This window comes from Callorhinus ursinus, unplaced genomic scaffold, assembly GCF_003265705.2.
Source record: "Callorhinus ursinus isolate GAN/ISIS: 27379988/994484 unplaced genomic scaffold, GSC_fseal_2.0 scaffold2, whole genome shotgun sequence".
Classification (NCBI taxonomy): Eukaryota; Metazoa; Chordata; class Mammalia; order Carnivora; family Otariidae; genus Callorhinus; species Callorhinus ursinus.
The window spans coordinates 54634441-54698830 of record NW_027397064.1 but is presented as its reverse complement, the minus strand read 5'-3'; the positions used below and the strand labels follow the sequence as shown (position 1 = coordinate 54698830).

General features: G+C 51.0%; 4 protein-coding genes and 2 long non-coding RNA genes across 10 annotated transcripts; 4 read left to right on the top strand and 2 right to left on the bottom strand.

Moving 5' to 3' along the window:
* The first annotated feature begins 3480 nt into the window (after positions 1-3480).
* HOXD8 (homeobox D8) lies at positions 3481-6791 on the top strand. Of its 3 annotated transcripts, XM_073882086.1 has the most exons (3): positions 3481-3810; positions 4807-4954; positions 5329-6791. In XM_073882086.1, the coding sequence occupies exons 2-3, from the start codon at positions 4930-4932 to the stop codon at positions 5622-5624; spliced, it is 321 nt and encodes a 106-aa protein (XP_073738187.1). In that variant the 5' UTR covers positions 3481-3810; positions 4807-4929; the 3' UTR covers positions 5625-6791. The 3 variants fall into 3 exon arrangements, with proteins under 3 accessions (XP_073738187.1, XP_025705549.1, XP_025705541.1); XM_025849764.2 differs by having other exon boundaries at positions 3674-4954; positions 5332-6791; XM_025849756.2 differs by having other exon boundaries at positions 3676-4954.
* Positions 6792-9033: 2242 nt separating this feature from the next.
* On the bottom strand, positions 9034-11152 carry LOC141370774 (uncharacterized). Its single transcript, XR_012375114.1, has 3 exons — positions 10772-11152; positions 9503-9772; positions 9034-9146 (listed from the first exon to the last, which is right to left on the bottom strand). It is a non-coding gene; the product is annotated as an uncharacterized lncRNA (long non-coding RNA).
* Positions 11153-24416: 13264 nt separating this feature from the next.
* On the top strand, positions 24417-30112 carry HOXD4 (homeobox D4). Its single transcript, XM_025849777.2, has 2 exons — positions 24417-26047; positions 26647-30112. The coding sequence occupies exons 1-2, from the start codon at positions 25612-25614 to the stop codon at positions 26982-26984; spliced, it is 774 nt and encodes a 257-aa protein (XP_025705562.1). The 5' UTR covers positions 24417-25611; the 3' UTR covers positions 26985-30112.
* On the top strand, positions 26976-53082 carry HOXD3 (homeobox D3). Of its 3 annotated transcripts, XM_025849722.2 has the most exons (7): positions 26976-27079; positions 41682-41789; positions 42372-42995; positions 44845-48170; positions 51504-51807; positions 51998-52079; positions 52948-53082. In XM_025849722.2, the coding sequence occupies exons 3-4, from the start codon at positions 42455-42457 to the stop codon at positions 45600-45602; spliced, it is 1299 nt and encodes a 432-aa protein (XP_025705507.1). In that variant the 5' UTR covers positions 26976-27079; positions 41682-41789; positions 42372-42454; the 3' UTR covers positions 45603-48170; positions 51504-51807; positions 51998-52079; positions 52948-53082. The 3 variants fall into 3 exon arrangements, 1 of the variants encoding a protein (XP_025705507.1); XR_012375106.1 differs by lacking the exons at positions 26976-27079; positions 41682-41789; positions 42372-42995; positions 44845-48170 and adding an exon at positions 48812-48940; XR_012375107.1 differs by lacking the exons at positions 26976-27079; positions 41682-41789; positions 42372-42995; positions 44845-48170 and adding an exon at positions 48813-48940 and having other exon boundaries at positions 51479-51807.
* On the bottom strand, positions 48935-60882 carry LOC141370775 (uncharacterized). Its single transcript, XR_012375115.1, has 3 exons — positions 60712-60882; positions 49859-50205; positions 48935-49480 (listed from the first exon to the last, which is right to left on the bottom strand). It is a non-coding gene; the product is annotated as an uncharacterized lncRNA (long non-coding RNA).
* A 202-nt stretch (positions 60883-61084) lies between these two features.
* On the top strand, positions 61085-63273 carry HOXD1 (homeobox D1). The gene is made up of 2 exons (XM_025887645.2): positions 61085-61838; positions 62170-63273. Exons 1-2 carry the CDS (start codon positions 61193-61195, stop codon positions 62502-62504), a joined length of 981 nt encoding a protein of 326 aa, XP_025743430.1. The 5' UTR covers positions 61085-61192; the 3' UTR covers positions 62505-63273.
* The last annotated feature ends 1117 nt before the right edge of the window (positions 63274-64390 follow it).

The following is a 64390-nucleotide window of genomic DNA, read 5'->3' as shown; positions in this document are numbered from 1 at the left end:
CCTTCCTTCCTTCCTTCCTTCCTTCCTTCCTTCCTTCCTTCCTTCCTCTTTCCTTCCTTCCTTCCTTCCTTCTTTCTTTCTTTCTTTTTCTTTCTTTCTTTCTCTTTCTTTCTTTCTTTCTTTCTTTCTTTCTTTCTTTCTTTCTTTTTTTCTTTCTTTCTTTCTTCTTTTTCATTGGCCTGTTATTTGGAGGTGGGAGAAGTTAGTGATCTTGAGTCATTTACTCAAGCCAAGGGTCTCCCAGCTGAATTGTCGCAGGGTCGGCAGGAAAAAATGAAGTTATTTAAATGTCCTTTCATAAAAGTACCTGGCCCTCCATTCCAAACTTTGCAGCAAAAGTATTGTTGTATTTTCTATTGCTTATAGAAAATGTAATCGTTACACCTGAATTGGAAGAAAACATTTTTGAAATTGAGAAGAAAGATTAATCTCAAAGGAAACACCTAAGCTGATTAAAGTCTTTGCTTTAACAAAAACTCAAGTGGAACACTTAGTCAATTTATTTCACTCTGTGACTTTTGATATAAATTTAAATTCTCATTTATTGTGTGTAGAAATGCCAATAAACACATCCCAACAGGGCCTTTCCAGACAGCCGCTCAGAGGTCCAGCAAAAAGCTTTTAATTTGGTTTATATTTCTGCCTTCCCCTGTCCCCAGATTGCCCAGCGAAATGGGCCTGAAGGATTAAAAATCAGAAGTTAAAATAGCAAATATTCAGGATTTAATGCCAAGCAACAGCTTTAAAAGAAAATAATAAAATGAACTTCTATCATTTCTTTGTTTTCAAAGTGCCTGGCTCCTCTGACAAAAAAGCCTGTTGTAGTCGATATTTAGAAAGTTGTAATTTTTGTTCAGTCCAGCCCCTCTTGTAATTGTGGACGATTACGGAATGGGGACCTACTGTGTCTGGCAAAAGAAGGGCTGGAAGCTTTTGAAAAAGACACTATTGGAAGCTCTCTCGGGAGTACAAATATCTTTGGCGTTCAGGAGCCCCTGCTTGCTGCACTTGACTTGTTGACAATCAAAGGGATGAAGCATTAATAGTGTCCGCGATCCAAGCCACAGTCAAAATAAAGAACAAGATTAGAACTGGTCTGAGCCGATAAAGGGGAGTTAAACTCGGTCGACTGGAGGCGGCATTTTGCCACTAGAGAGCGCTGTTGCTCCACTTTGTGATCTCGTAAAGCTGGAGTTGCGGCGAGGAAGGTTTTGATTTAAAATATTTACAATCTTATTTTTAATTCTAAATTAGGATAAACTTAACCAAAAAGAAGCACTGTACACTATTAAATTTTCTAGCCGTGTTTGTTAGGTATAAAATTTTGGATTAGTCAGGATTTCAGAAAATTTGGACTATGGCACAGCTGAAACTATAAAATGTTATGGTTAAGTTAATGCATTCTATCAAAACAAACGTGTAAAAAAACATAGATCTTTATTTACAAAGTTAATCGCGCTCTTTTCCCATCCAGATTATAAACAGAATGCTTGGGGTGGGGGCGAGGGGGAACTAAGTGTTTTGTCCCAAGAGGAAGAAATGTTGTGTTGTAATGCTTTCTTAATTAGGCCAGAATGTGTAGAAATGAATTTCGTAGTATTTGTGTTTCTTTTCTGCCCCACCCCACCCCCGAAATCACACAGTTCTGGAAGGTGCCTTGTATTATTGAGATCTGGGCTAGCTCTTCTTTTTCCCCTTTCTGTTCCAAAACCCACTCATTGATCCAGCGTTTAAATACGCACAAGCGCACACGCCAAACACTGAAATTAAAAAAGCCACAATTACAAAGTTGGTTCCAAGGCTTTATTGAGAATAATTCTCTTTTAATTAAGATTTTGCAAGATTTAAGAACAAATCGTTAACTATCAGAATCGGTTTGTTGGCCTTCGGATCTCAAGGAAGTTTTACCTGGCGATATCCGGCAGAAAACAACAAACCCGCCTCCCCCCCCGCCCCCAGTGTCCTCCACTCCCTACTAATTTAAAAAATAAAGCATTACTTTATCATCTGGAAATTCATTAACAATCCGTTTACCTTGACCATTTCCAGCCATTCCCCTAGAAACAACTGAAAGAGTATTAGTCACTATCTTGTTTTGCCTTTCCATCTCGAGCTCATTTTCTCCATTTGCAAAATATGATTCAGTCCACACGGACTGACCTCAGGATCATACTCACAGACTGGACCAACCCACAAGGAGTAGGGGGTAGTTGAAATGACTCGCCTGCTGCGCCTTTGGGGGCCTTCTCGGGTTCTTAGATATTTGCATTTGGCGTGGAATGCCGGCGTGGTGTGTTTTAGCTTTAGGCGGGAGCGCCCTCCGTGGGCTTGGGGCATGTTTCCGAGGTCGGTTCCCAAGTCTGGTGTGGGCCTGGTGCCCTCACAACAATGGATTATCCCTAAGGAAAGGGGGCCCCGGTCATCTAAAGAGCCCACGAAAAAGGCCGAGTGGGCGAGGGAAAACGCACTCAACATAGACTTATTACATTTATTGGACGTTAATACGGGAGTCGAGAGGGAGAAAAAAAGAGGTATAAGGGGGAGAAGACAGTTGGTGTTAACGGCGAGCGGGCTTCTAACATCAGGAATATTTTGCCGATTCACACTCGACTTGCCCACATGACTCGGGACGTTTCTCTTCCTCATCGCTCAAGCTGGGATGACCCTTCTCTTTCCTTTATTTCGGAAAAATTAGTAACTTTCTAAGCTGAGTCCAGTGCCGGCTCTCAGCAGTAAGTTCACAGGCTTGGCAGACGAATTAGAATCATTAGCAGACGATGGGCGCCGCCTTCAGCTGCCTGGAACCGGCGCGATCCGAATACCGGCCCTGAGGCTCGAAGTGGGGACTCGCAGGCGTCGGCCCCCCGTGCTCCGCCCGGGGCCACCGCCTGCCCTGGTCCGCTCCGGGCCCGGGGCTGAGACCCGGGAGCCGCGCGTCCTGCTCGAGGAAATACCACCCACCCCAGCGTGAGTTCTCTCCTTCCCACCTTGGAACATTTCTGTCCGCTTTTCTATTTACTCCCCCAGCAATGCTAATCTGCCCCCCCCTCGCCGCCCCCACATTCTTCAGTTTCCCCCTGCGCCTGGTGCTGACGTCTATCAAGGGTGAAATGATGGAAACTATATTCATGGGCATGATTTCCATTAAATATCAATTAACCTGGGAGCCTCAGCCAGGCGTGCAGTGCGTCAAGGGTAAATGTGCATCTCATTTCCACAAGGCCTGCCCGCCTAGAAAAGAAGGGCCTAGATTCGCTTTGATAATGCCAAGTTTTGGGATCACCCTTGTGGCCTTTAATCAAACCACTAAGGACCCAACCCAAATGTACGCGGTCCGGTCTGTCTACACTACTTGCCCTTGTTCCCTGGGCTGAGCCCGCGTGTCCAAAAGCGCAAAAGCCACGGCCAACCTCTGGGGGGCTGCTCTAGGGACCAGGAGAGGGAGTCATTAGCTCCCATAGCCTCCTGGGAGTGGCCTCCCTGCCTCCCCCCAAGTGTAAGGTTCTCTCGCGCCCCCGCCACGCCAGCCGCGAGCCACATTCCCTGGGCCCCGGGGGGCAAGGCAAGCCCTTGGCAGTGCGGCTTTATGGGCCCCCTTTAAGGCCGGCGGAGGCATCTCCCGGCCAGCGTGAGGAGTCCCGTCGGGAGCAACGGTGTCGCCTCCGCGCGGATCCCTCCGCGCGGTTATCTCGCCCCCATCTTCTCCACACAGTGGCGTGGTGCGAAAATGCCTCGCCGGGGCGCACCGGGGCGGCAGCCTCGGCGGCGGCGGCGGCGAGAGCGGTGGGAGGGGACCGCGGGGGGGCCGAGGTGAGAGGTGGTGGCGGGTAGAGGGTGTTTTTTTCTCTTCCCTCCAGAGCGGGGGTTTGTAAACCGAAGCCAAAGAGTGTCCCCGTGGGCCGGGCGCACTTTTTTTCTTGTCCCGGTGCGCTCAGGGCAGCCTGGTGCCTGAGAGGAAACAGTGGAGGCAGCGGGGCAGGTCACCCGAGGCGTCGGCGATTATACTGCGGCCGAGCCGGCGCGCGCCGGGAGAGGCCGGGCGGGTGGTGAGCGCGGGGGCTGGGCGAGGCCCCGCGACCCGCGAGGGAGGCGGCGCGAGGCCGAGGCGGCGGGCGCGAGAGCCGGGCATGAGCGCCCAGTAGCCAAGTGCCCGCGGCTGCCCGGCCTCAGAGGCGACGCGCGCGCGGGCGGGCGGGTGGCAGCAGCAACGCAGCCCGGCGGCCCCGGCGGCGCGAGCAGCCGCCCCAGAGGCCCCCGCGGCAGTGCGGCCGCGCTGAGGCGCGCTCCCTGCCTGCTCCGCACCGCCCGCCCGGGGCCGCCCTACCTCGGCTCCTGGCCACCGCCGTCGCAGCTCCGATGAGCTCTTACTTCGTGAACCCGCTGTACTCCAAGTACAAGGCGGCGGCCGCGGCGGCGGCGGCGGCGGCGGCGGCGGCCGCGGCGGGCGAGGCCATCAATCCCACTTACTACGACTGTCACTTCGCGCCCGAGGTCGGCAGCCGCCACGCCGCCGCCGCCGCCGCCCTGCAGCTCTATGGCAACAGCGCCGCTGGCTTCCCGCACGCGCCCCCGCAGGCGCACGCGCACCCGCATCCGTCGCCGCCGCCCGCCGGGCCGGGTTGCGGTGGTGGGGGCGGCCCGGGCCCCGGCCAGGACTACTTCCACCCCGGCGGGGGCAGCCCGGCCGCAGCCTACCAGGCCGCCCCCCCTCCTCCTCCGCATCCTCCGCATCCTCCGCCTCCCCCCTGCGGCGGGATTGCCTGTCACGGGGAGCCCGCGAAGTTTTACGGATACGATAACTTACAGAGACAGCCGATTTTTACGACCCAGCAAGAGGCCGAGCTGGTACAATATCCTGACTGTAAATCGTCCAGTGGTAATATTGGCGAGGACCCAGACCACTTAAATCAGAGCTCGTCTCCTTCTCAAATGTTTCCCTGGATGAGACCACAAGGTTGGGATGCAATTTTTTTTTTTTAATGCGGGGAGAGGGGGAGAAATCTGCTTTCATCTCACGTTCTAGCTTTAAAACTACCTTTTCCTCGCCCTTTCCTTTTCCTTCTTGTGTAGCTATAGTGGCTCTTATTCATAAAGTAATACTTTTTTTTCTCGTAAAGTAGGAACCGCGTAAAGATGATGGGGACAGAGTTATTGTGAAGACTTTCTCTCTGTTCCTCTTGCCTGCATATTCTATATATATATCAGAGCTGAAGAGACTTGTGTATATTTCATCCCTTAGACCCGTTCCAGAAAGCTCCAGCAACCTGCAGAGGCACCATTACATTTCTAAAATGCTTGTTTTCCTTTTTTTTTTTTTTTTTAATTCAGCAGCTCCTGGTAGACGAAGAGGAAGACAAACCTACAGTCGTTTCCAAACCCTAGAGCTGGAAAAAGAATTCCTTTTTAACCCTTATCTGACCAGGAAGAGAAGAATTGAGGTTTCCCACGCGCTAGCCCTCACGGAGAGACAGGTAAAAATCTGGTTCCAGAACAGGAGAATGAAATGGAAAAAAGAGAACAACAAGGACAAATTCCCAGTTTCCCGACAGGAGGCAAAGGATGGGGAAACCAAAAAGGAAGCCCAAGAGCTGGAGGAAGACAGAGCTGAAGGCCTGACAAATTAACTTCTACCTTTAAAAATTTGACCATGGACTATTAAAACTAATGATCAACACATGCTGTCGGACACCGTCTATTTTCTTTTTTGGAGAGGACTTTACCTGTATTTCAAGCTACCTTCGTGTCACTGCTCTTGAGGTTTCTGCGTTTTGAGAGGGGTTTGGGTGTTAAAAGTTTATAGTATTGCATAGACGCAGTGCTTGAGCTGTCCTGTGTAAGGGTAATTTGATACTGACCTTGTTGCTATATTTTTGTAATGGTAGTTTTTAATGTCTGAGTTGGTGATTTGCCTCAACAACATAAACTTCCTAATGATTAGCACTAAATAATTGAATAGAAAATGCTTTATTAATCAAACAAGTGCACTTGAACACTTAATATCATTTCTTTATGGTGAGTAAGTTAAAAGAGATCTATTAATTTTTTTTTAAAAATTATGCCTGCAGAATATTTACTTTATGTTATTTGATTAAAACGTATTATTTATGTTTTCCGTTTCTGCTTTTATAATGAATGGTTCGGGTGCCTTTTGTTTACTCCTAAAAGAGTTTCTGTGAGTGTTTTGTAAATGTACTATCTCTGGGAAAAGTCTGGGCCAAATATTCTTAAAGCACATGTTAGCTGAAGAGTGTAATGTGTAGTCCAGCTCTGCAGCTTCCTTAAACTTGGGGAAAGTGTTGGGCCAATGACAAAAGTTTCAGGAAAATGTCATAGTTGACATCTAATAATTTTCTATAGTCTATACAAATTATGGCAATTTAATCATCTAAAGTGAATGAATACTTGAAAAGCCAATTATAACATTTTCACTCATTAACTTTTCACTCTGGCAAGTGGCCTTGTGTAATGCCTCTCATTTCTCAACTTGCTTTCGTTTTGAACTGCGCTTGGTATCGCCTGAAATCGCTAGGTCTCTATGCTGTGGCCGCTGCTGTGATTCCGTTTTTTGAATAGGTGCCATATTTATTTGTATTCCCTTCGCTCTGTTTGCACGCCCATTTTGAGCCAACTTGTGTGCGTCTCAGATGTCGGTTGGTACGTCCTCTGCTGTTCTCCTGGATGGCCTCACCTATTGAAACAAGCCCTGAGAGCAAATGCAGAAAAATCCGAGTGTAAACAACCGCTCCAGAACATAGCGAGCTCCTTAATAAAGAAATGAATCTTTTTCTAGAGCTAGTGTCTTTAAGCGCCGCACATAACCCTTTCCCTGAGTCAGGAACCACCACCTGGGCTACTAGAAGGCAACGTTTCACTAAAGCTTCTATTTAAGAAAAAAAAAAGTGGGGGTTACAAGCACTGCGTTGTAAAAATAAATAAATAAATGCAGGGGAGGGGTCTCTTTTTCATTCCAGAGAGGGCTGGCTGGGCTATCCTAGCTGCATCTTGCTCTAAATAACCTTGCAAAGATACTGTGAAAACTTTGAACTTCGCAAAGGACTTAATTTGTGGGCCCAGTGGGGGAAGACCCAGAGTCCAGGTTACATTGCAGATTATTCCGCTGAGCCTGTGCTGATGCTGGGGTTTGAGATCTGTTATTAACAAGATAGCCATTTTCCATTGGAGGCTGCTCCTGCAGCTGCCATTTTATGAGGGAAGAGGAGGGGAAAGAAGGGTAGTGGAGAAGAGGAGAAATTCAAATAAACTAATACTTCTCCCCCCAAAATGGGAAGCACCTCATCAGGTAGACATTGAAGAGGTCTTTGCTTGTTCTAGATGCGTTTATTTTTAAAGAGGTACATTTTAATTTCCAGAATGGTTTTTATTGCACAGGTAAGAAAATGGAATCTGTCTTAGGCCTGAATCAGCCCCCTCAGGCATCGGTGGGCTATTCGCCTGCCACTTCAAGGACCTGGGAAATGTTGGCACTGGTGGGGCCAGAAGTGAAACACCACCTAGCTTTCTAACCAGGGAAGAGGATGTGGCTGTGGCATTCGCTGACCTGAGCCAGGAAAGACCATTTTAAGTCACGGGTGGCCTGCGGCTTAAGAAACATTTGCACGGGAGGAGACAGCTGCAAATGTGCATGCTGGATTTGGAAACGTTCTGCTCCGTGTGCTGCTTGAGACTCTGCTGTTGGCTTCTAGAGCAAAGATGCCAAGCGCCTGAAAGCATGGCTAGGAAACAGCCTGTGGGGTGGTGGCGGTGGGGGGTTGGTGGAGGTGGCGGCGGCCGCAAGCTGGCTAGAGCTTCTTGCTGGCCAAACTCCAGCTGCCTTCCATTTAAGTGATTCCTCTATTAGCAAAATTCTCTGTCTCCCACTCAAAAATGCTCCCCAAATTCCAGTTTTAGAGTCACTGATGTGCGGCAAGACTCAGGGGACCCGGTGCATGAATGGATGTGGAAATCAAGAAATGATGGGGAGGTAGCAATGTCCTTATTTCCTTTATATTCTGTGTTGCTCTGGAAGTGGTGTACCTTCTTGACCCATCGCCCCCAACCCATAGTAAAATTGTAGCTCTTGTACAGAAAAAAAACTCTGCTGTAATACCTGGTGCATTGCAGAGTATTTGTACATATACAAAAGTGGTATTCTAAGTATATATTTGGTATATTTGTACTTACACATATACCACATAGATTACACATAGCAGAAAGTGTTGGTCATAAATAAATGTAGGTATATATGTTTCTTTTTGTAGCTAGGAAAATCATAGATCTGCCTTCAAATAAAGAGCTTGGGGAATTATACCCCCCCCTCTCTCACACACACACACACACACCACCTTCTTTTAGTGGCTAGAAACCCCCCATCATGGTGTTTCATGCAGACTCCAGGTGACGAGCACAGAAGATACCTCCTAATTGGCTCAAACCTGTAAACATCCAAAGGTTGCAGCGAAGCGAGCAAACATTTTTGCTGCAGAAATTTGCATAAACCTTCAGAGAATCCTTTGAAAATCTAGGCGATGCTTTTTGGCCCTGGATTGCTTAGAATCTGCTTAGAGAGGTCTGTAAACCGTTTAGAGAAAAATAGGACCCTCCGATGTTAACACTGAATGAAAGAACCAAGCCTTCCAAGTGATTTAGGTTCTCTGTTTGCGAGGACCAGAAACACACAAAAGAGGGTGTGGGTCTCAATGGTTTCTAGAGAAAAGTCAGTTCAGGGACTGCCATTTTGTGAGGTTCCACACAGCCCAGCACATCGCCTAGATTACCTCTGCACAGGGGAAAGTGTGCAAATATGGCTGCCTTTTCAAAACTGCAAAGTCTTTTTCCCAGCTCCCCTTCCCCAGGCTGAAAAGGAGGGTCATAAAGCTGTGCTTTTATGTGGGTAGAGGAAAACTGGCAATTGAGATTAATTCTTAGATAATTTTACAAGTGAGCAATCTCTGTTCAGCTCCATATGTACAGATCAGTGTAAAGTATTCTAGCTTGGAAGGGCCCCCAAATTTGCCCCACATATTCTTACACATTTTCTTTTGTAATTAAAAACATTGTTTTATTATTCTTCAATGCGTAAGATGTTGCTATTTCACATCCAAGCTTGTGTCCTCTGCTTCCCTGGTGTTTGCTGATTCTTCCGGCATCTGGGGGTGGACAGGGGAATAGAACATTTTAATGGACCTTGGATACCGCTATGGTTCCCTCCAGCAAAGTTACAGCACAGTTTCTAGAAAGAATATGACTTTTGCTGACAGATGGCAACAGAATTCCTTTAATAAAAAACATCCAAGGTCATCGGAACCTTTTCAAGGGATACAAATGGCCTGGTTCAGACGGTGCTGTGTGTTTCCTGCTTAAGTCTATGTTCACTTAGGTACTTACTGGATGTGAGGATGTTCATAGCAGAAAACCTACCCGTGGACATCCAATGCATATATTTATAAATGCATTACCAGAAGTCCAAAGACAGTGCCCTTGAAAGGACTGGGGGATGGGTTACCTCTTTCAGGCAGGTTCTGAAGCCTGGATGATCATGCCCATGCATTAATGATGAGGAGAATGCTGGGGCCCTCAAGGACATTTACTTTCAGCTGGTGTTCTCTGGCGTAGCTCCTATCAGAAGTGCAAAGGGAATGTGACTCCTGCCTTTGAAGAAAAAGGACTATTTTTTTCTCAGGGCTGAAACTGAGGGTCCGCTCTTTTCCCGAACAAATGGAGCCCCTCTCCTCTTCAGTGTTGCATTGAGCAGACTTTTCCATGGGCAAACATTCTGGGGGCAATGGAAGAATGGGAAACTAGAATTAAATTGCACAGAAATAAGAAATGCACTTAGGGGAGACATAGCAAGAGGTTTCAGAGGGGATCCAGAAAGACTGCTTCCCCTTGAACCCAGCACTGTCCAGGAGGATATTTCTGCCAAGATAAATGCCAAGCATTGGGAGTTCAAACTCTTATTTTGGAGTTGACAAGTACCTAAAACCATTTCCAGGCTTTGAGCTGTTTGGTGACTCTCCTACCCCTGGAAACCCCAAGAAACGGAAGGGACCCCAATTTATGTTGGAGAGGTGTTAGGGGGAGGGCGGGCTTTCTTGGCCTGCAGAGCCCAGGTTTTCTGCGCAAGATCACTGGGGCTGGCTTGCCTGGAGATGAGAGGGCCAAAAACCGAAAGTGCCTGACTGCCGCTCCGGAGCGGGCCTTTCTGTGAGGGGAGGGGAGGAGAAGCCAAGTGACCCGCGCAAGGAGACTCGGAGGGGGGTGACTGCCAGGATCACCTCCCCGAGCGCCTGTGCAGTCCACCGCATTCATTTCCCCTCTAACACAACGCTCTATTCAGCAGAGGTTTCGAGCCAAACCAAAAAAGAGCAAAAGAAATACTTCCTAGAAAAGGTGAGAGTCAGGAACCATGGAGGCAAGAGACGCAGAGAGAGCAGACAGGAGCAGAGAGGAAGAAAGAGGAGAGGAGGAAGGACGGAAAAGGAGGAGGAACAGAGAGAGAGAGAACAGAAGGTAGCGGGGAGAGAAAGAGGAAAAAACATGGCGCTTGCGAGCTGTATGTGCAAAATCCGCAAGGAATTGCAGCAAATTCCTTTTTGTTTGAAGAAAATTTACAACTTGGTAATAGACCTTTTTATGACCTATTTGCGGTCGTCATTGGCTGCGGCTGGTCATGTGCAGGCGCCGCTCGCCTTCACGGCCTTTTTCCTGATTTCCCAGGCGAATTTCCCCCCGCATTCTGCCTTCCTGGAGCCTCACCCCCTCTTTTTCTAACCTTTGTCTCTGCAGAGGTGGGATCCAGTCGCCGGCTGCGGGATTGCGGGGTCCGCGGCGGCCTCCGCTCCCGCCCGGCGCCCAACGTGGCCCCATCGCCGCTTAGCTCGGGCCGCGCCGCTGCCGCCTCCGGAGCCGGTGGGGAGCCCGGCGGGCGGGAGAGCCCGGAAGGAGCCCTGGGCGCCGAGGCCCCCGCCGGCGCGGACACCGCCCGCCAGGAGCAGCCGGCCTGCTCCGGGTGACTGCAGCCGCGCGGTTCCGAGGCGACTCCTTCTCCAACATGAGCGGATCCCTGCCGCCCCCAGTGCGCGTAGCCCGGCAGCGCCTAATGGATTACTGCAGCCGCCCCGGCCGACCGCCGCCTCCTGCTCGGCAGCCTCCGGGTAAGTGTCGCCCCTCCCCGCACCCCAGCCCTGCCGCCGACTAGCTCCAGGCGCCCACCCCCTTGGGCAGCCCGGTGAGCCTGGCCCGACTCCCTATGCTTCTCCGGTACCTTGGGGTGGCTGTCTGCGCCCCCTGCTTCCTAATCACTCCATCTCTGAGCAGGCGTCCCCTGGGGCCCCGGGTGGGGTCCGGCTGAGCTCAGAAGTCGAAGGGAAGCCTCATTTCCCCTCGAGATTCCGAGAGGTGGAGACCGGCAGATCGGACCCCACTGGATCGAGAGCCCCTCAATCCCCACCCTGGGAAGAATCTGTAGATGGTTCCTGGACGTCTTAGCTGTGCTGTGGGTCACTAAAGGCACTCGGTAGTATAGAGCAGTGTTTCGCGGCTTGTCTGTGGTTAGAGGTATCTGGGACGCTAACAGGTGTTTTTTGAGGGTTGGGGCTGGGGGTGGGGGTGGGGTGGATTCTGCGTACCCAGGATGTGTTTGGTTTGTTAATCTAGGCTTTGGTGAGTGATGCTGGCTAATTTCTAGGGTTTATGGTTTATTGGGCCTTATGTATGAGATGGAATTTTAAATATTTTTAACCGTTTCTCTCGTTCTTAGAGAATTTTTGTAGCAACTTAAGAAAGGTTCCTCCCACATCTAATAATCTATCAAGTGAATTTGGATTATTTTATGTCACAAAATGGATACATGCTTTGCGAGGGAACGGGATCAGAAAATCGGTGCAGGTCTTGGGTAAAAATCAACACATATTTAAGAAATTCAAAGCATGTTTAAGTTCAAATATCACGTGTGTTTCTTATTTGCCAGAATAGGAAAAGAGTAGATATTTTGCTCTCTAAATGCCCTGTTGTGGGTTTTTGCCTACAAATAAACGTTATATAGCAACATTTTACCCTGTTCTTCAAAATTACTGAACTGAAACATTATGCATCAAAAGAAAATCCTTTGCAGGAAAAAAAAAAAGAACGCTCTTTAATCCCACCGATTTTGAACAGCATTTGAGGATGCATCTCTCAAATCCTCTTGACTATTCCCTCATGAACACCTTGTGAAATATTAAAACCTGTGGACAATCTGCCGCATTGCGCATGGGGTGGACCTGCGCACCGCTGAATATCGTCTCCAAAGCACCCAGCGGCAAACCCTAACATTCCAAATATTCCTTTGTAATCGTTTTGGCCATAAAAGCGTTCCCAAACAATAAATGACATCTGTGTAGAAAGGTATTTTTAGTAATTGACGATGGAATCACGCCGGTTTCAAAATGGAGGGCCACTACTTGTGGCCAGTTGATGCTGAGGAATTGTCGTGGATCGCTATGATCTCACAAATAAGAAACTGAGTGATATTTTTTATTTGGAATGTCTGTATTTTGTAACTGTTTCGCCACTACGGTTCAATGGCTGTTGAGATCATTGTTTCATATTGGTAAAAAGCATTACCTATTGAAAAGCAGGCCCTTGGTCAGAGGCACGTAGGCCTGTCCCCTGGCAGCTCCAAAGCCTAAGGAGCCCCCTAGGTGGGCTGGGACAAGCGTGGGGGTGGGGAGGAGTTGTGGCCATGATGGCCAAGCTCTAGTGTTCAGAGCTTCAGTCGCTTTTCCCTGGATTGGGTGGCTGAGTGCGACCGAGTGACTAAAAACCGAGGCAGGCTTCAGGTCCTATTACGCAGCAGAGGGTGAGGTCATGGGCAGATAAGGAAGACTGAAGGGTTCTTTGTAAGTCCTGTGGTAGCATTAAGGGCTTATTGGAACTTAATGGTCGATTGCATTTAAGGGAATAAATAATCTGCAAATCACATTTGAACTTAGGCCAGGAGAAGACTAGTTAACGCTTTTGCTACTGCCGGAAATGCCCCCATTGTCCCTGTTAACCCAATTAAAAAAAATTAAACTCAATTTTTAAAAAATTAAGTAAGAAACACTTGGACTCTTAAGAGCTCACAAGCCAGGAAGTGTAACTCCCAGCGTCCTCAGCCCGAACCTCTATCCGTTTACAGTTCAGGGAGCCACTGACATGTCGGAGCCTCGGTGTTTTTACGGGTGGGGCTGTGAGCTGGGCTTGCACTCTTCATGGGGACCAGGGAAAAGAGCAAAACTCGCTATTATAAATGTGGCCAAGCACCAGGGCTGAAAACCAAACGTATTTTCCTGTCAGATGCTCCTTCAAATAAATATATTTCGCCAGGATTCTGTTTTCTGAGCTAGAGAAGCAGGGGAAATCGGAACAAAGACAGTATTTCACTCTGGGCAGGCAGGCAGCTGTTAGAGGTATTTACGGCCTTGCCGCAGTGCGGCCGCGGGGCAGGGCACGCGGGGGCACCGGAAGCTAGGGAGAAGCCACGAAGAACTCGGAATTCCGATTTAAGTCCAATTTAGGGCCACTTTTCCGGAATTGGTGTGAATAGATACCCTCTTTCTAGGAACGAGTCCCTTAGACTTCGTGGTTGTGCAGAATGAGGGATAAGTCATGCTTTCTGAACGTAGGGTGATTTTTCCCCGCCCCGATTAACCACTCAAGAGAAGCCGTGTACTGGATGTGAAATTGCTGATCCAAATGACAACCTTGAGAGTGTTCATTGGCAACATGGCGATTTTGTTGGTTTGGTGGAACAGGGCTTGCAAATCAGAAGGGACGGCTGGGGGTTTTAATACAGGTTTTCCTGAAAAAAAAAAAAAAAGAAAGAAAAGAAAAGAGAAAGTGCGTTTCCTGCCTCTCTGAGATGGGGCGTCCAAGCTCCTCTGCAGGTAAGCACGCAAGCAGTGCGCGCTGGCGCACACCGCAGAGCGCTGCGCAAGCTGCTCTTAACAGTTCAGTGCCCTAAGCGCCTGCCACGCACGCTCGTTCGGCGTCTGGCGCATGTGCAGTGAAATAGCCCAGCCCGGGGATCCAGCCATAAGGCAAGGATGGGGGAGGGGGCGAGTGGACTGAGAGCAGGAAGATAGAACCCGATCTCTTCACTCCTCCCTCCCTTAGTATTCGCTACTCATCTTTCCTTTATTCCAGCCTTCAGGCTAAATATAGCCAAACATGTTGTCCTTGACTACGTTATTTTCAATCATCTTGACTCACCACCCCATCCCAATTTAAATCTGTGCTTTAGAAACACTCTGCAAATGCGAGCTAGTGGCCAAAGGGAAGCCAGATCTTCTTTGAAGGTGTTAAAAGTAACACATACACATACACGTACACACACGCACGCACTTTTAACACCTTAAAAGAAAATTTTTATGTGTGATCCTCGGGGAAGTGTTACAGATTTTTTTCAGCCTGGTGCTTCTGCTTTAGGAAAAGGCCTTTCCTCCTGGCTTCTGCTCAAACCGCCAAACTTCAGCCGTACTATTCCCGGACTTTGTTACGCCAGAGCAGCACGTTCGAGGGCTCTGCGGGGTCCAGCGGCTCGGCAGAGAGTGGTCAAATAAATAAATAAACGGACAAACTGGAGGGATTTTCCGCCTGGACTCGCCTAAGTAATGGGGGATGCACGCTCCTGGGCCGAGAGCCTGGGGGGTGGGACGGGAGGGCGTCTCAGGATCCTCTCGACTTCTGGCCGCCCCAGGGGACACTGAGGGACCGGCTCCCAGCCTCTGGTGCGGGAAGATCTCCACCCGCGCGAAGAAGCCTCAGCCTCGCGTTTTCCCGGCGGGCTCAGCCCCCCTGCTCGGCTGTCTGACGCCTTGTCCAGGAGGAGGCGCTGTAGGACAAGCGTCTTGCCCGCTGCGGCGGCGCCGGTGATGCCCCGGGCGCGGGCGGGGGGAGGGGAGGACAAGTGACTCCTCTTCCTCCTCCTCCTCCTCCTCCTCCTCCTCCTCCTCCTGTCGCAAAGTGCTTTGGCCTCTGTGGAGGCTCCGAGGTACTGCGCCCACCCCCAGAGGGCTGCTTCCCGGGATGGGCAGCTTAGGCCGACCCGAGGCTGCGGAGCCTGAAGGCAGATTCCAGGCTGGCAGGCTACCTCACTTCCTCCGCCTTCCCGGAGGTGGCGCGATTTCCGCGCGCTGGGCTCCTAGAAGCAGGAAACTAGGGTTCCGCGGTAGGACAAGACGTGTTTAACCATCCCCCTCGGGCTGGGCTGCTGTTCTTGCCACTTCCCTTACTGCGATCCTTGGTACCTAGAATCCGCAGCCTTGAAAAGCACGACGTTCAGCGCCTCCCGGGGCCGGCGGACCGGCCTCGCCCTGACTCTCCTACCACAGGGCCTGCGTTCTGGGATTCCCTCTGCGCTCCCTTGAGGCTGAGAGGGCGGATCTCATTGACTTTTTAGCTTGAGAACACTGCAGATGCACATCTCAGCCCTTTTCCACACCACCGACACACACTCCTCTCACCCCTGCGCCCATTTCAGGACCTTGGTGGGCTCTACGGGTCATTTCTTGCACCACTGTGACACCCAACTTCGACAGTCGGCCCCGACCTAACGCCACTGATCCTCCATTGTCTGTTGGCAATGCAGTCTTTTTCTTCCCTCTTCTCCGTACTTAAGGACAATGATTCTTTAATAAAGACCTGCATTCAAATGTGTTTATAATTCAGGTTCCTGGGTCTCAGGCCAGACTTAATAAATCAGAATATCTGGGACCTGCATTTTGTAAACACTCTCCCAAAAGGCAATTAAGAAGCATGCTTATATTTGCCAACTACTGGCCAAGTGTCTCTCCTGCTTCTTCTATGGTTCTTTGGTGTCCAGGGGCCAAGTTCCCTTTACCACTCAGCAACCCCCATAGTGCCTGGGGCTCCCTCCCTAATTGAGTTTTTAAATGTCACTACCCCATAGGCTGATTAATTGCTCCCATTTAGGGAAGGGGACATTGATTTCTTGCTAACTTGTAGATTTTAAAGAGGTGAGTATGTTCCCAGTTCAGACTGCCTTGGTTCAAATCTTTACCACTTACCTGCTCTGTAACCTTAGGCGAGTAGAGCAAATTCCCTGGGCCTGTTTCCTCATTTGAAAAGTAGGAATAAGAGTACTTTCAAGGTTGTTAATGAAGATTTTTTTACTTACATAGCAATACTGTGTGCTGTGCGCTATTCTGACTACCTTAAACACATTAATTCACTGGTTAAGTACTTGAAACAGTGTTTCGGCACACAAGAAGCATTCAATACATATTGCTTATCATTATTATCTCTTTTCTGCTCAACATCAGGCCTAGACTTTTAGAGCTGAAAGAGACCTGGTTCACTCACCCAATTCTTGAAATCTACAGAGAAGACAGGCCTACGCTTGGTCACACAGGAAGTGACAGACCCAGGAGAACATAGTTCTGGGGCACTTCCTCTTGCTGTAGTGGGACTCGTAGGCCCTGTCCCCTCAGGTCTCGGGTGTCTGGCATCTGCCTGTGGGTGGACTTCAGGGATGCATCCAGAAGGAAAGTGTCCCTACCCCCTCAGTGGGCAGATGGGCAGATTGAAGAGGACTTGCACCCACACAGGCACATCCGTGACTCCTACAGAAGGCTTCAGGCCTTTCCTGAGAGAGTCACCTCCACCAACACCTGTCAGTCATACCCACCAAAGCAAGTATCCCCTTTTTAGCCTCATGAAATCTGGAGCAGGGTAAAAAGGCATAAGGCCAGTGGGCAATAGCGGAGGATGCCAGATGTGTCCCACTCCCTCTTAACCTGCTTGTGTTCCAAGATCTGGGCTCCAGGGCCATGGCTGAGCCACAGGTAACTTGGGCCACACTGATGTCAGGGCGTATCTTGGAGAGGTCTCATCCCCCCAAATCTCCATCAGCCTTTCCAGATTTTTGAGATTCTTTCTATCTTTTTAAAAGAGCTATGTAAATACTATTTCATGCTACAACCCACATACATGTACACACCCCTTGCAACCAGGTTCCAACTGCTAGTCCTGGCTTCCATGACTTGTGCTTGTAGACTCTTCCTAACAAAGCCTCCGTGGCCCTTAGCCAAGCTACTTCTCTTGGCTTACCCAGGAGTTCACCTGGGTCAGATTTTCTCTCAAAATACATATAGTTTCTTTAGCTACCAACCATGCCAGATGAAGTTTGGCCTGTGGCATAGGGCAGTGCTGCAATCCCCAGCCATCCCCAACTCCTGTGCCATCTAACCTCCACTCTTGTTTCTCAAAGTACTAAGATGGCCATCCCAGACCCTACCCTTCTTGGGACCCCTGGAGACTTTTCCAGCCCCCAGCTCCATCATCAAAGGCCCTGTCTCAGGGCCCATTCATTTGGATCCCATCTCTCACTACTGGAGTTTTCCTCTGGGGTCACCTTTTCTTCCCAGAGGACACCAAGCCAGAACTCCGATGAGCAGACTCCATTGTAGGAGGTAGGGTTGAGGGTAGTGGGAGAAGTGTTCCTTTTTAAGTGCTAGAATATAGTGCCAGGAATATGGGATCATATTTCTCTCCTGTTTGGGACTCCCTGCTCAGCTCCTCTCTGGCTCTACCCGCATCCTGTGTTCCCAAGTACCAGGCCTACGCGCCTACGTAGTCTTCTTCTTCCATCTGCCCCCTACCTAGGGAGTTCGTTCAAAGTCCCATCCCTACCTATCCTAGTTATGCAGACACCTAGTTTAAGAGGAGAGCTCAATACTCCCTCTGGGCAAGAGGCCTCTTAAAAGTCAGTGTCAGACTATTCTTCCCTGGGGGCCACATAGCAAGGGCCCTTAGGGTGGACAGAGGGCAGACCTCATTACACTTGGAGTGTAGCTGATACCTGTTGATGCCCCTTCACTTTCTCCTCTTTCCTGCGAGCTGCTCTGTAAAAGGAGCCCTACACGGGACCCTACTTCATGGGAGCTTTCTGGGCAGGAATTCCCAGGACTGGCCCTTTCCAGCCAAATGGGGAGGGATAGTGCCCAGAGTCCTGCTTCTCCCCAAAACGAATTCATTGCAGGTTTTAAAGAAGGCTTCAACCTCTCCTTCCACACCTCTTCTTCTGTTACTACTACCACCACCATTGAAACTCCTTGAGAAAACTCCAACAAAGTGGCCCAAGTTAGTATGCTGTTCCCCCTGCCGCTCGGCCTTCTTCTTAGACCAGGTTTGTTCCTTCTTATCCCCACTCCCTCATTCCTTCACAGAAGCCCAGGACACTGGCAGCTTGGGGGCAAGGGAAGACTGTAGAAGGTGGACATTCTCTCCTTAATCATGTTGCCTGGCTGCCCTGAGATTAGAAAGTAATTGAAGATATCTGCCTCAATGTCTTCCTTTCCTCCTTTTTCCTCTGAATGGCTGGTTCGTTTCCTGTTATCATGTCAATATACAGAACAGGCTGTGTCATTTTATTCATCTTCTTGTGTGAGCCACAGTGAAGACGGCAAGCAAGCCCAGTCACCGTCCTTCATTACCATTCATATTAAAAATACCTACTGAGCCCAGATCAGGCACCCGGCATTGTTTCAAACAACCACCTCCTCAGCTCGGTCTCCTCCTTGCACCTCACCCCCCATGAAAAGCTCACACAGTTGCCTAGAAAGTCACACATCCTTTGATTAATTCTGTTTTATTAAGGAAAATTAAAGAAAGCTTTTCTCCATCTCTCAAATTCTAAGTATTTTTTTTAGTGGATTAACTGGGACTAATTTTTAAGCAGCTCACCTAGTCCTAACAGAATCAGAAATCATTTTTTAAAGGGTTGCTTTTTACTCATATTTTAAAAATGGATACCACCAACTGTAAAAGAAAAAGGTCCTCCTGAGGGGCTAAGAAATAAATGCCATATAGTCCGAGCTAACAGCTCCCCCCCTTTCAGCTAATGAAAGTCAAATCAGGAAATGAGTTTAGAAATACCCAGAGAATGGGTGGAAGTTAGAATGCAAAGAGATCTTTGTAGAGAGGGATCTCTTTCATGGGCTCGGTAGGACTTGCTGATGAGAACTTTGGCAACTGAATTTGATTTAGAAATCATGTATGTGTGTGTGCACTCTACAAACCTACACATAACTCCCGTTCTTTTCATCAGAATAGTCAAAATCACACATGTTTTCACACTGATTGGTAGAAACTCTGGCGGGCCATGGAAGGGTGCTGGGGTCAGTTCTTTCTTTATGTACCCCCCTTGGTGGGAGCTGGGGGCATCTTTCCCACCCCCACCTAGCCCAGCACAGAATGTCAGATTCTCCGGTAGGGTAGAGCTCGGGCCCAAGCTCCTTTTCTGGGCTTTCTCAGCAGGAGAGCGCACTCCCTCCTTCTCTCTTAGGCTTACCCTCTAGTGGGAGTGGCAGTGTGGGGGCGTAGCATTTCACTCAGGTTTGGGCGCAGGGACCATGAGCCCCTAGCCCTGTGGGAGCAGGGACATCTGACTTCCTGGGCTTGGGTTCCCTGAGAACCTCATTTGCTTCCTCACACCCTGTCCCCTTCACACCAGGGCTGTTTTATTGTTTTATAACCTTCTTTTAGAGCTTCAGTTGCCAAAGATCCCGATGGGGCTATTCTCCAGTTTCTCACTTTACCAAACCCCAAGTCTTGCTGTTTTAAGCAGTTTGGTCACTTGCAAAGGCTCCCCTTTCAGAGCTAAGCAAATTATAGAAACCTCTAGGCATGTGGCTACATTCACCTTTCTCACTGAGCCCATCCACAACAATACAGAGCCAAGTGTTAACCCCAAATGCCACCCCCACCCCAAGCCCACCCAGCCTCTCCCTAACCACCCTTTTTTCTGTTGAAGTTTGAACAAAAATCTCAAATAATTCCGGGTTAAGCAAGTAAGAAGGAGCCTTTGACTTTCCTCTTTATTTACCACATCTAGAGCTAGAGAATGATTGAAATAAAGGAGTTGATGGTACTCACAGTGAATGCAGCCAAAGATTCATAAGACATGCCCACCAACCAGTCTTTTCGAAATAGCACTATCTCCCAGTTTAAACAGACTTCTCTGAAAAGATGCTATTTGAAAAGCCCAGGGTATTGATATGAATATGACCCCCCTTGCATCCTGAATATTTGGAACTACTTAAGTGTGAGAGAACAGTTGCAGTGAACCTTTATTTAGTGAATAAAAGTTTAAAGCCGAGGGTTATTTATGGTTGTGCAGAGATGAGACCTGAGTGGCTATTTACGAGCACGTGATTCCAATAAACTTTGTTTTATGGCTTGAGAGTTGACAAGCCAAAATATAATTCCCACCATAAATTAGGTTAAGAGCATACAAGTGCAGATGCTTGGTTCTTGGAGCAGCAATAGGGAAGTGAGAGGCTCCAGCTAGCGCCAGGCTCAGAAGGAGACAGTTCTACTCCCAGTTCCCTTGCCCACTAGGAGAGAAAACCAGTAAGTCACTTATTACTTTTTCCAGGACAGCTCCAGGGGTGGGGAATTTCTCTGCCTTCTCCTTCCTGCCTGGGGTGAGCAGAAGTCCCAGAGAGGTTAATTTTCATTTTAGCCTAAACCCAACTTAACAAATGGAATGGGAATCACGGTTTCCTCCCCTCCCTTCTGGACATAGAAAGTTAGGAACTGAGGGCTCCCACCTCACAAAAGGAACTTACTGTCTCTCTCCTGCTCCTAATGGAGCATCTGCCTCAGACGTGGAATTACACAGTGGTAGCCTAGGTGGAGAGAGCGCGAGAGTGGGGGGGGGAAGGGCGAAAGGTTGAGGAAGGAGAGGGCTTTGCCTCTGCGATTTCTCAGGGAAGACTGCCATCCTAGGATAGATGAAAACTTAAAGCTGGACACCAGCCCCTGTGAGGACACCAGCAATGTAAGATTGCTTTGTGGGCTCTCCAGTAGCAATGCTTGACAAAATGCTGTCACTTCCAGAGAGCTGCAGAACAATCTAAAGCATTGCCATTTACCTTCAAACCCATCGATTTTCCTCCTCCTTTGGTTATCATTTGGGTCCTCATTTCCCTTGGAAATTGCTCTTTGTTTTGAATTGGAGAAGTGGAAAGGCAAGTCCCAGTCATGCCTGGCCCTTCTTTGGAAAGGAGAAGACAGGTTTTGGGGGCGCTAGTTGGGGCTGGGGAATTTGAAACCAATCTGAAACTGGGAAAGGGGTTTGAATTGCGCCCAGCGCGAGGCAGACGGGGAGCTGGGGCAGGGGACAGATGCAGCGGCTGCCCCCTCCCCAGTGGACTTGCGCCCACCCGGCTGATTGTGCATAAGGAAACACACAAAGGCCCATTTTCTCCTCGCTTCCCGTTTTCCCACTGGGGAAACCCTGTTACAGGCAGCCTGAGTCGGGCCAGGCAACCAGTAAGGTTTTGCCCAAGGGTGCATGGAGTGGGGGAGGTGACGGGGGCCATACTCTCCTACTGCCCGGGTCTGCCCTTGAGGACTGCGGTCTCGCGCTCCGCGGAGAACTTGGCGCAGTTCCTGGGGGCGGCACCCGAAGCGGGGAGGTCTGGGTATTGGTGGGGTGCCTGGGCCTTGTCATTTTTCTGTGTATCCTCTATCTCTGCTTTATTATCCTGTGGAATTTAAGTGACCCCCGTTTTCATTGCAACAGGTTCGGGGCCGTGAGAGACTGCCGCTGTAAGTACCTTCCCGTTTCTTCCGAACTGCGAAGAGGCGGTATTGGTAACTGGGGAGGTGTTGGCGGAAGGGCCGCGCCAGAAGACTGGGCGGGTGGAAGGGCGGCCGGTGCGAGGCGAGCTCTCTTTGGGAGTGGAGGCTCTAAGTTGTGCTCCTGGATAGATTTTCTGGGGCCTAGTTCACAGTCACCCAACCAAGAGAACACACCGCAGGCTCTCGCCCCTGTCTCCTGGGCCTCTCCAGGCCTCCCCAGCTCGCACAGGTGCAACTCCGCTGCTGCCCTGCGCTTCTGTTAAGAGCTTGCAGCTAATTAGCAGCCCGCCCTATTAACAAGTTTCGGCGAGCATCGCTTATCTGCTCGAACCAGCCTGCTAAACGCCGCATCAACGCGATTCCCCTCCGCAGCCCAGCCTAGCTTAACCCGGTCCAGCCTGGCCCAACCTTCTCTTCTCTTGTTTTGTTTTGTTTTGTTTTTAATAAAGAAGAAAGAAAAACGTAACCCTGTACGGCTGCGGGTATGTGGAGTTGGTCTGCTTCCGGGAAGGGCTGCGAATTCTGAGCTTTAGGTGGAAATCCCTCCCCGCCCCTCCCCCGCCCCAGCCCCAGAGGTTTGGGCTCTGGGCTGGGGACAAGGGCTGAGCAAGGCGGGAGGGATACGACCCTGCTGGTTCACCTCTGCTCCTCTGGAACTGCAGTTCGAGAATTTTCGCGCCAGAGCCGCTAGTGTTGCAGGCAAACGTCGTGGTGGTGGTGGTGGTGGTGGTGGTGGTGGTGGTGGTGGTGGTGGTGGTAGGGCTGCGGTGGGGGGCAGAGATTTTTGGGGACCTGGGCTCAGAAGTTTGGATCTTTCTGAGTTGCCTGTGCCGCGGAAGACAGGTACATTTCTGAGGCGGCCTGTGAAATCTCCAGGAAGAGTATCTCATTAAGGTGATGGTAGTGGCAGAAGAATTAAGGAAGAAACAGTGACGCCTCCCTCACTGCAAAATGGAGATTATTTTAATGGGGATGGAATGTAGGAGGGCGATAGAAGCCAGGCACGCTTGCTCTCTGGTGAGACACCCTTTCTCCAGGCTGGAAGACCCCGCTAGGGCTTGGCTCTGGGCCAGGTTTCTCTGCCCTCCCAGGGTGGGCAGCCTGGTTGACTTCCTGGGGGCTGTGTTCCTCCCCAGAAGTGGAGATTCTGCCCAGTTCATAGTTCCTCTCTATTAATCAGGCTGGCCCAAATGAAACCAGCTCTGGGCTCCAGGCTGGAAAATCTGGTGTCCCCAGGACACCCTGGTTTTGCCCCCTTCCTGCCACTGCCCCTGCTCTGGGTGCTTATCTCTGCCAGTGCTCCTCGCTTGCAAACCCACATTCGGCACCCTGTAGCTGAACACAGCACAAAAAGCCCGAGAGATCAAAAGCATTTGTATGGGCAGTTGAGCGGGAGGTGAATATTTAACGCTTTTGTTCATCAATAACTCGTTGGCTTTGACCTGTCTGAACAAGTGGAGCAGTAAGGTGAAATGCAGGTCACAGCGTCTAACAAATATGAAAATGTGTACCCTCACCCGGGTCCCCACCCAGCCCAGCAGCCTCCCCCAATTTGTGTGGGTAAAGCCTAGGCCCAGTGTCCCCAGGCAGGTGGGTGTGTGGGAGCGCTGGGCATTAGGGGAAGTTGAGGGGGAACCCCCCCCTTGAACAAGGGAATTTGGTGTGGGGCAGCCTCAGACTCTCCTTAGATTTGACACCCAGGAAATACCTACAAAATAGAGAAGCCCTGGAACCAAAGGATGGAGGGGGTGGGGTGGGGAGTGTCCAAAGTGCAGAGTAGAAGCAGGGAGCCAATTTTGCCAGGCTGGGGGACAGAGGAGAGTGTCCCTGCCCTACCCCACCAGATCCAGGATAAGGCTGAAACTAATTTTTGAATGATAAGGGAGAAAATCAAAACAATCAAAAAAAAAATTTTAACACCTCTGGCCTATGGTCAGAGATCCAAAAGCCCCTCTTGAGCCCGGGCATCCTTCTGCCCCTGAAGCCCATCCGGGCCCTGAGTGTGTCTGTGTTCTTCGTGCCCCAAACCGGGGGTTGAGCCCTAGACGGCGCTGAGGCGCTGGGGCGGGTGCAATTCCTGAACTTTTGTACTCTTGTGTGCTGCTGTCGGCAAAGCAGAAATAATGAAACTTTGTGATATGTTTGTAAATGATTTCGAATGACCCCTCGCCCTGCCCTTCACCATTAGCGCGCCGACCCCAGCCCAGGGCAGCTCGGTGCCTGCAAGCAGTGCCTGCCGCGGGGTCTGCAGCAGCGGGACAGAGCGGCCAGCCCGACACAGGGCCCAGGAAGGTAAATGTGAGACTTCTGGGAGAATGAGCTTTGTCAGCCAACCTGGCTTGCCCCCGCACTGGGGAATAAAGAATGGGTGGGGGATATTCCCCTCTTGCGTCGTTTCTTCTGCCACTGAGGGCGTTTGCACCTTTCAGGAAAATACCACTTGATAAGGGGGGGGGTTATCTGGATCTGGAGGGGGGGTAATAAAGCCGCCATTTCCGGGATGGATTATTTTTTTCTTCTTTTCTTGTCTTTCTTTCTTAAGAAGACTGTCCCTTCTCCTTGGCTGCTCAGTCACGCCAGCCCTGGTACAAGAATGGGGAACTCGTTGCTGCAGATTTTCACCAAGCTCTCCAAGCTACCTGAACCCTCTCTGAAAGTTCGAGGAGCTGCGTCGGGCTGGTGATGGCTCCGAGGAAGAGGCCGGGGCTGCCAGCGGTCTGGGTACCCACTCTGGGTGGAACCCGGAGCTAGTAACGTTGTCTATATATACCCTGTAGAACCGAATTTGTGTGGTAGCCACATAGTCACAGATTCGATTCTAGGGGAATATATGGTCGATGCAAAAACTTCACGTTTCTCCGAAATAGCCATAGTCGGAAGCAGAGGCCAGAGGCAGCCGGGCGCCGGTCAGTTTTCTTTCTGTTTTATTACCTTAGACTCCAGGAGGATGGACTGAGCCTGATGCCATAGTGGAGTCTTTGCCTCGAGAAGCCCCGCAGAGGCTCCCATGTAAACTCTTAATTGGTTGCATGAATGTGAGGCCAAAGGGCTAGCTTTTGGGGGACTGGGGAGCAGGGTGGAAGGCCCCCAAACCCCAATTCTGCCCTGAAGGAGTATGAGGTGAGGTCAGAGGGTGCCCAGTGAGGGGGCTCACTGGTCATTGATCGCCATGTGGGAAGAAGGCCATTTAGGACGAAGGAGTGCAGGGTCCTTTGGAGCCCATCTGGGTGACGTGGGGGTGCCATCACCACCTTCCAGGCCCACCCTTCACCTGCATGAGCTGGGGGTGGGGAGGCGGGTAACAGTCTTGCCATACCTGCAAGACCGGCTTGGGCTAGCAACACTCCAGCCTGGGCACTCACAGAAAGCTTGGCAGTTACTCATTGCCTGATTTGATTCAGGCCAGCCAGATTGTTGTAACTTTTGGGTGACCCTGACGAAGACAAAGCCAGGACTCGGCCTTTGTATGGCAGAGTCCCCGCTCCCGCGGGCGGGAGCCCTGCCTGCCTGGGGTACTCCGCCTAACTCAGAGGCTGCCTCACCCACCCGCCTGGTGGTATTCTGCAGCCTGACAGATTTGGGGTTTCATTCCCCCCAATTGAACTGTGCCCATTTTGGGGGGCTGTTTTCAGGTGGGGGTGCGTGGAGAGGGCCCTCGAGGTTAACAAAGTCGGTGGCAGACAAAAGCTGGGATTACCTGCCAGGAATGAGGGTGCTGGGGATTAGAGAACTACATTAACATCTGGTGGGGGCCTTCAAATGTGCCATGGCGAGTCACTTGATTACACGTATGTTATTTAGTTAAATTTGTGAAAATTATGAGATGCTCACCAACCCGGTGATAAACTCGCTCCCTCGCTATTGGCTGGCCTGGTCACATGGCCGCCAACTTTATTCAGTTGACAGCAAGTAGGAGGGCCCTATGGAAGGAGAAAAAAAGACAACACGAGAAAAATTAGTATTTTCTACCTTCTGAAATTAATGGCCATGAGTTCGTATATGGTGAACTCCAAGTATGTGGACCCCAAGTTCCCTCCGTGCGAGGAATATTTGCAGGGCGGCTACCTAGGCGAGCAGGGCGCCGACTACTACGGCGGTGGCGTGCAGGGTGCAGACTTCCAGCCCCCGGGGCTCTACCCACGGCCCGACTTCGGTGAGCAGACCTTCGGAGGCGGTGGCCCTGGGCCCGGCTCCGCGCTGCCCACACGGGGTCACGGGCAAGAAGCCAGTGGCCCCGGCGGCCACTACGGAGCCCCAGGAGAGCCGTGCCCCGCGCCCCCTGCGCCCCCGCCCGCGCCCGTGCCCAGCGCCCGGGCCTGCAGCCAGCCGGGCGGCCCCAAGCAGCCGCCCCCCGGGACGGCACTCAAGCAGCCCGCTGTGGTCTACCCGTGGATGAAGAAGGTGCACGTGAATTCCGGTAAGGCACAGCCCAGCGACCTCTCAGTCCCCACCCCAGCCTGGAGGCCTGGGCCCCTGGGAGGGGGTGCGAGTGGGTGGGGGCGTGTGGGGCTTCAATGGGCGCCGCAATTACTCTCTCCATAAATTTTTATAGCTGAGGGAGCAGGCCGGGACCATGTGGCTGGCTGCTTGGCTGTGGGCGAAAAAGGGGGTGGAGATGGGGGTGGGGTGGGGGAGGACTCCATTTTCAGAGCAGAGGGAACCTGGTAGAGGAGAGGGGGATTTCTAAATGCTTGGGAATTCTGGAGCTGGCGGCCGGGCCGGGGAGATGGGAGCACATTTGGGGATCCCCGCCCGGGAGCCTGGGGGAGTTGCTGGGTGTGAGGGTGGGTGGGAGTGAGCGTGTGTGTGTGTGTGTGTGTGTGTGTGTGCGCGCGCGCGTGTGTGCGTGCGCGGGGCAGGGGGGACGGGAGGGCGGGAGGGAGGAAGGGAGCCGGCTGGGGAGTGTGCGGGGAGGGCCGCGGGGCCTCGGGGCGCGCCAGGAAGTAAGCGGCAGTGGCGAGGGGCCTAACAGTGGCTGGGAGCTGACCTGACCGTGCTGTCTGTTTTGTCTCGCAGTGAACCCCAACTACACTGGCGGGGAGCCCAAGCGATCCCGGACGGCCTACACCCGGCAGCAAGTCCTAGAACTGGAAAAGGAATTTCATTTTAACAGGTATCTGACGCGGCGCCGTCGGATTGAAATTGCTCACACCCTGTGTCTGTCCGAGCGCCAGATCAAGATCTGGTTCCAGAACCGAAGGATGAAGTGGAAAAAAGACCACAAGCTGCCCAACACCAAAGGCAGGTCCTCGTCGTCCTCCTCTTCCTCCTCCTCCTGCTCCTCCTCAGCTGCTCCCGGCCAACATTTGCAGCCGCTGGCCAAGGACCACCACACGGACCTGACCACCTTATAGACGTGGGGACCCCGGGCCCGTTCCTCCCTGCGCTCCCGGCTGAGCCGAAGCTGCGGGGGCAGGCCGGGCTTGCTGTCACCTCCCTGGGCTCTAAGGTACTGTGGGGTGGACCTGGGACACGCAGGCCGCCCTCGGACTAGGTTAGCATCCTGCCCGAGGGCAGCCCCCTCCCTGGAGCGGGATGGGGGTGGCAGGGGGGGCGGGATTCTCTGAGTACATTCTCATATGGCAGGAGCTACTGAGAACATAAACCTTGGTGAGTTATTAAACTTATGAAAACCTCTGCTGTTGGATTTTGAATTTGCAAATGAAGGTTGGATACTTTATCCCAGCGTGAATTTGAACCTCCTCCCCCACCCCACCCCTCCAGGGATCTTTGTGGTTTAATAATGTGGGGGAGTTGAGGCAGAAGGTTGGCCACCCCTGTGCTAGGTGCTTTCAGTGGAAACAGGAGAGCTGGGCCAGGATTTCTGAACTTTCTCGGTTATCTGTATAATTTCCAGTGTGAGAAAAAGTATTTTGCTCCCAGTGGCCCCATGCCCAAAGAAATGAGTTAAGAAGAAAGTGGAAACGGGTTATTTTATGTTTAGATTATATTTGCTTAAGTATTTATTTGTTGGGGGATGGGCAACAGAAATAACTGACATCTTAATGCCAAAAATCTTGAGAGGGTGAAAGGGGCTGAGTTTCAGGGAGGAGAATCAGAGACGCGTGGACTAACTTCTGGCTCTAACCGGCATTTTGAACTCCACCCCCCTCCCCACTCCCCGGAAATGTGTGTTGGGGGCCCTTAACCCTTTTAGAAGGAAGCAAAGGGTCCACTCAGAGTTGAGTTCTTGAAAATATATTTCCATATGTGCTTTTTTCAGCACTGTGCTTACAACTAGTTCTGGGTGATTAAAGAAAAGGGAAAAGAAAGAAACAAATGGTCCAACATTTTTCCTTCTGGGGAAAGAAAACAAAACCTCTATGTTCTGGGTCATGAGATAATGACTGAATTTTCTGTTCCAACTGGATTCCAAATGCTGGATTTCAAATAACCCATAGAGCAGTTTTCTTATAGGAATTGGTGTACGGCCTATATGGGAGAGGGGGTGTGTAGTGGGGAGAAAGTGGGAAAGTAGGGGAATCTTGCTTTAAAAAAGAGAGAGAGAACTAATTGAATCTAGAAGTCCACAAAACTTGGTCTTAGGGGTTCTTTTTTTCCTGAAGTTTTTATTTTTTAAACAGATGTAAGGAAGTTTTTCTCAAGATATGAATTAGAAGCAAAAATTGTAAAAGTATAAAAGTTTCAGGCCCTCTTCCTTGCCTTAAAGAATGGTGGTTTAAGAACAATCACTCTCAAACAACAAGAGTGATGTTCTTCAGTCATTTTTCTTATGCCTTGCCTGAGAAGCGTTCAAAGCTCATTTTTCTAAAATGCTGACCCTTAAGGATAAGGGGGGAAAGAGTCAAAGGTAATCGCCAGAGTTCATATACTCAAATGAAACAAGACTTTGGAAGTTTAAACCCCAAAGCCTCGGGCTCCAAAAAGAAACCCCTGGTTGTAGCTACGGAAAAGTGACAAAAGGGGGTGGGGGGGAAAGGGATGAGCTTGAAAGAGAGATTCAGAACTGGAGCTATTTTTTTTTAGTGCTTCAGAACACTTTAGAAGGTGTGGAGGTAATTTTTTTAAATATATTTAGGTAAATATATTTAGGTGGAGGGAGAAAAAAAGAGTTTTTCTGCACGCATGTTCTTTGGTGTCTCCTGAGAGCTGAGAGCAGGTATTCACTGGAGTCCCTAGGCTGAAATTCCACTTCTCTAAAGTATCTTCCAAGCCTTGGTCTTTTGTATTAGACCCTGGGGACAGCTCTTTGTTCCTCCTTGGGGTGAGCCTGGCTCTCAGACTTGCACATGGCAATACTTGAATATCGCCACGTCGGGATATTAAAGATGGATATTCCTGCATTATTCGCATCATTGTTTCTATGACAAAAAGCAAAGAGTCCATACATAGTCAAGACGTCTTTTTTCTGACGCCCTCACGTTGAGAAGCTGAAAAGGTATTTTACTGAAGTTCGGCTAAATTACAGAATCAGGTTCATCCAGAGGACAAATTTTCTATTCGATTAGCTGTATTTCAGCTGGGAGGACTGACCTCTAAACCCTTAACCTTTTGGACTCTAACTACCCTTCTCTTCTTTTTTTCCCCCTCTAACATGGAGAGCAGTCTTTGGATGTAGCATTTGAAAAGAGCCGCTATGGTTAGGCAAGTTGGAAAGTTGCTAAGATTCTTTCCTAAGGCCCAAATCTGTGAATATATTGAACCTTCTCCTTGGGAGGGGGAAAAAGTATATATTTTCACAACACCCAATTACATATATATTATAGAGTATTATATAGATTTCCCCCTTCCCAGAAGTTCAGGTTATTCACCCCAGCTTCAGACCAAATGCCAAAACTGCATAGCTGCCTTCACCCATGCCCCAGAGGAAAGCCAAGAGGCATGTTTTGATGAAGAAAACCCAAGCTCCTTCTCCAACGTAGCCTCACTACTTTGAAAAGTAACTTAATCAGAGAAACAACTTCTTTGTTTATAAGTCTCAGTTCTCCTCAGTTTCCAGGGATTGTCTTTTGAAATGTTAATGGAGCCTGGATGGCCCAGGGGGCAGCCCTCAACCCCGTGGTCCCAATTGGACCCCAGCGTCCATTTGGGCCCACAGGAGTGGGGCAGGGAAGAAGCAGTGCCTCCCCCCACCCCAACCACCACCACCAAAGGGCAGGGAAGGAAATGAGTTTCCATCTGGGAACGTACTCTGGAGAAACCTAGATGTGGAAAGGAGCAGTGCCCATTTGCTTTTATTTGTTTCCAGTTTGTTCCCCCAAATATGAGCCAGAAGTGTTTGTTTTGGTGTTGTTGTTGTTGTTGTTTTTAAAGCTGTGTTGGGGTCGTGACTGGGGAGGAGTGAAGTGTTTACTGAGGACATTGCTCCTCAGACTCCCATCTCACTTTGTCCATTGCAGCCTTTTGTTGGGAGATGACATTGTCAGTCAGCCCCATGGTGTCTGTTCACACAAGATGCTTTTTTAATAGAATTGACCAATGTTCTGCTGCCACTGATTAAAGTATTATTTATACTAATTGTTGCCTGTAGTTTTGATGTAATTCATTGATCTATATTTGAAATAATAAAAGGTGTAGCGAAATCTCCATCCTGTTTGGTGCCTCCACAGAAGCATTCTTCATTAAGTCTTCTAGAAGCTAACATTCAATATAAACCATTTATTTTATTATTTTCTGCATTGTGCCTGACATGTGAAGGTTAAACTGTGTAAGGGTTAGCAAATCTGTCATTGACCTGTCCCCCACACATACACGCTCCCAATTTGGCCACCATATTTTGTGAGCCTTGGGCAGCCTAAGCTTGGATGCTTAATGCTGCAGGGCATTATTTTTTGAAAGGAAAATAAGTAACTTCCTAGGCCAAAAGGAGGCTCCAGGTTGGCTCTCTGTGTGGCCCCGGTTAGCCCCAGACCCCTTCAGTCTCTCTTTGTTTTGTGGTGGGTGAGAGACTTCCCTGCACGACCCCCCACCCCAACTCTGGAAGAGTGCTGGGTTCTGGGCCAAGCTGGGACTGGCCAGTCAGTGTCTACTAGGACCAGACCCCTCTGGCCTCCAATCTTGGACTCCTACTTTTCCTGTGCTATTCAGCCCCACTGGGGCCTCCAGCACCTGCCCTTCCTTCCCCTGGAGCCCCCTCTGCCCTCCAGACGACAATAAACACTCCCCACTATAAAAAGTGGCGTGCGCTATTTTTTTTTTTCCGCGAGGGCTTTCTCTCGTCTTTGCCTCGCCTTGAAGAGTGGGCCAAGACAGGAGTCCCAAAATAGCTGGGGGGGGGGGGCCTTGCTCGCGACAGGAAATGAGCAGAATGCATAAAATCAGACATGTGTCCTTAATATATGGAAGGGCTCGCCTCAGACGCGTGGACATGTGTATTTATAAGTGTGCAGACAGAAGTTTAAATATTCAGACACATTTTATGATTGTCCTCTGCCCGTCTTCTGGTTAATGGCTCCTCCTGTGCCCACCAATACATCAATACCGCTGTGTGTATTGAATCACCGGCAGGGACGAGGAGGAAGCGAGTCCATAGCCGAGCCCGCTTGAGTACAGTACAGTAAATCGGGACCCTCGGCAGACGGCGCTTCCCGCCCGCCCGCCATGTTGGGGAGCCCTCCCTGCCCCCCGCGCCTGGCTGGGCGGCCGGGGCTCGCCGGCAGCCGGGGGAGGGCCTTTCATAACCCGGAGAATTTTCAAAGTGCGAGGAAGATGATAAGAATAGATTTCTACAAGTCCCGACCACGTGATTGGCGAAATAATTAATTCAGCACGTCCCTTAAGAAACACGGAGTCGTCATTAATCTGCCACGCAAAGGGCTCTCTCCGACTTGGAAAGTGCAGGGATCCCAAGAATATCACCCGCCGAGGGGGGCCGCGCGGCGCCCCCAGCCCTCCACCCTCGGCCCCCAGTGGCGGGCGCGGGAGCGCGGCCAGCAGGTAAATATTTTGGCGACTTTTATTTCTTCGGATTTAAATCCTTAATGAACTTAGCTGTCAGGGCCGCTGACAAATAGTTCCCTTTGCTTCCTGATTTGGAACCGCGCGCCGGCGAGAAGTTGTTAGTGGCTTGGATGGTGACCTTTGGTTCAGCAAAGCTTTGCACTTATGAAAAATTACTGAGAGCGGCCGAGTGTGTGTATGTGAGCGCGAGAGGGGGTGTGTGTGAGCATGTGGGGGTGTGCGAGGGGCGAGGGGCGAGGGGGCGAGGGGGCGAGGGGGCGAGGGGGCGAGGGTGCGTGCGGGCGGCTCCGAAACAACAGGAGTTGTAAAAAACCCGCCCGGCTGGGGGACGCGCCTGGCGCACGCGGGCCGAGGTTGCCCGATCGCCTGTGTCTACCGGGAACAATGGTCGCTGTCACGGCATCTGCTGCCTATTCTTAAACTGGTGAGAAAAGGCCCCGGCCCTCTTTTCAAGCGAGGGTCGTAAATTTTTCTTTGCGTCATAATAGAAGGCTATAAAATCGAGTTGAAATTTTACCCCAGGCAGGTTTTAACCAACAGATAATGATTTCCGAGTTGCTTCTCCCACTCCCCTCCTTTCCCACCCAAGCTCTGCTGCTTCTGTCACCCCCGCAAGGAGTTTCTCCTTCTTTCCCCTTTATCTTTGTATTTTTAATTTGGGCGAAGATCTAAAATAAAGGCACGGGTTAGAAGTCCCTGCCGTTGGAGTGGGAGACCCTGGGGCGAAAGGAAGCCTGCGGCAGGGAAATGCGGGAGAGGCCAGGTCGAGGTGCAAAGGCTGTCTGTCCTGTCGCCTCCCATTCCAGGCTTTTTTCTCCCACCCTCCGCGGAGAGATCTGCGGTCCCACTAGCCACTCCGCTCCCACCCCACCCCACCCCACCCCCAGCTTGCCGGGGGATCTGGGTTGGGGCAGCAGCCGGCATTCTCCTCCTCCAGCTCGCAACTCAGGGCCAGGGCCGGGGAGGAGAGCCTCTTTATTCGCCTCCTTCCCTCCCGTTGGCTTTGAGGATGATTTCCGCTGGCTGGAGCGGGCTGTGTTTGGTAGTTGTTTTGGGATTGTGTGTATGTTTTGATTTCTTTTTTGGTGTGTGTATATTTCCCCGTCAGGACAGAGACAAAGTTTCCTCCGCTATAAATTATACATTCAAACAATAATACATTAATTCAATTATTCAAAGATGACAAATGTTTATGTGCTTTGCAAGTGACTCCGACGCCGATTCCGGGCGCTTTCTCTGAGCTGCTTGCGTTTTTCTCAATGAGAATTGGCTCCCCTCCCACCGCAACCCCACCCACCCCAACCCACCTGAACATCCCCTAGTAGGCCCAGAGAGGAACCCACAAAAGCCTCCCCAGCCCCGCTGGCAGCCCGGCAGCCAACAGCCTCCCAGGTCCTGGGCTTGGCGGGCACCGGCCCGGGCTATTTTATCAGTGTGACAATTGCCCGGGTTGATGTGATAAATCATCGTAAGTAATTCCTGAAAGGGTGCGAGGCTGTTGGGGGCCGGGCGGGGACTGTAAATCTTTCCGGTTTATTGCTCTATGAACATATGCTCCGATTGAAGAAGGCTTAGATCCTTTCCTGGAGACAAATTCCCGCAAATCGGCCCCCCTCTTTGGCAGGAGATTAACACTTGCTGCGGCACGTTGCTTGGCCCTTGGCGGGAGGCTAGGGGGCGGGATCCTCCGGGTGGGGGTGAACTGGGGGCACCTACGGTCCGGCCTCAGGAGGCGTCCCGAGTGGGCCTCTAGCCAGGCCCGGCCAGGTGAACAAAAGGAGGAGCTCCCTGACAGGTCTGGGGGCTCGAGCCTGGGACCTGTCCTCGGGGACTTCCTGTGCCTCCGAAGGGGGGCGGTGAGGAGGACTTTACCCCCTTCTCCCCAGCTCTTCTGGGGCTGCCAAGCACATTCACATTCGCCTTCGCCTGTCGGAGACCTTGCAAGCGGCGACAGGGCATCTGCTCCGTGCCCGATGCTGTTGAGAAGCAGAACTGGCCATGAAAACGAGACTTCGGGGTTGGGGTGGAGATTCCCGCATGGTGCGGGATTCCGGGGTGCAGGGCGGGCCAGGAGAGGGCCATGTGGCTCTTGGCAGGCTAGGACCTGGAGGCTGGCCGCTCACCCTGGCCGGGAGCTTAACTCTTTCTCACACGCAGAATTGTTGGCGTAAATTCCGCCCGACCGCTCGGAGAGTGCTGGGTACAGGTCCCGATGTAGTATTTCTAAACAGAGCCTCCCTTGACTCCCAGATAAGCCCGACTTGGACTGATTTCGCAGGCTCCTCGCCTTCTTGGAGGCGCCGCAGGAAGCGGGAAGCCGCGGCCTGGCAGTCTCCGGGGCATGCGGATCCCGTGGGCCGGGCCCAAGGTTCGGAGGCGCATAGGTCTCGGCAAACAGCGGCTCGGCGCCTCGGCGGCTCCAGATCGCGCCCAACCCGAGTGGAGTGCGCAAGGCGCAGAGAAGGGAGGCCGCTACCGGTCTGGCCTGCTGCTTATGTGCCTTTCCCGACTCTCGGGAGTGGGGACTCCTCCGCTGTGTCTGCGGAACGAGCAGTGGTGAGGGTGGGGGGTGGGAGTGGGGGTGGGGTTTCCCCGGGGTGACCGGCGGGGTCTGGGAGCTGGAGTCACCCACCTTAGGGCCGGAGCCTGCGCTGTGCCACAACTAATTGCCTCGTCCGGGGAGGGGGAGAGAAGCGCGTCCGCCTAGGCGGAGCCTTGCCTGGGTGCGTGCGGATGCGAGGTATCGGGCTCGGCCTGCCGGGGAGCTAAGGGAACCTTGGGCCTCTGATGCTCCACAGCCGCATCCGGAGAGGCCTCTGAGAGGCAGCCTCTAAAATTTCCAATCCTCGGGCCAGTCCGGTGGAAAGCTGGGCCAGGGTCAGAGGTCGTGGGGGGAGAGACTCTCTGCGCCCCCATCCCACTGCCGGCGGCCAGGCTGGGGCTGGGTTGGTCCCGAGCTGCGAGATGGGGGCTTTCTTTCGGCTCCTTGCCCACCCGTGTCTGCTCCGGGGAATGGGCCCAGAGCCCACGCTTCCTGCCCCTCCTCCAAGCCCCCAGGCCTGGCTGCGCTCCGGGGCTGGATGGCGTGAAAGTTTCAGCCTCAATCAGTACAATCTTCCCTCGGGGTCACGTGAACAAATATGCTCGCATTTGAAGGCAGCGTCTGTATTTCCCGACTATGAGGGGGTTTCCGGGGCTCTCTCCAAATCTAGAAAGGGCCACATTCCGAAAGCAAAACAAACCCCGAGCTCTGGGGGGTCTGGGAGGGCTGGGCAGGAACCCAGGAGTGGGTGGGGGCGCGGGTGGCCGCCGCTCTGGGCCTGGGAGCGGACAGGCGGGCTGGTGGACCGACGGGCGCGCAGCGCGGGCGAAGCCAGCTCGGGACTACGAACTCGTTCCTCCTGCGTTTATTGGTAGTTGAACCTCAGCCTGGTTCCGTTCTACCGGGAATTCCGTGTGCTCGGGTATATGGCCGCGTCTGCGAGCGCGCAAGACCAGGGTTGGGACAGTGTTGTCTGCAGACAAAGGGGGAAGGCTAGCTCTGCCCCCCACTGGCGCCCACTCTGAGGCCGAGGACACCAGGTTTATGATAAATTGGGATCCAGGTAAGCAATTGCATGACAAAATGGAAATCTTTGGGCACCGAGCTGCTTGCTGCCCTGAATGGGATACTAAATATGATTTATTTTGTGTAATTTGTGATCTTGATTATTGCCAATTGGTGAGGCAGTCCGCGTATACCTAGATACACTTCTACATATACATCGAGGACGGTGATTAATCGTAAGGAGGTGCGCTTTGTGGGGATGCTCCCCGCCTACCCAAAGGTTAGGAGGACACACTACCTTGCCAGGGTTGGGGGCTGCTGGCTGATGGCATGGTTGGAGAGGGAGGAAGTGGTAGTTTGAGTAGAGGGTCGATGAGGGGGGTCGGGGGCTGGAGGAAGTATTTTGGGGGTATATGTGCAGTTATGAGAATGGGCTGGAAAATGAAATGAATAAAAAGAAACTTTTTTTACACTGTCACTGCCAAAGTAAGATGGAGCGTCATATTAATTCTGTGTCTTGGGCTGCCTGGCTGGGCACAGGCAGGTTGATTTATATGTATTTAAAATAAACTCTGTGACCAGCCAGCTCCCTGCATTGTTCTGGGAGCTAGCTCCACATACGCACGCCTTTATCTCTTGCTGCTGGCTTAATATTTTTTTTTCCTTTAGAGGTTAAAGTGCTACTCAAGCTTCTCCCCCAAATTCAAGAGAACCCCCAAACTACTCAGAAGAGTTTGAGAGGCTCCTCCACATGTCCCCTCACTAATCTGGGTTTTGGCTTCCATGGTGTCAGAGAAAAGATTTAGGGCTCCTGAGTTCTTCTCCCCAAAGAACCGAGGGTGAAAGCTAAATCATATTTTTGGCTTCTGCATCCCTTGCATCCTTTTGTTTACTGGATCCCATGGCTCCTGGCTGGAGGAGGACAGGACAATTCATCCTAGGCTTTTCCGGGGCCAAAGCCCAAGTACGCAGCTCCATAAGTCCAAGAGAGCAGCTCCAGGCTCATGGGAATGCCACACGGCCGGGCCAGACTGGGCCTCTGTGGGGAAGGGTCCCAGAAAGCAAAGAGCAGTCCCTTAGCCTAGGCTGGGACAGGCCCCAGCCAGAGAGGGACAGACTTCCAAGGGCATCGCCATCAAAGGAGAGCAGTAAAGTTGTTTTGTCAATCGCCTGCTCTTGGCTCCATCAGAACTTAAAGTCGCTGGACATTTTTCTTCTGCTGCTGCCTTGGAGCAGCACGCCTGCCAACTTAGTCAGCTGAATCCAATTACTGCGAGCAGCATTTCATTTGGCCCCATGGAGCACTCACTTATAACTTCCCCGAAAATTTCAATAATCCGCACCAAGGCTCCCTATCCTAAAGACTTTTCCCGGGGATGCTGGTGGGGGATGGGGTATAGGGCCGGTTCTGCCTTGGACCAGCTCTTCGTTGACAGCTCGCGGATAGGGCTCCCTCCTGCTCTCCCAGTTTCTGGCTGTGGAAAGGGTACTTGAGCTGATGGCCCAGAGCCAGCCGGGTTAAGCCTGCGATTCTGGCCAAGCAGGAGGCTGATGTTGGGCCTGTGCTGGACGGTGGGTGGGCTGAGCAGGGAACGTGGGAGAAGGCAGCGGGGACTCTGGGTGGCCCAACTTTGTCCCCCTTGGGGTCTTTTTCTTTTTCCCTTCCCAAGCCTCCTGCACCAGAGCACAGGGTGCACAGGGCATCCCAGAGTGCCCGGGAGCACACTTACCCTGTTCCTCCATGGCTGGGAAAACAAAATCTAGCTACAGGCGGCACGGGGTCGGCCCTGGTGGCCTCCCAATTTAGCTCTCTTCTCAGGAAAGATCCTACTTTTAAAGAACCCTCTTTAAAAAAAAATAATAAAACAGTCAAGCAGCAACAGTTGATGTCTGTTCCCGTGAATGTATCATATAAAGTGGCTTCGGGGCTCGCCAGTCAGGTCTGAGGACCTGGGTACAGCGCGCCCCCACTGTGCAGCCCTCCGGGCGGCCCCGGCAGCCTGGGCCCCCTGGGCCTGAGGCTGGCTGGGAAGCCGAAGGCCGGGCATGATATTAGGAGCCCTGCCAGGCCGGGATCTCTCCGAGGCGCTTCCGTTGGGTGTTCATTAAGGGGTGAGTTATTGCCGTGTGAGCCAAAGGTCACTTCAAAGGCTTATGGCTGCGTGCTCTGGTCTTTAGAAGGGACCGGAACGCTTTGTGTGGGGCTTTCTCCTGCGTGGTTTAGTGTTTGCAAACTACTGAGTCGACAAATTGCACAGGGCAGATGCAAGAGGGGGGATTGTGTCTCTCCTTTCGCCTGACCTGCATGGGCACCCGTTAGGCACCCACAGTGGTGGGCAGTTTGGTCTGTTTCTGGGTGAGGGTGGAAGGGATGTTTGTTTCCTGGATGGTTTGCAGCCTAAGCCCTACCCGGGAGTGGATGAGCAGCCCAGGCCGGGAGTGTGGTGGGTACCTACTGGAATAAAATAAATTCAGGGGAACCATTCAAGATACAATGTACAAACCAGGAAATAGAGCCCAGCTCCCTTTCCACTGGGGCTGAGTAGGACAGCCACTGACTAGGATCTACCCAGGCCTATCTACATATCCCTCCCCTTTTTTTCTGGTGCCCTCTGCTGTAGCCTTCCTCCCACCCCAATTCTGCAAGGTCTCTTTTGCTCCTAGGAGGGTGGGCTCAGCTTGGGGGATTAGGGCACCTGGAGCACTTAGAGCCTGGTTGAAGCGTTAGGAGAGAACTAATTCCCGTTGTGCCTTTGACCCACTTGGCCCACCCCCTGCCTGAGGGTTTGGCATTTTCCTCAGGTCGAAGCTCTTCCTTCCCCCATCCCGCCAAAGATTTTGTGTTAAAGTCCGCTCATTCCCTAGAAGCCAACCAAATCTCCTTTCTGCCAGGGAGAAGGCGCCTGGTATGACTGCGGGCAACATATACAATAGTCACATTGATTATGACACCCTTAGAAGGGGTAAAGCCTCTCAACATGTGTGCATAAGAAAGAACTGGCTGCCACTGAGAGTTTTCCATTTTGTTCCAGATCTGCCTCAACAGAATATCAAAAGGAATGCGAAGAACCTAAAAAGAGTTACTGACAAAATTTGAGAACACACACACACACACACACACACACACACAATTGTGGTGAGTAGTGTGATTTAAAAAAAAATAATTTCCACTACATTTCCATCTGTCCTACAACTCAAGGTAGCCATCGCAGGATTCATACATCAAGACATAAAACAAAGGGCGGCTTTGAAGTGGATCACCTCAGTGTGAACTGCTGCCCGTTACATGATAACCGATCATCGGCCTTCAAATTTATGGCGCTTTAATGGGGTGAGCCCAGTGCCTTAAATGCAGGGTGTATTACCTATTGAGTTATCTGGGCTAAATAAGAATGATTTAGAAGGCGCGTCCAGGGCTTCCCATAGGGCAGAAGAGGCTCAGGCTGAGAGATGGAGAGAGCTCGGGCAGAAAGCTGTCCCAGCTCTGCTGCAAATATATCCCCACGGAGAACACCCGAAAAGGAGTGGTTTCGGAATCCCGAAGCAGCAAAGCCAACAGGGAGTAAGAATCGTTGCTATGTTCCAGCGAATTAACGGGGATGCCCAGCAAGAGTCTTGTCCGCCAAAAAGAGATCTGTGGGCTTCTGAGGCCCTGGTTTAGGAAGAAACAGGGAGAGAAGCCAAGGCCAAATGGAACCTTAGAAACATCTGAGAGCCACAGAAACAACCGGCAAACCATCGCCTCCCCCTTCTCTTTCAACTTGCCCCGGCTCTACCGGTCCATAATTTACTACGATTGCCGAGCAAGTCACAGCCCGGCGACTGCCGCCCCCTCCCTCCCCAAGCCCCTCGGTTTTTGCCCCGGCCCCGGCCCCGGCGGGCGGGTGGGCGAGCGAGCGCCGGGCCGGCCTCCGCGCATCCCCGCGAGCCTCCCGGCGTCCCCAGGCAGCGGCGGGCGGCAGGTCTTCGGCCCCCGGCAAGGCTGCGCGCGTGCGGTCCCGCGTCTGGCCGCCCGGCAGAGCTGCTCCGAGAGGCGGGCACTGGCCACTTTATATAATCCCCCTGCTCGCGGGGCGCGGGGCCTGGAAAAGTGCGGAGTAGGGAATTCCTTTGCTGCTCTTCCTCCTACGCGGAGCCTGTTTTCCACTTCTGAAAAGTGCCGGGCCTTGGGAAGTGTTTTTCTTTTCATTCCCTACTGAAGCGTTTACTGCCGCCGTGCTTGCAGTCATAAATTTTGTTACAAACCACAATGACAGGTGCATTGATATGCACCGTGAGAGCTCCAGCTGCTTAATAACCCCGTCCCCTGGCCGCTGTGAGCGCCTTTTATTTATTCGGTATCATATTAGGTATTGATCCCGGGCAGAATTAAGTGCAGTGAGCAAGTATCAGGGTTCAGCGGCTTCAGAGGCGCGGCGGGTGCGGCGGTCCAGCGCGGCCCAGGCGGCGGACGGTGGTCGCTTTGAGGCCGCCTTCCTTCTGGCTGGGGACCGTTCGGCCCCGCATTCCCAGCCTGCGGTTGGGCCTCCAAGCTGAGCTGGGCAACTTCCCGGGACCGCGAGAAAGGTCGAGCCAGACCCCGTTTAGCGCCCCTACCCTAGAAGGGGCCAGGGGTTGTGCCGGCGGGGTCTGGGGAGGCTGCCCCGGCCGGTGCCCCGGGGGGTTGAGGGGAGGAGGCATGAGAGAAAAGGGCAGCTGAGGACTTCGAATACCGCCCCTCCCCCTACACGGGCTAGTCTTCACCCCAAGGCATTTGGGTTCCGGAGCAAAAATGAGCAGAGATACCAAAGGGCGAAAAAAGAAAGCTTTAAAAAAAAAAGGGGGGGGGTGATCGAAAAGATGAGCCACTGAACAGTTGACCATTGTCCAAGTGATTTATGACCCATTCCTGCTTTTTAGGTTCAAGCAGAGTTCACAAGGAGTAGGGATTTCTGGAAAGAAATAACCTTTTTTTTTTTTTAAACCAGTTTTGTAACAATATTCTCGGGTTCTGTTTTAGGAGAGTTGGTTTCTCTGGGGCATTATAATATGGATGTGGGGGGAGGCTGCAAAGCCCTTTCTGGTGAGGAGAGGGCCACTGGCCTTGCTTCTGGGGCAGTAGACATTGGGGTGGTGGCTCATCATTGAGTGGGCCTTGAAATTCCTTAAGACAATGAAAACAGATGCAGGAGAACAAGCGCTGGGGTTTTTCATGAAGCTGCCAAGTATTTACACTTTTGAGACCCAGTACACGGAGCTTCTTCCAGGAATATGCCATAGGAACAAATATATATGTAAAGCCATCTGTTTCAAAGATGTGGTCAGTTTCTAAAGAAGCTATTTTAATGTGATTTGTCCACCTATTGAGATAAACTTGGTCAACCTGGGAGGTAAGGGGGGGGGTTACTTTGCTTCCACAGTTGTAAACGAAATGACAGAAGCAGCAGTGAGTTCTGGTGGTCTGAGAGTCAAATGTGACCATTTTGACATCCAGAGGGTCCACGGATTAAGACTGGAACCGGCATCCCAGAAAAGTCCAGAAACAACTAAACCCGGAGTACCCGGTCCTTTGGCTTGGGAGCAAACACATAAATGTTAGTCACAGGATGAGGGTGTAACTTTCCATTTGATATTCAGGAACTTTAATAGTCAGAGGATGATATAGAAAATGAATGAAAAAGAAAGATTAAGACCAGCTTTGCTTAGGTAGATATCTTAACTGCATACATTTAAGGACAATAATAGAAACAATTCCTAAAACACATCCTGGTATTCTATTATCCCATTGAAAAGGGCCTGTGTCTTATCAAGATAAATGCCAGATTCACTTATATTTTAAAACAAAATGGCCAACAGTACTACCAAACAAAGGCTAATATGAAGAATTTTAAAAATTGGGCTCTTTGGTGAAAGTGGAGGATAAATGAGGGAAGGGAGGAGTGGTTTTGATCCTAGTGGTCAAATCCATTAGGCCACATAAGTTGTCTAGACAATGTGGTCCATCATGATGACCATGATGGAAGCCCAGGGAGTTTTGAGGAAGGAAAGTTGCCTGAAAGAGGAGATCAAGAATTAAGACCAGGGAGCTGACCTATGAGTTTTCTTTATCAAGCAGACAAAAGTGGTTGAATGGTATTAGTTATACTTTAACTCCTTAGGAGCCTTTCAGGAGAAGGGGGTGGAGTGGGTGAGAAGGAAAACCCCCATCAAGAATCAGAGGACACAAAGGGATAGAATTTTTCTTATTTTTTTTTTCTTCTTATTCTAATTCTGGGTCCATTCATCATGGCAGAAGAAGTTCTCTCATTGGTTGTGGAGTGGGTGGAGGTGGGGTGCCATGGATGATCCAGAGCAGAGGTCAATAATAATATATATTTACACAATAGATGCAGGGTAAAAATGATAAAGTTATAATATAAAGCATTCTATGTTCACCCATGCTCCATGCATTCAAATTCTAAATCTCTTCACCCTTTCTAGTATCCATTTAATAGTAGTGTAGGACAAAGTGAGGACTAGAAAAATGTAGTTGAAAGAGAAAAAACATTTTCTAACCTGAAAATAAGTTTGGGAGTCTAAGTGTTCTTGGTTTTTTATCTCCTAGTACATTTCACAGTGCTGACCCACAGAGTTCACTGGGCGCATTCTCACCCTGTCACTGGAAAGTGGACTACCGGGGTCTTCATGAAAGATGCTGTGATTTTGAAACCAGGTGGGGGAGATACTTTTTTTTTCTTCTTCTTCTTTTTGAGAGTTCTGGCTGTTCTGAGTGTGTTATAGAGCTTTCTTTTTTCATGAACACCCTGGGGTGTCCCAAAGATTGACTGATTGTTCCATCCACTCACTCATTCAACAAGCATTTACTGCACTTAACTACAGGCAGGGCACTGGGCTGGGTGTTAGGAATATATAGAAGAATAAGACACAGTCCTTGCCTGCAAGGAGCTCAAAGTCCAGTGGGAGAATCAGCCATCAAAATGTATGAGGCCATAAGTGCTTTTCTATGCCATTTCAAAAGCTAAATTGACAGTCTTGAAGAAAGAAAATAGTGTCTGGGCGGGGAGGAAGCCCCTTCTATTGGATGGACACTTGAGCTCAAGAGAAGGAAAGGCTTTTCTTATGTTTATGAGAAATTTCTTCAGACTTTTCCAAGGGTTCAAATAAGTTGAACTTCATAAAATCTCAGCTCCTCCCCCTAGGAAGTGGGTGGGCAGCAAAGACCACGCTAGACCTTCTATATTGACTGTCTTGTCAGTTACAGTCCCTCTGGGGCTTTCACTTTTCTTCCCCACAGGTCACCTGGAGCCTGGGGCCACCCCAGCCCTCTCAGGGTTCAGCAGACCTCGGAGGTGGTGGTGAAAGAGACAGTGGTGGTCAATGTTATTTGAGCCGGGTCAGCAGGCCCTGGAACTTCCTGAGTGCACGATGCAGAAGGCTGCTTACTATGAAAACCCAGGACTCTTCGGAGGCTATGGCTACAGCAAAGCCACCGACACTTACGGCTATGGCACCCCCCATCAGCCTTACCCACCCCCCGCTGCTGCCAACTCCCTGGACACTGATTACCCGGGCTCTGCCTGTTCCATCCAGAGTTCGGCACCTCTGAGAGCCCCAGCCCACAAAGGAACTGAACTCAATGGCAGCTGTATGCGGCCCGGCACTGGGAACAGCCAGGGTGGGGGCGGTGGCAGCCAGCCTCCTGGCCTGAACTCAGAGAGGCAGCCACCACAGCCCCCTCCTCCACCACCAGCCTTGCCCCCATCCTCGCCCACCAATCCTGGAGGTGGAGTGCCTGCCAAGAAGGCCAAGGGTGGGCCCAATGCTTCTGGCTCCTCAGCCACCATCAGCAAGCAGATCTTCCCTTGGATGAAAGAGTCCCGACAGAACTCCAAGCAGAAGAACAGCTGTGCCACTGCAGGTAGCACTCTGAGGGGGCTCATCCTGGGCTAAGTCCCCCAGAATGACCCCAAGAAGCTAGCTCACCTAGGAAGCAAGAGACTCAGGGCGAGAAGTGCAGCTTTGGAGGCCATAGGTCTACACTTCTACTCATGCCGAAATGGCCTTTCTTTTCAGTGTCCCTGATTGAAGCCATACCCTTACAGGGACAGGGTGCTCCGTTCCAGGCTGCTGGTGCCATTGCTGGACAAGTCCCACAGTTATGAATAGATAGCCTTCTCTTATATTGACCTAATGTTTGCTTTCTTGGGCTGCTGGTCATAACTCAGCTCCTTCTTCCATCCGACAGCTCTCCAAAACTTGATTCTCCAAGCATGGGTTCTTATGTAGCCCATATCACACAAATCCCACTCCCTTAAATTAATAAAAACTAAAGTCTGTGGAGTGTTAACATGGTTCCATGTTAACAACCAGGCTAAATGCTTTACAAGCATTATCTAATTTAATTTTCCAAAGAACCCTTTGAGGTAGGTATATGATAACATCCCCATTTTACAGATAAGGAAACTGTTAGAGTTGCCCAAGATCACAAAGCCACAGAATGGCGCACTTGAATCCAACCAGAGCCTGCAAGACCTAGCCATGGACTCTACTTGGTCTACCCAGCCCATTTCTCCCCATCCCAGCAAATCCACAATGGGGAGGGGTGTATCCTAGGGGAAGAGGATGTGCTCTGAAACAGGAACAGCCTTGGGTTTCTGTCCCTGAAAAGGGAGACCCTAGAGTTGAGATCTTCTGTGGATCCATTCAGGGTGTGTGGCAGAAGATGGGCAGGCCCAGGAGCTCTAAGGCCTGCTGCGTCTCGCTGCTCAGCCTGATTGGTTCCTAAAATTTCCTGGCCTTGTGTCCTTTGATGCAGTTTATCTTCAGGTAGACGAATTTGCTTCCAGGTCCAGGGCTAGTTTCAGGCCTTGGATGTAACTAGCTTTTATCAAGTCTCCGGTTTGCCTGCAACTCTCTGGGGCTTCGGTTCCTAGGGGGAAGTACCTTCCAGCCTGTGAGCTTCTTCTGCCCCTCCTTCCCAGCTGCAAGCCCAGGCCCCTCCCTCCCCTGAGAAATCCATTTGTACAACCAGGGAGGGATCGGACAAGCCGCCGAGAGGTGGCAGGGGTAGTGGAAACCAGTGTTGAGACTGCTGCTCTTAGCACGGAAATACTCAAAATGCACCCAGCCTGGGCTCAGAGACCCTGAAAGTCAGGGGCAGTATTTTTATGGTTTATTATTTCCCTGAGTTGGGGTGCAGAGCCCTTGGGTGCAAGCTGAGCTGGAGTGAGGTGCTAAGATCTCCACCCTCATTCTGTGCTTCCTGGGGTGCTTTGCCCAGGAGCCAGCCCCAGAGCAAGGCAGGGGAGGGGGGGTACAGGGGGTGTGCCTTCCTCCACCATCCCCCAGCAGAGGCTGGGGAGAGTGTTCAAAAGAAGTCTGGCCCTCCTTGAATGGGGGCTGGGAGGGGGGGCTAGGCCTTACCAGCTGCTACTAGTCTCTCATTAAACTTCTCCACAGCCTTAGCCTTAGGGACAGCATGATGGACTAGGCTGGAGGGGAGGGGACGGCAGAGTGAATCGGACTTCAGAAGGCAGATTGGTGGTGGTGGTGGGGGGTGTTCAGGTGCAACTCCTAGGTAGGCCTGGGGCCTGTGAGGTCCCGCTAGGAGTCTCACCTCTCAGACGCCCCTCCCCCACTCCAGCCAGCATTAAGGTGGGGGGCGGGGGGGAGGAAGAGAAGGGAGCCAGGGAAGCACCCTGCTCCCGCCCTGGGTGCCCACCCCCCCTCTCCCGCTCAGCATCTCCTCTGTCTCCCTTCCTGTCCAGGAGAGAGCTGCGAGGATAAGAGCCCGCCGGGCCCGGCGTCCAAGCGGGTGCGCACGGCATACACGAGCGCACAGCTGGTGGAGCTGGAGAAGGAATTCCACTTCAACCGCTACTTGTGCCGGCCGCGCCGCGTGGAGATGGCCAACCTGCTGAACCTCACCGAGCGCCAGATCAAGATCTGGTTCCAGAACCGGCGCATGAAGTACAAGAAGGACCAGAAGGCCAAGGGCATCCTGCACTCGCCGGCGGGTCAGTCCCCGGAGCGCAGTCCGCCGCTGGGCAGCGCCTCCAGCCACGTGGCCTACTCCGGCCAGCTGCCGCCCGTGCCCGGCCTGGCCTACGACGCGCCCTCGCCGCCCGCCTTCGCCAAATCTCAGCCCAACATGTACGGCCTGGCCGCCTACACGGCGCCGCTCAGCAGCTGCCTGCCACAGCAGAAGCGCTACGCGGCGCCCGAGTTCGAGCCCCACCCCATGGCAAGCAACGGTGGCGGCTTCGCCAGCGCCAACCTGCAGGGCAGCCCGGTGTACGTGGGTGGCAACTTCGTCGACTCCATGGCGCCTGCGTCCGGGCCCGTCTTCAACCTGGGCCACCTCTCGCACCCGTCTTCGGCCAGCGTGGACTACAGCTGCGCCGCGCAAATTCCCGGCAACCACCACCATGGACCGTGCGACCCTCATCCCACCTACACAGATCTCTCGGCCCACCACTCGTCTCAGGGACGCCTGCCCGAGGCCCCCAAACTGACGCATCTGTAGCGGCCGCCACCGGCCCGAACTCGCGGCGCAATTACCTCTTTTGCTTTGGTGGTTGGGGTGGCGGGCGGGGCCCGCGGGGCAGCTCGGTGACCCCCTCCCTCGCTCTGGCCCGGTCGCCGCCTCCTGGGTCTCGGGCCAACAGCGGCCGAGACGCAGGCGACTGGGCCTCCCCTCCAGGCGCGCCCTCCTTCGGGTGACTCGCCATAAATCAGCCGCAAGGATTCTCCTCTGTAAACCTGACAGTGCCATATACTGCGGACCGAGGGACGCTAATCTGGTAATGGTGTCCCGAAGGTAAGTCTGAGATCCATCGGCGGCGCGCTCTGCAGAGGGACCAGCTCCCGGACAGCCCCGGGGCCTGACCCGAGTCTAGCTTAGTTGCGGAGACCTTAATTTATATGCTCCTTCCCGTCCCGTAAGGATTGCAACGGACTCAACGATCTGTATTTATTATTTGAAGCGAGTCATTTCGTTTCCCTGATTATTTATCCTCGTCTTAATGTATTTATGTGTATATTTGTAGAATTCTCCAGCCAACCTTAGGAACGCGCTCCCAGGCCGCGGGGGCCATGTTTCACCTCTTTAGTCCCCCTTGGTCTGAACTAGTTGAGAGAGTAGTTTTGAACAGTTGTAACCGTGGCTGGTGTTTGTAGTTGATGTAAAGGATTAAGACCGCAAATTGTCCTTCATGGTTAGAGTCAGGCGGCCCCGTGGCGTGGCACGACACCCGTTACTCATTTCTCAACAGCCGCAGCCCTCACCACTCGACACAGTTTATTGATTTCAAATTGTCTGGTACTATTTGAACAAATATTTAGAATAAAAAAATTTCTCAGTCCGAAGTGTATCTGTGTTAATCACGCACACTTGGAAGTAGATCACTCTGCCTTTTTATCTTTCGCACAATCCCAATAGAAGGCCCCCAGATAGGCTCTTTGATATATATATATATATATATATATATATATTTTTCATTTATTTGGAATGTGGTACACGAATTGGTTCTGGGGATACTTGATTACATTGCAGCATTGATCTTAGGGGGTAAAATCTGAGGATGCAAGCCTAGAAATGTCCTGCATGGGACAACTTGGGTAGGGCTTTGTGCTGTGCCTGCTGTGCTGTTTCCACCACCCTCTTTTTAGACACAAATCGACTTTTTTAGATTGCATTTACATTGGGGAGACCAGCGCTCGCTTTTCTGCGCTAATAAAAAACAAACTTTAAGAGAAAACTGACAATCAAAGAAGAGACACAAGTTGTAAGAAGAACTGAGCTATGAAAAAGCTAAGGTGCACAAAAAGAAACGATCATTTGGGGATACGCACCTAAGCTTTTTCTCTAGGAAATGCTGTCAGGACTTTTTCCTTTACAATGGTTGGTGGTTCATTTCTAAAGTAAACAAACGTTCCCCCACGATGTAAAGTAATAAAAGTTTCATTAATGGAACATAACAAGTATAAACACCTTGTTTATTCCTGTCTCTTTGTACAAAACGGGCAAAAACGTCTTCAAGGATTTATATCCATTTTGTAAATATTAGCGTGGCTTTAGCTAGGGGCGGACAACGTCCACCCACTTCTCTATAAGGAGACACTTGGAAAGCGCCTTCAGATAAGGTTCAATTCTTTTGTATTTCAGCAAAGTCGGCCCACGCATCTCTATTTGGTTTGACAAATAATGCAACTCCTACTACATCCCCCGTGACACGAGGTGAAATTCCCATTGTGTGGAAATAATTTAACTTCTAATCTTCTGGTGGAACAACAATCGTTTCTATTTGGATGTTTGTGTTTCGCTAAATAATGATGGCTCAAATAATATTTAGTTTCCTTGTTCCTTTGTGCTGTTTTTAAAATGGCATGTTAGATTGGGGGTGGGAGGGGACTATCCTTTTGCTAAATTTCACTTTATCTGAGCAGGTTTAGAGTATACATGTTGTAGAAGTGTATCGACAGAATAAATGACTTCAACTGAAGGGATATTTTACCCACTTTCAAGGTTTAAAATTGTTTTCTATGAAATTTGCATCCATAGGCAGAATTTCTAATTGTCTTGTAAGAAATTATTTTTTAAGCTATTAGGGAAGTCAAAGAAGAGCTTGCTGCCTTGCAGGGATTACAACAACCTTTCTTAACTGGCTAAATATTAAATAGATGAATTATCAGGCTGTTTAGATTCAGCCCGGTTTTCCCTCATCTCCTCTTCCTACCATAAATAATAATAAAGATACATAATGCATTATGGCTCCAGGCGTTTTCCAGCGCGGTGTGTTACCGCAGGAGTATCTGCTGAGTCTGCGGGTGTCTGCGAAGGCCCCAAGTGTCATCTGCGGCTTAGGGTTTCATGGATTAGACTTTAAACCGTGTCTAGGCCGGCTGACATCAGCTTCCTCTCACACTGAGGCTCCAAAGAAATGCGGGGTTGGGGGCTCCCTCTCGGGGCCCGGAGGCACCCCTCTCTGATGGGGTGGGGGAGTTCGCTTGGGACAAATCGGCTTTCTCTCACCTTTGGAGAAAGGTTCCCCGAGGCTTCTGAGAATAGCTCGGATTCTTTCCTGCCATTAGCGTGAGTGTCATGTGATGGGCACACTCGGTCGCTCCTGGCGCGCGCAGGGTGGCGGAGGGCCCGGGGCGGGGTGGGGGGCGCCGAGTCTGGGTTGGCGCTTCCCGCGCGGCCGTCGGCCAGGGCGAGAGGGGGGCCCGCGGCACAGCCATTTAAAACTTCATAAATTATAAACAAGCCGCCTTGGCCTTCGCCATAAATTCTGCTCCTTTTGAGCCTGCAATTAATGTTAGGAAGCACTGGAGTCTAAACACAACCAAACGCCCTCTGAAGGGCCCAAATGCCCAAGGTTGCGAACCTCTATTTATTTCCCAGTACCACCCCCTCCGCACCCCGAGGCCTGCACACACAGTCGCCTCCTCCCCCGCCGGCGGTACACTCTCGGTTGGGTTCCCGCTCAGCGAGGGAAGGTCACAATAGCCGCTCTATCGGCGGAGGCCCCTGCCTCCTCCCTCCCCGGTCTCGGAAAGAAAGAGAGTGGGGGAGGGGAGCACGGGCTGGGCAATGGCGCCCCAGGTCCAGGCCTCTCCGTCCCGGGGGAAGTGGTAGAGTGTGTGACAGGCAGCGGGAAGGGGCAAGTTGGAAGGCGAAGGAAACCTCCAACCTAGCCCGTGACTTCTGCGCGAGCTCACCGGGGGCAATGGGGAACGCACCAAGGCCTCGAGGCTGCTGACCCCTCACTGTCGGGAGCTGCGCTGAAGGCGCTAGGAGCAGCCGGGGCTTCCAGGAGCCTTGCGCCTTTGTGTGCGCAACTTCCCCGGCCTCGGCTTCGGGTAAGGCCTCACAATAGCACCGGAGGGCCTACGTCTGGAGGAAGGGTTGGGCTTCGCTTTGGGCATTGGTCTCTGGGAGGTGTACCTCGTTTGCTGCTCCAGGGGAGGAAGTGGCTCTTTGGCTCAGGCCTTGATCAGCTCCTTTTAATTTTTTTCCCTACAGAGACCGCTGAAGGGTGGAGGGGGCGGGAGGAGAGGGGTCAGGGAGGTTGTGGGGGATCCTCCTGAGGCTTGAAGAAAAGGGCTCAGAGTCTAAAACCCAGGCCCATGGATGGGGGTGGCAGCCGTTTGGGAGCCCCTGGTTGTTCTGTCCAGGCAATCAAACGTGAATTAAAGCAGGGTAGGGAGGAGGCTGCATGAATTGCCCACTGAAGAATGGGAAGTGGGGGTGGGTAAAGAGATTTAGGCAGAGGGAGAGCTTGCCCTGGCTACCAGGAGAAACTCAGGATCCAGCCTGGAGTGGGGTAAAGAGACCCAACTGAGCTAGCCAGGGGTGTGGGGGTAGTTGCAGAAGAAAGGTCTGAAGAGTAGTCCTGGCCCCTGGAAAGGTGGTAAGAAAGGGCGATTAAGTAAATGTTCTGCCTCCTGGCTTTCAGACCTCAGCCTCATCCAGGGACCTGACAGAGAAAAATCCGCCTCTGATGAATCATTAAGTTAAGCATCCATTTGTACCATCTCTTTGTATGAGAGAGAGAGAATACAGAATGAGTACTTTCCCCCCCTGGTGCAGCCCCAAGCCTAGTCCCTATCAGAGACACATCAGCCAAATTGGTTTCCTAGGCCCCAGAGGCTGCTAACCTTGCTGAACAGGATTTTTTGAATTTCTATCTGTAAGGAGTATTAAAAGATAGTGATTACCTACGCTAGCTACTCATTTCTCCTCCTCCCTACCCCCCCCTTCTGTACCGGCCAACCCACCCTTGAGTGAAGTGCATCTCCTCAGCCATAAGTCTTGGGAGCCTAGGCTCTCCATCTGTTGAGGTTTTCATTAGGGAGGGTGAAGAGGATATGTGTGGGTGTACGTTTGAATAACAAAGAAGAAACCCAACATTCTAATGAGAAGAGTTTCTCTGCTTGACCTGGAGGAGCCAGAAGCTTGTTTACACTCAGTACTCAAGGGACAGTCACCGGCCTGTTTGGCTTTATCCTCAGAATTCGTTGAAACTTTTTCTTGAAGTAAAGAATTGGTTAATCCTAGTTACAGATCCACGAAGGTCCTCTTCATCTGGGAGTTCTTGGCATGACTTTGGTCCTTCTTTCAGAAACTGTAAGAAAAAAAAATTGGATGAACCAAAGTTTGTGAGTATTAAATAAAAATACAGAGAGGGGCAGAAGGCCCCATAGACCTACAGCCTCACCACTTCGGGGCACTGCAACTTCCCAGAGAGGATATAGGTACTGCCTGGGCGAGCAGACTTATCCCTAGACACTTTGGGCACAGATGAGACTTAGTCTCCAGCCATGCCCTCACCAGCTACGAGGACTAGCTCACTTAGATCTCTCTCGCAGAGAGCCTGGATGGAGAGAAAAAAAGACTGGGTAGGTGAATCCTCTGTACTCACGGCATTGGTGGTGCTGGCGGTCAAGATCATCACAGAGGGTGAAATTGTAGTTTTCATTGTTCCCTTGTCTTCGGTCCAGTTACAAATGCCCTTATCTTTGGGGCCCAAAGTTGGTACCAAATGGATTATCTATACCTGACCTAAAGCCCATGCCTAAACACTTCCCTCAGGTCTCATAACGACTTGGCAAGTTGGAATAGTACAAAGGTAATTCAAGGACCCACTTTCAGGCCAGGTCCAGCCTGAAGCACAGCGAACAAAAGGTTTTCCCACATGAAGGACGAAGAAATGAAAATGGATGTCCAATCATTTGCAGTAGCAGAAGAAGGCCAAAGGTTCCCCCCCCTTTTTTTTTAAATTTTATTTATTTGACAGAGAGAGAGAGAGCACAGAGTGAGAGTGAGAGAGAGAGAGAGGCAGACTCCCCACTGAGCAGAGAGCCTGACGTGGGGCTCGATCCCAGGACCCCCAGATCATGACCTGAACGGAAGGCAGACGCCCAACCACCTGAGCCACCCAGGCGCCCCAAAAGGTCCCTATTTGTGGCAAAATATCTTGACTACTTCCGGTAGCTAGTCTGGATCATTTTTATAGATTATCTGGAAAATAATGAAAATAGGATTTTAACATTAGTAAGAGCCCAAGGAGGAGACTTTCATTTAAATCAGGACTCAGGGAGAACCCTGGTGGTACAGATGAAATGTTTTTACTGGGAAAGCAGGCCTAAAACCAGGCCAAGAGGACCTGTTGGGCCAGGGCCTTGTTGAAGGTGGGGAGAAGAGCGTTGCTGACTTAGGAGGAGCCGGGCGAAGGCCCTTTGATGACTCTATTGTTCCAAGCGCTGCCCTACGAATAGCGCATGCCTCCCAGCCTCCTCCGCAAGGGCAGAGCGGGAAACTGGGTCGGTTGCGCGGCGCTCGAGGTAGTCGAGCTGGCACCAACCTCCCTCCGCCCCGTCTGCGGCCCCCTGGGGCAGCAACGACGCGCCATTCCCGTCGCAGGCACAGAACACACAAAGGAAGCCCCCACCCGTCCTCAGACGTGGGGACACTCTGGGAAGGAGGCTGGCGTGGACCCCGAGTCTGAGCACCTCCCTCGCCCGCGGGGAACAATAGCCGCCGCCTGCCCCGGGCGGCCCGGCGGTCGCGCGGCACAATGGCCGTCTCGGGGCCGCGCCAGCATGTGACGCGCGCGCGCTCGGCGCTCGCCCGGCCTGCCGCAGGGCGCAGTCAGCACAGAGCCGGAGCCGCCGGGCCGCGGCCAGGCTGCCGGAATCCACCTGGCACACTTTCGGAAAGACAAACGGTGAGTTAATCACCCCACAGGCTGGCGGCCGCGTCCCCTCTCGCCAGCGAGGAGGCCTGGGGAGGGGGCTGGGGTGAAGAATTTCTGTGTGTGTGTCGAGGGTTGGGGGGGTGGGGGGCGGGGGGCGGCGGGAGAGGTTAGTCCTATTAAGAATTCATCAATCACCCGGTGTGCACTTCTCGCTCGACAGCGGTTCCTCCTACTTCAGAGCCCCAAGTCTGGGCCAGCTGGGAGCCGACCCGAAACCGCAAGCGGAGACGCAGGCACGCGGGGTGAGCGCTCACGGAGGGTGCGACGCCGCCCCACGCCCTGCGGCGCGAGGCCGGTCACCCCCCGCGCTCCGGGTCCCTACTGCCGCCTGCCGGCCCACCGCCCTCCCAAGAGGCGGGCCCCAGCGCCCGTCCCCGACGCACGGTGGCTCGGTATCCCCAGGCCCCCACACCCGCCGCTTCCTCCCTGCCCCGTCGCACCCTCAGCGCTACTCCACGCCACAACTCCCATCTCTCCCAAGGCAGAACAAGACAAATCCCAGTGGGTCACAAGGTTTTTGCAGACACACAAAAAAAGGCTCCCAAGGGACTAGGATTCCGGGAAGGGGCGGAGCTAGTTTCGTTCTTACTTACCTGCAAGAGTAATTTGTGTGGGAGGAAGCAGGATAACACCCTGTTGAACTTGGAACTAAACTTGAATGTCATATAAAAAGAACAATAAAAATACACTTCAGATACCAACCACAATGATATGCCTTTCCTCTCTTGTCTGGTGTGAAGGAAGGACTGGGATATTTTTACATCAGCTCTTTTGGGGTCATTTTTAAGAAATACCATAAAGGGATAGACTAAGAGATAGACTGAAAACGGCGCGCAGGGCGGGGGAGGGGGGCGGGTCATTAGCATTAGAGCCGTTTAGCGCGGGAGGGCTTGGGTAAGTGGGTGGTGAAGCATTCTTACACCCCTTCCTGAGTGATATTTGTAGTTCTCTTTATAAATTCTAAGTTCCAGGCTACCCCCTCTTTTATTCTTTTGCTGAGTGACATCAGCTGAGAAGTTTCTGGAGTTAGTTGAGTGTTGCCTCAGCCTATAGGAAAGAGCCTCTGAAAGACAGAAAATCCCAACTCCCCCCTCCCCTCTTCTCTTTCAGCCTCCTCTTGGGTGGAAATGAACTTGCTTTGGAGAGATGTTCTACTATCATTTTGCTTTAGATAGATACAAGCTGAAGCATGAAGCCTTGCACAGTGTTCTGAACTCATTAAGCAATGAAAATACTGGTCCTGTTGTCCTTGGCTCAGAGTGTGTCCTTCTCTCCTTGCCTTTCAGCAATACCTCCTGAACAGCTCCTGTGGGCACTGTGCTGGGTTCTGAGATATAAAAATGAGTCACTAATAGTGTGCACCTTTTCATCTCCTGGGGGAGAAAAAGAATCCTAAAACAGTCTGACAGATGCTATAACACAGGCGTGACCAAAATGTTCCTGGAATAAAGAGAAGGAGCCTCTAACAGTACTGTAGTGTCAAAAAAGGTCTTCTCAGGGGAGGTGAATTTGGGTTCCTGAAGTATTAGTTTTTTAGGAAGGAGGGACATACCAGGCAGAGTGAGCAGCACATGCAAAGCAAGGGAAGAAAGAGCAAGGTCTGGGCCTGGAACAAGAAGCATCCTTTGGAATAGAACATCTGGCTGGAAAGAAAGGTTGTGTGGGGTTCATCGAAAGGAGTCTGGACCTGCTCTGTAGGCAGTGGGAAGCCACTGAAGGTTTTAAAATGGGATGTGAGGTTATGTACTGGAAACTTGCTCTTTGGGAATACTGTGTCTGACTGGAGAAAGCAGAGATAGGAGGCAAGAAGGAAAAAACGGAGGCTGCTGCAATAATCCAGCATAGAGAGGAACTAAGATAATGACAATGAAGAGGAAAGACATTGAGGAGGACAAATTCACAGGACTGGGTGATAACTGGATGAGTGAAAGAGGAGTTACAGATATTAATCCCTAGGTTTCTATTTAGAGGACTTGAGTAGGTACTCAGGTCATTTCACCGAAATGAATACAGGACAGGGAAGAGAATACTTAGCAGGGGAAACTAAAGAACTCAGTTTTAGGTCTACATTGTGTTTTCTGTTTTGCTAACTGATACACTGTATGACCCTAAATGATACACTGTATGACCCTAAACAATTCACTTAATCTTTCTGGCTTTCAGTTTCATTACCAATGTAACAATCACTAGATATCTCTCTCAGAAGTTTACCGTGTGTGTGTGTGTGTGTGTGTGCGCGCGCACGCGCCCACATTAGGAATTACCTTCACCAGGTCCAAGTGTGCTATGCAAAGCTAAAACCTAGGGAAAACATCCTCTTACCCACACCATGCTAATCAATACTTAGATCCTGGGTGGCCAGTGAGAAATAAGTCTCAGGAAAATTAAAAACAACACCCTCCTGCTTCCCAGATATTGAATCCAAGCTAATGCTTAGGACTAGGTCAGATCATATTGCTAATTAGAGCTCCTCTGCTTCCGGAGGGTACTCTCCAGGGACACATGCAGAAATGTGGTCCTGGTATCAGACCACTAAAGAGGAGGCCTCTTAGCAGATGTCGGAAAGCTTTTTTATATCATGTGTCTTTCAGGGAATGCTTGAAGCCACCCACTCTCTTTGAACCTCTTTAGGCTTCCTTGTGACACAGCGCAGTATAGGAAAGTGTGTTGGAACATCTGACCTTGGCCATTTACACTGGGTGTGATGACAACAAGTAGTTTTATCTTTTCTGCGTCAGTATTACCATTTATTTGTAAAATAGAATTATGAAAGGATCAAACAAGATAAAGAAGAATGGCATTTCTGGAGATGCTCTAAGGGTAAGTAAGAGGTATTATTCTTTTACTTATTGGATTGGCAAAAATAAAAAATTTTACTATCCCACTGAGGTGGCAAGAGCATAGGGTAACAGGAATTTTCTTATGTTGCTAGTAGAAGGGTAAATTGATTCACTTCTAAAGAGAGCAATTTGGCATTTTGTATCAAAATTGCCAGTGCACATACTTTTGACTAAGTAATTCCATGTCTGGGAATTTTTCTAATAGGTCAAAAACTTGAACATGTGTTTGTAATAGCAAAAGACTGAAAATAAGCAAGAGCCTTTCTATCCCCATTGATAGGGGATGAGTTAAATAAATTGTGGTAGGTATGTACAGTAGAAGGGCATGAAATTGTAAAAGTAAACCAGGAAGTTCTGTATGCATTTATATGAAATGATCTTTAAGATACAATAGGGGAGGGTGCCTGGGTGGCTTAGTTGGTTAAGCATCTGCCTTCAGCTCAGGTCATGATCCCAGGGTCCTGGGATCAAGTCCCATATCGGGCCCCTTGCTCATCAGGGAGCCTACTTCTCCCTCTGCCTGCCACTCTCCCCTGCTTGTGCTAGCTCTCTCTCTCTCTCTGACAAATAAATAAATAAAATCTTTAAAAAAAAAGATACAATAGGGGGAAAAGCACGGCGCAAAAGAGCCTAATATGCTATCATCTAAGCAAAAAAAAATGTGGGGGAATTTATAGATAGATGGAGATGTATAAAGTATCTCTGGAAAGGCAAACAAGAAACTAATAACTTTATGTGAAGGGGATCTAGGTGGCTGAGGACAGGGGTGGGAGAAAGATTTTCACTGCATACCATTGTGTACCCTTTGAATCTTGAGCCACGTAAATTTAAATTCATTACCTACTTAAAAAATAAAGGAGCAAAAAAAAAAAAGATTAGTACAAATGTAACTGACCTGGGTGCACCTGTGTGTGTTCACACATGTCCTAAATTTGTACTATCCAGTTACATTAATCTAAGGGCATTTCTTGTTTTGACCCCCCAGGGATCAAGCTCAGCAGGAGATGAGGGGATCCTTTATCCTTGCTTGGTGGGGTGGGAACCCAGATCCTCTCTGCCTTCTCCTGCAGGAGTAGCTCAAGATGTGGCCTCAGAAGCCTGGAGCAAAAGTTTAGCAAACAAACTGCAAAGGGGGCGGGTCAGCAAGCCTCCCAGTCAGCCACACTGGCTGTAGGGTCTCCCAGAAACAAGGGTGTCTCCTTGAACACTGCTCTGTTGCTCAGCACTGAGCCTGCCACAGTGTGGAGGAGGAGCTGCTTTACTCTTCCCTCTTTGTAAACTGTGGACAGGCAGCGGACTGTGGATGGTCCGGAGACCCAAGTTAGTTCCCTCATTTTTTGCAGGACGGTTTTGTCTTTTAACCTTTAAATACGGTGACTTCCTTTCTAAAATGAGGGGTTCAATGTCACTTATCTCTAAGGAGCCTTCTTGCATTCACATTTTATGATATGAAAGGTCCATCTTTAACCAAAGGAAGAGTTAGTTACAGCTTAGGCCAACAGACTTTCACCCCCTCTGGATCCCAGGAGCTCAAATGCTCATTCCAGACAATTTGGGAAAGGTGGAAGGGAGGAAGAGTTGGCTCCTCCCTCTTGAGACCCATTCTTACTCCTTCCTTCTTTCCATTACCTCAAAACCACTCAAGTTTCTCTGAGGAGACTGGGAGAGACAAAACCCTTTCGCTTCCTACCTTGCTAGCATCCGCAAAGCCAAGTTAGGAAAGTGGCAAGGAGCAGAAGCCGGGTCTCAGCAAAGCACTAATTTGTCAGCAAAACTTGGGAAACTCCTACTTAAGGATATTTAGGAAACTTCACCCCAACTAGACTCAGGTTTGGCTTTAACATTCTCTGCCCCTACCACACAACAGGCTTCTGAACATTGTTCAGGTTTACTCATGTTCCAGTTAGCCATGAGCTCTCATGGTGCCAGTCAAGGGCCCCTCCCACAGAACCACCCCTCTCTCCCTACATTGCCCACCCCAAACCAGCTCCTGAAGCAGAAATTCTCAAAGTATGGTTCCAAAGAACCTTGCTTTAGAATCACCCAAGAGGCTTATTAAAACTCCTATCGGAGTCAGATATACTGGATTAAAAATCTCTTGGGTGGGCTCAGGAACCTGCACTTTTAAAGAAGCTTCTATGATGATTCCAAACCCACATGAAGTGGTTTTGGGAGCCAATAATCTAGGGGTATCCTTTAGCCAATATTAGTCATGGTAAAACACACCATTCTTGGGGCGCCTGGGTGGCTCAGTCACTGGGCGTCTGCCTTCGGCTCAGGTCATGATCCCAGGGTTGTGGGCTCGAGCCCTGCATCGGGCTCCCTGCTCGGCAGGGAGCCTGCTTCTCCCTCTCCCACTCCCCCTGCTTGTGTTCCCTCTCTCACTGTGTCTCTGTCAAAGAAATAAATCAAATCTTAAAAAAAAACAACCCACCATTCTGTCCATTTTTACTTCTGTCCAACAAACATTTCTTGGATGTTTACTGTGTGCCGGGCAAGGGCGAGACCCATGAGCCTTTCATTCACGAAGCTCTCAGGGCAAGGCGCAGCACTCTAAGCTTCTTCCGCAGGGAGGGTCATGTTAACAAGCCCCTGACAGGTTTAAAATTCTTGTCCTTAGGACACCCTCCTTAGGACACACCTCACCCTCACTGCCCAGGGAAGACCAAGGGCTGCTGCAGAGAACTACAAACCTTGCTTAAGAGAAAAGCCCACCTAGCCCCTCTGCTTTTCACCCCAACAAGCAAGAGCCTTTCTATCCTCTGGGGCTGTGGAGCCAAGAGTTTGCATGTCTCAAAGCATCTCCAAGGGTTAACATGATGAGGCTTGTGGGGAGGGGTTGCAAGAGACTTCTTAGGAACAACGGTAAACACACAGAAGTCCGGAGCGCCACCCTCCATCACTTCCACCTTCTGTGTGCAGGAGAAAAAGCTTGTAGCTTGAAGGGGAGACAAAGGTTGTCATGGGGGTGGGGGTGGGGGTGTGGCTGCCTTGGTTAGCAGTATGGGAGAGATTTCAAAGCATTCCTACATCAAACACAACCTGGCAATCAGGCCCCTCTGCTGTCACCTCCTGCTGAGAACTCACAGCACCAGGACCTAGCAGGGCAAGTGACCCTTGGGAATTCATGACTTGAACAAGTAATAAAATTAGTTAAGACATTTCTCTCATACCCTGTGAACATCTAGGAGACAAACTTTAAAGGTACTTAAAGTATCCTATGTTCACATTTTCTACATGCATTTCCTCCAATAATATCTTCCAATCTCTCCTTAGAAAATTATAGATTCAGATTCTTCTGGAGTAGATTTATAGTATAGCTGAGACTTGTGCCAGTAATGAATCTCTTGTTCCTTTGGCTTGAGAATATCTTTTTTTGCAGCCTAGACCTCCCCTAACAAAACATTCGTACACAGTAGGTCCTTGGCAAATGTTGAATCTGAGTCTGAGATAACCAGAGTCTTGACTCCAATCTAAGCAAGTCAAGAACCAGTCCAGAAATGGAGGTGGCAATTCTGGGCCCCACGGTGTAGGATATGCCAAAACCTGAGAGACTAAAGGGAGTAGAGAGGGTGGACAGAATGCAGCTTTCTGTAAGCAAGTATGAGCGAACTACAATTGGGTCTGAACAAATATTGAATACCTCACCCACCCACTCTCACCTATAGTTTTGAAAACAAAACAATGCAATTAAAAAAAAAATCTCATTCTCTTTTAGGACATTTTCTTCCATCCGCAAAAGCTCAATTTCTAGGGCGCCTGGGTGGCTCAGTCGGTTAAGCGTCTGCCCTTGGCTCAGGTCATGATCCCAGGGTCCTGGGATCGAGCCCCGCATTGGGCTCCCTGCTCAGCAGAGAGCCTGCTTCTCCCTCTCCCTCTTCCTGCCGCTCTGCCTACTTGTGCTCTCTCTCTCTCTATCTCTCTGTCAAATAAATAAATAAAATCGTTAAAAAAAAAAGTTCAATCTCTAAAATTTTGCTTCAGGGAAATAGTGTGGACAGCTTATGGGTACATCAAAGTCAATGCTTAATTGTGACAGCAAGGACCCAACCTTTGCTCCCAATGCTTAGCAGCAGAAACCTAGTCCCTGTTGCAATGAAGTTTGCCAAGGCACCTAGGCTGCCTGTTTTTCCTGAAACCTTAGAGCAAAGGTGCCTAATATGACAGGTTTTGGTCAGACTTGCCAGACGATCAGGCCAGATTTTCTGTCCTACATTGTGAGTTGCAGCCAGCTGGATGTCTTCTCCAGAGAGGTTTACAAGGCCATCCTCCTTCCTGACTTGCTGGGGCCTCTGGGCCTAGTAGCTGTGATTAAACAAGTACCTTTTGAGAGAAAGACTTATAGTTTTGAGATAGGAGTGTGCACACTGGGTCATCATGCTGGTAAAAATTGGCTATTAAAGTCTAGGCAGGGGTGAGTGAAGTGTTATGTGACCTCAGCAGCATCTGAGTTGCTGAGATTTTTGTATTAAGAGCAGAGAGTGAGGGACAGCGAGGAAATACTTCTACATATGAAGCCTGAGCTAGCTCTGAAGAGCTCTATCATTTCCTGATCAGGGAGCTAAAAAAGAGCTTCTATTTTTCTCTTTTAAAAGACTACTTAAGACCTTTGTCATCTGATTGGCTATAGGAGAAAACTGAAGTAGCAACATCAAGTTTGAAGGGCGATTTTCAGCACAGGATTCTATTTCCCAATCAAGTCCAAGAAATCTAGCAGGGTAGGAACCCCAGACCTGTTAGCTCTGTGCTCATTCCTAGGTGCGTACTCTCCACCTACCCCCTCCCCACCTTGGCTCAACTTCGGTTTCACCAGCAACACGTTTGGTGTGGCTTTGTTTATTCACAAGTTCACATCCCAGTAAGGGACTGGCTCCCTGGACTGTGATGGCTCCTACTTTCCAGGCTTCCTCAGAGCGGAATTTTAGGCAAGGACTCAATCGCTCTTTCATGACAAGTGGATCAGTAAAACAATAATAAAACCTCTGTCACCATAACTAAGAGGCTATAATAGATCAAATTCTCAAGGGCACTTGCATAAGCCAAGAGTAGACCCAATTCACACAGTTTTAGGAAACCACTCTCTTTCATGACTGCTGTGTGTAAATAACATTTACTTATTTAATTTGTTATTTTCCTACAGCCCCAAAGAGGAAAACATTACAAGAAATGTTCAAGGAAGTTGGAAAGTTTGTCAATGTAAAGCTTGTCTTTGTAACCCTTCTACTCTTCATTTCCTGTGCCAGTTGCACTTTTATTTCCCGTCTCTCTACGCTCAGTAAACAAAACCATATTATCAAGGGAAGGACGTGAGCCCATTAACATTGTGAACCCTCAGATTTCACTCGCAAGAGACAACGCAGCACTTATCTGATGGAATAGAAGCTTTAATTGCTTCGAGGTACAAGCCCGTCCAAACCTCTGAGATCTGACCGGTCCCTGGGAAGCCTTTGCGCCCTGGAGCCAAGCGCCTCAGAGAGAACGTGCGCCGCCCCACCCCGGTGCGGGTGCCAGCCTCCCCGAGAGGAGTACTGGCGTTCCACCACAAGGGCAGAGTCTTTAGTTGGACAGCCTAGTTAGAGGGGGAGATCTGGTAAATTTCCCCACAAGGCAGAAACCTCGTCTTTTGTCCAAATCAAAACCTGGCGCCCCAACACGCACCCTTATCACGCCGCCACAAATGGAAGGAACGCGAACTGAAGGGATGCTGCGAAGTAACGTGAAAATCTAGTCTAAACGTGAAGATTTTGTGCCGCCCCAGGTACACAGAACCCAGGGCATACAATTTCGTCCCATGAATCGGAGGCAGGGAGAAAACGAGGGACAATTAAGCCTGTACTCTAGGTTTAGGAGAGAGGTAACACCAGTGCCAGGAAAACCGAAAGCGCACAGGACCCAGAGTAGAGGGGGACAGGAATACTTTACCTTCCCGGGGAAAAGGCTATGAGCAGTCCCCACGGGCTGGAGTCCACGCTCCTTTTTAACCCCTTCCCCACCTTAGTGCCCACAATCCGCAACCGAGGGGTCAGCCACCCACCGGTTCAGGAGAACAAGCTTCTCTCCCTCTGTCCTCACGCGAGCGGCCAGTCTTGCCTGCCTTTCCCCTCCTGCTTCGTCCAGTACCTGCCCGGGCAGCAGGCGTCCTGCGCTCCCGCCCCGCCCTTCCCCAGGCCGCCCGTGGGCCGCGCCGGCTCTCTCCCGGGCCCGGGAGGCGGGGCGGGGGGGGGCCTGGACGGCGGCCACCCGCAGGTTTGGCAAAGTTGGCGGCGGGGCAGGCGCGTGGAGCCGCGCGCCAGTCGGGACCCCGGCCGTGCGGGGCAGGCGCCCATTGGCCGGCCAGCGCCACGTGGCCACCCTCGCCGCTATATTAGGCCACTATTTACCTCGGGCTCGCTCGCCATGGCTCGGCGAAGGCAGCTCCGGTAGAGAGGAAAGGTGGAGCGGCGCAGCCCGCGGCGGTCCTGCCCGGCCCCGCACTCCGGCCCCGGCCTGCGCGCTCAGGCGCGTGGGCCGGAACCATGAGCTCCTACCTGGAGTACGTGTCGTGTGGCAGCGGCGGGGGCGGCGGCGACGTGCTCAGCTTCGCGCCCAAGTTCTGCCGCGCCGACGCCCGGCCCGTGGCCCTGCAGCCCGCCTTCCCCTTGGGCAGCGGCGACGGCGCCTTCGTCAGCTGCCTGCCCCTGGCTGCCGCGCGCCCTGCGCCTTTGCCCCCAGCCGCGCCCGCGCAGCCTCCCGCGCCGCCCCCGGCCGCGCCCTCCTTCGCTCCCTGCACCCTGGAGGGTGCCTACGAGCCGGGCGCCGCACCTGCCGCGGCAGGGGGTGCAGACTACGGCTTCCTGGGGCCGGCGTCCGCCTACGACTTCCCGTGCGCGCTCGGGCGGCCGGCCGACGACGGCGGGGCGCACGTCCACTACGCGACCTCAGCGGTCTTCTCGGGCGGCGGCTCCTTTCTCCTTAGCGGCCAGGTGGACTACGCGGCCTTTGGCGAGCCCGGCCCCTTGCCGGCGTGTCTGAAAGAGCCAGCCGACGGCCACCCTGGGACCTTCCAGACCGCGTCGCCGGCCCCCGGTGCCTACCCCAAGTCGGCCTCGCCAGCTTCCGGCCTCCCCGCCGCCTTCAGCACCTTCGAGTGGATGAAAGTGAAGAGGAACGCCCCTAGGAAAAGTAAGTACTTGGGCCTCGGACGGACGCTATACTGGGGTTGGGATCGGAGCCCCCCTCGGCAGAATTACGCTGGGAGCGCGTGGCAGCTGCCCCTCTGGACGGCGATTTAGGGCTTATGCGGGAAGTGCGTTCCCTAGAGCGTGCCCCAAGTAGACGCTTCGAAAATGGGCCAGGCACTGAGGAAATTTCAGGAAGGAGCTCTCCGTGGAGCGTTTCTGCTGGGTTCTGGGAGCCCCAGGAGAAGTGCGCTGTAACTAACCAGCCGGTCGGCCGCGTTCTGTGTCCGCGTCCTCTCACCGCACCGCCCCCCCCTTCCCTGTCTACTTTGCAGGCAAACTCGCCGAGTATGGAGCCGCTAGCCCCTCCAGCGCGATCCGCACGAATTTCAGCACCAAGCAACTGACAGAACTGGAGAAGGAGTTTCATTTCAATAAGTACTTAACTCGAGCCCGACGCGTCGAGATAGCCAACTCCTTGCAGCTGAATGATACCCAAGTCAAAATCTGGTTCCAGAACCGCAGGATGAAACAGAAGAAAAGAGAACGAGAAGGGCTTCTGCCCTCCACCACCCCTGTGGCTTCCCTCCAACTCCCCCTCTCAGGAACGAGCACCATCAAGTCTGGCAAGAAGCCAGGGAGCCCTTCTCAGGCCCAAGAGCCCTCATGAGGTTTAGTCTTGAGACTGAGAAACCTTGGCCCGCAGAAGTCATAGGCCGCCTCACCCCTGTCTGGACTCTACTAAGCTCAGTTTGGGATGGAGGTGGGCATGGGCAGAAATTACCAGAGGTTTCACTTGGGAAAGGAGTATCTTAGTGGGCTTCTGAGTTCCAGGCTGTAGGCGTACAGATACCAATTTGAGGTCCCTTAAGCTACTCATCTGTGTATTATTTGTGTCTTACCAGGGAAAAGGTGCCCAACTGCCAGCCCATCCCTGCTGCTATGTTGTCTAACTTAGTCATATGCAATTCTTTGGTGCAGAGTGGCACAGCATTATTGCTGATCTCTGCCAACCCCCAATGTGCTCAGAAGAACATCTACCCAAAGTTTTTCTGATTTTAAGTTAAAGGACCAGCTACATGTATTCAGCTTGAGATGACCAAAGCTAGTTAGGGCCTTCTTGATGTAGCTAAGCTGCTTCACTGATGATCTTCACATTTGCACTCCACTTGTTTTTTTTCTTTTTTAAAAGCAGTTTCTACCTCTTTATGTGCCTGAGTGAAGATACAATCGCTGTCTAGTTAGTAGCTGAACAAATCCACAGGGTGGGTGAACACTAGACCCTGAACTACACCTTGACACCAGTTACTTAGACTGGAATGTAAATATATACAGTATGTATATTTTTAAAAAGGTTTGCTTGCAATGAACTTCTATATGACATTTAATGTCATAGCATGTAAAGGGTTTGAACTTTTTTTTGTAATAAAAATTACAGAATCTGCTACTCTCTGTTTTTCCTTACACTCCTTTCATTTTCATTATCTTTCTTAAAAGCTAGTTTGGTTTCTTCTATTTGTAATTTCTTGATTCTGCTCTGGGAATTTGTTTAGATTGATAACTTTAAAAACTAACACATCTGACAGGTTGTATACGCAAACAACAGGTAACGGACAATTATCTGAGCAGTTTAAGGGAGAAGAAAAACTACTCTGCCAAATAGTCAAGTAACTAAGGAGGTACTGTACTTATTTTAAGTGCCTGAGTTTTTCGGTGAATATGTAGACTGCACATTAACTCAAAGTTTAGGTGTCCACCGTGGGAATGTTGTAAAGCCAAGAAGGCACTGTAGCGAGATCTCCTTATTCTTTTGCCTCTTGCTCTCACAACAAGAAAAGGCAACCTGAAGATTTTGCTAGTTGGTTAGTGTTCTCTGAGAAAGGCAGCTGCACCACAGAAAGTTCTCAATGGCGGACTTCCCATTTCCAAAGTCAAGAATTACAAAGGAGGCTGGCAGAGGCCAGTAGTCAGAGCTTTCCACTTCCTGCAACCCAGACTGACATCCGGCCTAATAAGAGAGCAGAGAGGTACCTTTCTGTTTTTAAAAATGAAATACTTGGAAATGACTTTGAAAGAAGTTTCAAAGCACAAAATTTCATGGATGGCAAGCCTCTAAGCTTGTTTCCATCCAGCCTCCCAGCTCCTAACCGTGAAAGCATGCGTGGTTGACCAGGCTTTTATGCAACCCTACAGATACACCATGTGAAAAAAACACAGCATTAATACACAAAGCCAAGTGGATACTTGGGACAGTTGTCAGGGCAGTTCATTTCCCTCACTTTAGGAATAGCCATAGCTGTATCTTTAAAATCTCTCTATAGTTCAAAAGTCTTCAAGGCCCAAACAATCCAGATACAAACCTCAGCTCTCCTTTTAGCTAGATTTCTAGATTCTAGTGTAGTGCTTTAAATCCAATTATTCAAAGTCTAACAGTTGTGAGGATTACCTGATATGACTGTCTTAGAAGATTGAAATTACACTTAAATTCCTGTCCTTTGCAATCACAGTTTAATGGAGTTGGAGAGATAAAATTATAAGCTCTAACAAACTCAGCAG

Bases quoted from the DNA above. Each gene is read 5' to 3' on its own strand.
- HOXD8 (XM_025849756.2), top strand. From the start codon at position 4,357: ATGAGCTCTTACTTCGTGAACCCGCTGTACTCCAAGTACAAGGCGGCG. The intron at 4,955-5,328 runs GTTGGGATGCAA...TTTTTAATTCAG, and splicing joins TCCCTGGATGAGACCACAAG to CAGCTCCTGGTAGACGAAGA.
- HOXD4 (XM_025849777.2), top strand. From the start codon at position 25,612: ATGGCCATGAGTTCGTATATGGTGAACTCCAAGTATGTGGACCCCAAG. The intron at 26,048-26,646 runs GTAAGGCACAGC...TTTGTCTCGCAG, and splicing joins GAAGGTGCACGTGAATTCCG to TGAACCCCAACTACACTGGC.
- HOXD3 (XM_025849722.2), top strand. From the start codon at position 42,455: ATGTTATTTGAGCCGGGTCAGCAGGCCCTGGAACTTCCTGAGTGCACG. The intron at 42,996-44,844 runs GTAGCACTCTGA...CTTCCTGTCCAG, and splicing joins GAACAGCTGTGCCACTGCAG to GAGAGAGCTGCGAGGATAAG.
- HOXD1 (XM_025887645.2), top strand. From the start codon at position 61,193: ATGAGCTCCTACCTGGAGTACGTGTCGTGTGGCAGCGGCGGGGGCGGC. The intron at 61,839-62,169 runs GTAAGTACTTGG...TCTACTTTGCAG, and splicing joins GAGGAACGCCCCTAGGAAAA to GCAAACTCGCCGAGTATGGA.